The sequence below is a fragment of the Mercenaria mercenaria genome, chromosome 9 (assembly GCF_021730395.1).
Source record: "Mercenaria mercenaria strain notata chromosome 9, MADL_Memer_1, whole genome shotgun sequence".
Lineage (NCBI taxonomy): Eukaryota > Metazoa > Mollusca > Bivalvia > Venerida > Veneridae > Mercenaria > Mercenaria mercenaria.
This window is the reverse complement of record NC_069369.1, coordinates 49,222,222-49,294,310: the sequence shown is the minus strand read 5'-3', so window position 1 is coordinate 49,294,310 and position 72,089 is coordinate 49,222,222. Positions and strand designations below refer to the sequence as shown.

General features: G+C 35.1%; 4 protein-coding genes across 4 annotated transcripts; 3 read left to right on the top strand and 1 right to left on the bottom strand.

The window, feature by feature from the left end:
- Positions 1-9,380: 9,380 nt before the first annotated feature.
- On the top strand, positions 9,381-14,463 carry LOC123547076 (uncharacterized). The gene is made up of 3 exons (XM_045333853.2): positions 9,381-9,559; positions 13,533-13,761; positions 14,207-14,463. The coding sequence occupies exons 1-3, from the start codon at positions 9,463-9,465 to the stop codon at positions 14,340-14,342; spliced, it is 462 nt and encodes a 153-aa protein (XP_045189788.2). The 5' UTR covers positions 9,381-9,462; the 3' UTR covers positions 14,343-14,463.
- A 9,289-nt stretch (positions 14,464-23,752) lies between these two features.
- On the top strand, positions 23,753-30,297 carry LOC123547951 (uncharacterized). The gene is made up of 5 exons (XM_045335196.2): positions 23,753-23,878; positions 24,337-24,504; positions 25,211-25,322; positions 28,832-28,999; positions 29,650-30,297. Exons 2-5 carry the CDS (start codon positions 24,394-24,396, stop codon positions 29,886-29,888), a joined length of 630 nt encoding a protein of 209 aa, XP_045191131.2. The 5' UTR covers positions 23,753-23,878; positions 24,337-24,393; the 3' UTR covers positions 29,889-30,297.
- Positions 30,298-35,308: 5,011 nt separating this feature from the next.
- Positions 35,309-49,451, bottom strand: LOC123547074 (uncharacterized). Its single transcript, XM_045333851.2, has 6 exons — positions 49,296-49,451; positions 43,789-44,353; positions 38,397-38,612; positions 38,125-38,219; positions 37,173-37,298; positions 35,309-36,605 (listed from the first exon to the last, which is right to left on the bottom strand). Exons 1-6 carry the CDS (start codon positions 49,302-49,304, stop codon positions 36,540-36,542), a joined length of 1,077 nt encoding a protein of 358 aa, XP_045189786.2. The 5' UTR covers positions 49,305-49,451; the 3' UTR covers positions 35,309-36,539.
- Positions 49,452-50,490: 1,039 nt separating this feature from the next.
- LOC123547072 (uncharacterized) lies at positions 50,491-67,473 on the top strand. The gene is made up of 9 exons (XM_045333850.2): positions 50,491-50,628; positions 55,355-55,495; positions 57,440-57,571; positions 58,216-58,301; positions 58,809-59,035; positions 59,899-60,044; positions 62,962-63,112; positions 63,973-64,187; positions 66,050-67,473. Exons 1-9 carry the CDS (start codon positions 50,608-50,610, stop codon positions 66,236-66,238), a joined length of 1,308 nt encoding a protein of 435 aa, XP_045189785.2. The 5' UTR covers positions 50,491-50,607; the 3' UTR covers positions 66,239-67,473.
- Positions 67,474-72,089: the final 4,616 nt, after the last annotated feature.

The window sequence follows — 72,089 nt, the reverse complement described above, 5'->3', positions numbered from 1 at the left end:
ACATAGTGGGTTTGCGACCAGCATGGATCCAGACCAGCCTGCGCATCTGCGCAGTCTGGTCAGGCTCCATGCTGTTCGCTAACAGTTTCTCTAATTCCAATAGGCTTTGAAAGCGAACAGCATGGATCCTGACCAGACTGCGCGGATGCGCAGGCTGGTCTGGATCCATGCTGGTCGCAAAGCCACTATGTTGGTTTTCCCATGGCACGGCTCAATATTATTATTGTAACCAACAGTGCAAAAGTAAACATACCTCAAATAGTTCGTACGGACATAATTAACACATGTGTATATTGGGCATCCCTCGGTTAAAGTTTTCTACAGAAGAAATTTTGCATAAATATGTCTCACAAGAACCAAAATGCCCAAGAGGCAAACTTAAGTAGAAACATTCGAAAAGATGTAAGTGACGCAAGTGTATTAATGCCATGGGAAAGATGGAGGTAAACCCTGAAACGTTTAGAAAGTTTAGTATAAGATAACCAATTAAGGTAAACTTGCAATATTTTACAAGTTCTTTCTTATAACCAAAAATAACTATCCAGCTTTTAACAGTGTTTAATGTTGGGAGGACGACCCCGGATAAACTGGTACCTGGATAAACCATGTATTGTTCACAAATGCAGCTTGATGGCTTACTCTTCTTAAAAATAGACATACAAAAATACGGATACAAGCTACAAACCATATGATACGAATTTTATATTTGAAAATATAAGCAATTACTACATACAGTTTATATAATTTAAAATATACAATTAGCAGTTTAGAATAAGACAAATGCATGTATAGCTAAAAACAGTATAAATATTTGGTACTAGTACAAGAAGTCTAGCCAATGATTTACATTTAATATACATTTATACCTACTGGATGTTTTAGATTTAGAGCACCACTTCAGAGGAATCGTTTTGCAACAAACTCCAAGCTGCGATACTCTGTCTAAAAAGAGATACTATTGTGCATATATTGTGCATGAGGAAGCCATCCAGCTGGCTTACGGAAGGTCGGTGGTTCTACCTAGGTGACCGCCCGTGATGAAATAACGGAGGGGCACCTGGAATCTTCCACCACAATCAAAGCTAGAAAGTTCCCATATTAACTAAATTTGTATCGGTGCGCAGTTATACCCAAAAAATCTATTGTGAATTACGTGTTCAAACATTTCGTCTTATGAATATAATAAAGAACTAAGAGAAACAAACTCAAATCAAATTAATTATAATTTAATTAGGATTAATTAGATCACGTCCATATATATCAATATGATATTATTTATAATATTATCAATATATAATCAAAAGAGTTTTAAGACATACTGTTATACAATTCAAACAGCATAATCATTTTCAATATTCAAGAAAAACGCCAACCTACCGGACAAGCAACTTCATGAATTTACAAAATTCATGAAAACTAAAACACAAAACTAGTACAAATAATAAATGATAATAATAACAAATCTACAAAGGCATGAGTGCAAGCTGAAATTTTTTTAAAATCCTGAACTCTTTAAACTGCCGAAACTATAGTGATGGGCATTTCTGAACTAAGAAATTTTCTAAAGTTCAAAATCAAATCTGAAAACTGTCATCCTTATAAATAATTTCAATATATTATACAAATAATAGACACAAATTATAATATTGAAAGACCATCAAATTCTAACGTTCATTAATTGTTACAAGGATTTCATACAAAGAAAAACATATATACTCTGAAGAAACAAAAGTTTCTTAGAAATTTAACTGACACTAAATATAAATGTTCAGTCATTGTCTCTCAGAAATTAATCTGTCACTTTTTATTCACACTTCATCACTGTCTCTTTCTAAGAAAACGTTAAATACCATTGTCTTTAGAAACTTATCTCCAAAGTATTACATACTACCTTGTAGTGAACCGACTTCCTCTGATAAATTATCAAGAGTGAAGTTTTCTAGATCCGTATTAATCTGACAATATATTACATATTGAAACATTGTGTATCTAGGAAAACGTCACATACTATTTTCTCTAGAAATAACATCTCCAAAGTATTACATACTACCTTGTAGAGAACATAACTTCCTTTGATAAATTATCGAAAGTGAAGTATCCACTTAGAACTACACACAGAATTACACTACATGTTTATAAACTTAAGTCAGTGAAAATTGTTAACCCAGAAATTATTACAAACTAATTTATCAGGAAAAATAATTTCTTATTGTTAGATACTAATCTGCAATTGCTATAACTTCTTCAGAGGATCATGTGCCCTGAATGAAGTACTAATCCATTTTAATTGAACCAGTAATTTATAATATCTTAACTTCTTGTACTTGAACAAATATTTGTACACACTACAATTTTCTAAAAGAAAAATATACCCTGTTGATGTGTTAACTATATTTTGTAAATTATAAAAAGACTATGAAATTTCAATTAAAGAACCTTTCTCAAGACCTAACACTGATTTCTAAGAAAATTACATATGTGCTACTGTATTTATGAAGAATTGTCTAAGTCTCCTTGTGCCCTCTAAGTTGAGGTGTAAACCCCCATCTTTAACAGCAAAAAGTTCTCTACGAGGAGAATTGGCCTTAAGAAAAGGGCGAAAAGTTGTTAAAAAACTGACCCTTCTATCCTTACACATTGCCTCTAAAGACAAATTTATTTCTTTGACTTTAGAACCAGTACCTGAAAAATCAACTGGTCTTGGTAAAATAGATGAAAAATATAACACTACAGAACTTTCTGCATATGTTTTAGCACATGTGATTAAACTGGAATACAGGGAAGATATTTCACCAACTGAATAGCTGTTAACATCATTTGTGCCCACAGGAAAAATAATGTTATCATAATTGAGATTAATTGATCCTTTTACTATTTTGGAAGTCAAATATGAAATGGTGGCTCCTGGGAAAGAACGAATATCTGTGTCCCAAATATCTTTAACGTGTTTGGCCATGGAATCCGAAATGATGAGGCACTTGTTGATAGCTGGATTTCTAAGTTGATTTATTCTAGAAACTGAAGAGAAAAAGGGGATTTTTTTTTTTTATTTTCTGTCTGATCATATACTAAGAGAGCACAAGTATGATCATTAAAATTGCAACTTATCACTTAACGAAAGTAAAATATTGAGTTTGTCTTCTACTGAAAGTGAAATATATTTTTTATATACATCTGACTGCCAATCGCCTAAAATTTGAATTTCATCTGCAGCAACATTAGCTCTAAAGGCAAAGGTTGCAAAACCTCTACGAAAAGAATGTGAAGAAAATCTTGATGAGTCATAACCTAATTCTGACAAAGGACACCGAAATCTATTTTGGAACTTATGATATGTGACCGGTTTGCCATTTTTCAAGGAAAATAACGGCTGATTATCTTGAGTGGTAGGAATAAATTTTAACATATTGTAGTATGCCGCCACAGGACATAATACTGAAGATTGTAACTTAAGAAGAGGTGTTTTAATGTACGCTGTCCGAACTGAATAGTTTTTGACCACCTCATTGTCACACATAAATTATCCCCTATAGGAGAAATATCACTTCTCAACAAACAACGATGTGATTCAATATCAGATTTAGATGAGGGAACTAGATTTGACTTTCTGGCTACCAAGAAAAAGGCAAATAAAAGCAAACACCAAATAACAGAATCATCTGCTTCTGTGCAATCAAGAATGTCATGTCATTTACTCAGAATCAAAGGTGTTATAGGCTCTGCTTGTTTAATACAATGTTGTTTTAATCTAGTCAATCCATTTAAGGATAAGTTAATAAGAAACTGATTAGCATGATCTAGAGAGTAACTCAACATTAAATGCATGGTCCTAACTCCACTTAAATAATTCCTAATGCTATCAACTGATTTGAACGATCTACTCAAAAATTGAGCATACAACTGTAACGTGTATGTTTCAGCAGGTAAATACTGTAACTGAAAATATAAACAGAATAAAATGAAAGATTCCCATTGAATCTTTAAATTCTTCCTCGAACTTGCTGCATAAGCTGACAAAGATACTTTGAGATCTTGTTTAAGATCTTTAAACTGTTGTTCTGAAATAGAATTATAACTGTTCTACCAGAGATTTACAAACTGAAATAATTCATCTGATACAAAACATTCATAAGTTTCTAAATGACTGGTTAAGAACTTGAAATCTTCTTGATACTTTGTACTTAAATGCCATCTTGAAAGAGAATCTGCTAATCTATTTTCTCCAGTTGTTAAATGTTTAGTTCTAATTTCACATTCGTGAAGAGCTGACAAGTAACAAACTTCTCTTAAAGCTTCCTGAAATTTTTCTGACCTTGACCTTCCGGTGTTTAAAACCTGACACACTGACTGATTAATCGCAATACACAATAATACGCTTGCTTCTAAATTCCTGGCCCCATAATTTTAAGGCAATGACAATAGCTATCAATTCTAACATATCAATATCTAATTTTTTTTGCTTAATATTTTTTAGGGAACTCTTGAGTGAAAGAACGAGCCATTAAAGTAACCTCCACAACCTGTTTAACAACTGTCAGTGGAAAAAATTGCATCTGGATTCGACCAGTCATCGTATAACATAATGGAAATACCATTATAATGTAACAGAAATCTGTCCCACCAAAATAAGTCCTTTTTAACCATATAAGGAATACTGGTCTGAATATTTGGGTGTAAACCATGTATGGACCGTAACCAATTCAACATTCTATTTATGAAAATACGCCCTGGCCTAACGCAAGCTGCAACAAAATTTAACTTTCCAATCAGAGATTGTAACTCCCTGAGAGAAGCAGTTGACTTGTTTAACCAAAGACTGATTAACTTCTTAATTTCATTTAGTCTATCAGTTGTAACCTCCTTTGTCATGGAGTTGGAGTTGAACAAAACTCCTAAGAAAATCATAATTTCTGATGGAATATAAGCTTTTTCTTTTGATTCTTCCAAGCCTGCTTTCTCTAATACTTCTCTTAGACAATAAAATGCAAACCAAGCCTTTTCTCTACTTTCCACACCTGCTAATTCATCCAAATAGTTCAAAATAGCTCACCAATTTGGAACATCATGAATGAAATTGCATTTGTAACTCTTTGACAGATAGCCGCAGCGTTTCTTAGACCCATAGATAAAACTGTATCACAGAAAATGTGCTTTTTCCAACGAAACGAAACTAAATTGTAGTCGCCTGGACAAATATTAATTTGTCTGTAGGCTTTTCGTAAATCCAACTTGAACATTAAACAATGCCTACCTTTTGCTTTTATTAATTGAATAAAATCATCAATCTTTGGGAAGATTAATTCTATTTATTCACCTAAATATCTATCTTTACAAATAAAATCATTGACAGCATTACCCTTTGGAAAACTGAGATCTAAAATAATTCTTCTCTCTTCTGATTCCTTTTTTGGTACTGAATTCAGGGGAGAAATTTTTATGTTATCTGTAAAAGGATTGCTCTTAAAAGGCCCAATAATAGAATTACTTGCCTTTTCTTTTTCTAAATATTTTGTAATTCTGCTGGATAATTCTCAGCCCCTTTATGATTTTGTGTTTCCATAATTCTAATTGTTTAAAAGAATTTACATCACCATGGAAATCTAAAGGGAAACCGTATTTTAATAGATCCATAACCAGAGTATCCTTATAACCTATTAACATTCTGTTTCAAAATTCATCATTTATTTGTTATTAATAACAATGCGACAACCTTGAAAATTATGTTTACCTGACTTTTTGACTTTTGTGTGTAAATGAACCATATCTATGGATACATTATCAACTTTGGGTTTTGTTACTTTACAAATCTGACATTTTTTTGGAGTGATAACAAAGTGAATTTTTATTATTACTTGTTTCCTTTTGTTCAATAGTTTTATCAATTTCCACTAAACAAAATTTTGGAAGAAATGTATTAACCAAATGTTCATTCGTCGTACTCGCTTCGAAAGTTGCGCAAAACCTGTTCTAAGTCACTTTTGTGTGTGTGGGCAAGCACTTGAACATTCGGGAGGCTCTAATTTTTTATTATCCTTTAGTCAGCAAGAAGCACAAATATGTTGTGCCCACCTTTGTTTTCCCTCAAGGACCATCAAGTGGGACATGGATTTATGCTGACATTTGTTTTTCTGGTAAAGAGGGCAGAACCATGTCTTATCATCTGATTGTTTCTCTTCCTTACTTTTAAAATCTTTTTGTTGTAGGGAGTTGAAGATTTCTTTACCGAAGCTCTTGACAAAATATTGGTTTCCACATAATGAAAGTCATCTCCCCAACATTTGTGACCTAATTCTATTTCTCTTAGAATTGCTGCATACAAAGATTTAATGGTTTGAAAATCGTATGAACTACTTAAATACATTAAACGTTTCAAAAGTTCTAATCTTGCTTCTTTTTCCTTTTTGGTTGTAGACTGAGAAATGATTTCCAATTCCCCAGCCACAAATGAATTGAATTCTAGAGAATCGAAACTGACTTTGGCAGAGACATGCTCATAACGTAAGTATGCCTGTGGGTATTTTTGTCTGAATTTTACATGGTCAGAAGATTTTGCAGAAATTCCAGATTTTTTCTTATATTTTCTACTTTTCTTTTTATGAGAAACTGAACTGTCTGAATCTGAACTACTTTCTGAATCTGATCCACTATCCGTATCAGCTGTTTTTGAATTTTTCTTTTTACTGTTTTCGTCCTCTTTACTATCAGCTGACTTAGATGTTTTTAAATTATTTCCAGACTCGGTAGAATCAGAACTGGACTCTAAATCGGAATCTGTTTCCGATTCTGAAGCCAGCCCACAGGATTTTAATTCTTTTTGTGCTTTAGCGCGTAGCTTCTTTTTCTTCCTTAAATTTTGCAGTGTTATTTTACTGTCATTAACATTTTTAACAGGCTCACATCGTAATTCTGCTACAGACTTTTGTTTCCGAGCAATCTTTTTCTTCAGTTTACTTATCTGTGCTTCCCTTTGAAGCTCCTCCTCTTCTTTCACCAGTGATTTGTACTCACTTTCTAGCGAAGCTAGCGTTTCCTCACTTGCTCTGGACGCTGAAATGTGAGAAACCATCTCGGAAACATCTTCTCCACCCGTTTCGTGCGAAGCTTGGTACTCGGCAGGATCATCCAGTTCCCCGATTCCGACGAATCCTTCTGAAGCTGACCTTATTGTAGTCGTGCCTAACTACCGACCTACCCGACGTCTTGCTTTCTTTTCCAGACATTTTTCTAATTTACAGTCAAATTTTTTAACAAAGTTTTACTTTACAAAGAATTTTAATGTTCTACGTCAAAATTACTTTTCGAAACTCCTTATGGTTTTCCTACATTTTTAAAGTTACGTAAATTATTCTAATCCAAATTTAAACGAAATAATGTTCTGTTTTGAAAACCAGAGAAAAACTAATTTCGACGTGACCAGACTAATAGAAAAAAACAGAATGAAGCGCCAATTCAAAAATACCTATATATTTACTTATCTCTAACCTATCAAGCAAAGAAAACAAAATTCAAAATGACCAGTCAATTCAAGAATAAAAGAATCCGTTGACCAACCGAAATTATTGACACAACAAAAGGACTGCTTGATTTTGACTGAAGAAAAATTTAGATGTTCCACATAATTAACCAATTTTAATGTAAACAATAAAATACGCTACATGCAAGATTCTACAGTAACGACCGAGTGCTCGTTTTTTACAAATAAACCAACGTAACACTATGTATGTCCATTGAACCTCGATGTACTTAATTTGGGCATGTCGGAAAATTTTGTTTGCACAAAAACAGGACACCTGTCTCACTCTGCTGTTCAAGTTTCAAATCACATCTGGTTTGTTGGTAGATCAAGAGAACAAAAATGATCAGCCGGTGCCTCGGGTAAGAATAAAAGCTACGCTAAATACAATACTCTTGGAGTGATAATAAAGATTTTTTAATGGTTGCAATTAAATTTATTAATCTATATCCAAATCTGGATACCGAAATACCATTTAGCAAATTATGCAGTTTGAATTTGCGTTTGCCAGTGTTAGATGTTGTTTACGTTTACTGCAAAGTCTCGTTTCGCGTGAGAAAACTTGAAATATTTGCTATTTGTGAGTAGATACATTTACCAAAAACCTGTCAAAATGCGGATGCAGAATTCATGCGTTAAATTAAACATTGAAGAAGATTTCAAAAACGGTAACAACAAAAAATGGTTGCACACGGTTCGAATGCGATTTGTTCATATGTGTAGCAGTTGGGATCAGGTAAGAGTTTAGATGCAGTTACCCTAACAGACACAATGTTAGGTCCCTTTGGTGGATACATAATATGCCTGCGCGGGTCTTGGCAGTTGCACAACAGAATATATCATAGTATGACATGACTGTAAAGTGATTCGTGCCAGAGTGATCGAGCTACTGAAGCACACACTTTCCAGGGTTAAGTTACATAGGACTCTACACGAAAAATGGTTATATTCCTCAAAATATCCGGGGCTACTCCAGTTGCAATTTTAGACACTGCCACGATCACTGCCAGTAATCATGAGCGGTGTGATAAACTATGAATTTAAATGATTATCTTTATATTATGTAGTACAAATGTGACAAACAAAATATATTAAGTCTGGAACATAGCATCTCTTGCTGAAAAATATTCAACATTTTCAAGGGGAGGCCCTACAAACCCATTCCACCAGGAGATGGAGACCCTCCTCCGTCACCTACCCAACTCTCGCAGCATCTCTGCTTGGTTCGTAGCTATGCTGCTCATATCTGGCGTACAGTTCAAAATCATCCAGGTACGCCCCTGGTATGGATGGAGGGACTTGCACGAGTGATTGAGGTGATAATATATGACACGGCTCAGAACAAAGCTTAAATCGTTGTTTCTTGCTCATAGATCACCCATCTAGTTATGCAATGGTCCCTAGTTGGTTTCGATGTGAAAGGGAAATGCATAAAATACAGTTTCTGTCATCATCAAATAACAATAACAATGATTATTAGGCTTGTTTACACTGTGAATGAGATGTTGTAACATAATGTAAACTTTTGTTGTGAGGTTTTATCATTGTACTTTTACTTAAATAAAATATTAGACATTTTGTGCTCTGAACTGACAATTTTTGCCGCATAAACATCTATATACGTCTGTTGAATGACGCATTTTCAGTTTAAAAGCCAAGTGTTCATTATTGGCCATGAATTAATCATTTATACAAATTGATAATATTCTACTTTCACTTTCAACCATTAAAAGATTTTGTAAGATAAATAGCTCATAGATCTTCCGTAGCTAGGTTTCTCTCTTTTTGAATTGATAGTGTAATAGCTATCTCAACAATAGAACATATACATTCATTACACATATTATTGAATCGATGATACAGGTTTCAACTGCGGGAATTTAAAGTTGCACGATTTTCACGAAAGTCATGCTATACACAGAACACATAGATTTATCTAGCTAAACGTAATGTCTATACTGAGGAAAACGAAGATGTCTTCAAATACAGCAATTTATTTGATCGTGTGTCTCGTCGTTTCGCTGTTGATAAGTGCAGACGGAAAAAGTAAGTACAGTTTTTTGTATTTACAATGATAGAAGTTAAGACTCAAAGCGGTGCCACTGCCACTGCCACTTCATTAGGTATTTCAATGACCTTGACCCCAATTGTCAACAAAGCTTTTTAAAGTGGAAAGTGCCTTTAGCTTAGTCAGGAATCAATAAATTCATCCAAAACACTTTGCTTATTAATCTTAATAATATTCTGAATTGGGTGATACAACTTTGCAGAAATTCTTTTTATCCATAATAAGTTAAAAATTTGAAAAATGTGGCCACTTCCAATTCCTTAATCAGTGTTCATCTATATGAAAATTTCTGAGAAACTGCTAATTCTTGGAATGATAAACCGTATCATGTTCAGTACATAAACACATAATTAGAGGAAAAATACAAGAATTATAATATTTGTCGCTGAAATTAATTAGTTACACCATTTTTTATGAAAGTAGTGACCTACAAAATATGGGAGGCGAGAGTTGAAAGTGCTGTAGTTTTTTTTTTGTAAAACACTATATATGGTAAAATACTGCATTATTATGAAAGATATAATGTTAATGAACACATCTACATCATTTTGAAACGAAAAGTCTTTATCTTAAAAAGTCACTGAAATGCCTAACTTCATTTTTTTGGTCAGCGTTTCCTTATACATCGTGTATCAGTGTCTATGTATTTTTTGTGAACTGACAATCGATGCCCTCTTGCTTTTGAACGTATTTGTTCCAAAGTGTCCGAAGTGTACTGGGAATGCTCAACGCTGCTCATATTAGAATTTTTGTCGGTTTTCATATCTGATCACTCCACTCGCTTCGCTTGCCGATATGGGTTCGAGTCTCGCTTGTGGCGTTGAAGTTTTCATGTGAAGAAGCCACTATGATTTGAATCTACGGCAACGTGCATGGAAGTCGAAGAGCTTACCATTGCGCCTTTGTGTCATAATTATTGACGAAGATAAATGAGTGCTAGGTCAATACCTACGGACCGGGACAGTACCATTCCTATGATACCGACAACTAAATGACTTCGGTAACATAAGGACCGAGACAGTACCATTCCTATGATAACGACATCTAAATGACTTTGGTTGCATAACTTTTTTTTTCATTTTTAGCTCGACTATTTGAAGAATAGTCTAGCTATTCTACTCACCCTGGCGTCGGCGTCGGCGTCGGCGTCGGCGTCACACTTTGGTTAAGTTTTTGCATGCAAGTACATACAGCCATCAATTAAAGGCATATAGCTTTGAAACTTATTTTTTCTTTTTCTAGGTCAATTACCAACCTCTTTGGGTCAAGTCCCATAACTCTGACATGTATTTTGAGCAAATTATGCCCCCTTTTGGACTTAGAAAATTTTGGTTAAAGTTTAACATGCAAGTTACTATCTCCAAAACTAATGCAGATATTGATTTGAAACTTCACACGTGTCTTTGGGATTATAAAACTAGTTGATAGCAGCAAGTCCCATAACTCTGACTTTCATTTTGGCCAAATTATGCCCCCTTTTGGACTTAGCAAATTCTGGTTAAAGTTTTGCGTGCAAGTACATACAGCTATTACTAAAAGGCATATAGATTTGAAACTTATTTTTTCTTTTTCTAGATCAATTACTAACCTCACTGGATCAAGTCCCATAACTCTGGCATGTAATTTGGGCAAATTATGCCCCCTTTTGGACTTTGAAAATTCTGGTTAAAGTTTTACATGCGAGTATCTATCTCCAAAACGAATGCAGATATTAAATTGAAATTTCACATGTGCCTTCGGGGTTATAAAACTAGTTGATAGCAGCAAGTCCCATAACTGATATGCATTTTGGTCAAATTATTCCACCTTTTGAACTTAAAACTCTTTTCATATTTAACCTTTTTGGGTAATATATTCCTGCTTCTTGGACAATATTTCGAATAGTCGAGTTTGGCTGTCTTACGGACAGCTCTTGTTATGAAATGATGCCCCATTTAATAGTATGCCATTTTTAACAAAGTTCTTTTCGCGATTAGTATTTCAATACACATCGCAACTGAATGTAACCACACACATTTCTTTGCTATGATAATACAAACGGTGTGGCATATGTTCCGTAATTTGATGGAATTATGGCCCATTTTATACTTAGCAATTTATTTCAACAAATTTTCAACACTTATTTTGTTTGCGATTGCCAGCAAGTTAGTGTCTCAGAAACTACACATTAATCTGTGAATGAATCTTCACACACTTCTTTGCACTGACACTACCAATTAATTGACATACATAACGGCGTTCCATAAATTTTGCTGTCACGTGCCCCTACCGCTGCTTATCCCAAACAATACCATAGCCTTTTCTGCAGATAATATGTATAGTTTCACTGGAATCCACCTCATACTCGAAGCAGGATGTGGGGTATGAGTGCCACATTCCATTCGTACATCCCAAACAAAATATCTCGCGTACATCCTCACTTCATGGAGGTCGTGTGTGCGAAGTTTCCTTGGAACAAATTGATAACTTTGGAAGTAGCACTAGTAAGCGCAATAAACTTTAGAGGGGAAAAGGCATGGGTATCCCCCATTTTTGTTCATCTCAGAAAAAAATGGCCACTCTTATTAACGATGATTATATTTATGAATATAATTGGAATCATTGTAAAATTATGCTAGTGGTTCGCACCACAACTGTGGAAGGATGGGTAGGTGTATAGGTGCCCTTATCTTCGTCTATCTCGGAAAAAATGTCTCGCTCACCTACACTTCATGGTACCCGTATGCATAGAGTTTCTTTGCAATCATGATCATAAAAGTGTGAACTAGTTTTCTTTACAAACTTGGGGATAGGGGAGGAGGCCGGGGTATGTATGCAGGCATATTCCTTAAAAATGCATGTCATAAACAATTACACTTTAATGAAATCTCTTTAAGGTTCATGTAAAGTGTTTTGAAACTGCCCCTCGGGTGAATTTTCATTACTTTCATGTTTTAGGCCGTTTTTCATAAAATGTATACCAAAGTGTTCAGAATAAGCAGAATTGCCTTTCTATAGAGGATGTTCTGTTCGATATAATTAATTTTCTCTTCTATATTTGCTTGCTCACATTCTGTTTCGTAGAAAATACCAAACTTTTTTCTTTTTTTTCAAATTTTCAAAAATATTTTGACATTATGTATCTACTTTTTGTGTGCCTAACATATTTCTCCAGGTACTCCCAGTGTTGAAACTATTACAAACTATGTACATTTCAAAACGTTGCAAAAATTGCAAAATGAAAGTGAAAGTAGAGCTGTCAAAATGATACAATACACCTATGTTTGAGAAATACATTTAAGTTAACCATATTTCATTACTGGGAGTACATAGATGACCATGTTAAACACAAAACCTTAATAAAGTTAAAAGAAAAATACTTTTGAAAAAGGACTTTGATATTGTCTACAAAATAAAACATTGACAGTCGAAGTAAATGTTATATTAGACCACTGGCACCAGAACAGAAAGAAAATGCAACCGTACATGTTATACCCTACCCCTAGGTATACTATAAGAGCAATGGTCATCACTAGCCCATTTCAATCGTACATTTCTCACATAAATCGCGCAGTTCGGTATCATCAGTTCGGTGATTGGGTACCAAGCATATTGAACAAGCGGTAACTTTTATCTTCCATCATGCACAATCACATTATCTCAATATTTCATATTGCAGAGATACTCCACATATTTTATGCTTTCGTCAACGTTACAGAAAAAACTTGAGTGAACTTCCCTAATGAACATTCGGTGCTCTGAGTATCACATAACAAAACGTACATAATTTCTACAGTTAGTTAATTTGTGCAGGTAGTATATAAAAAAATGTCTCTTAATTTTCATTTTAGGCAAGTTGTTTAAATTTTAAAAGAAGTAGTATTGTTTTAAAGTGTATGGAACAGGGAATCGTTTGCTCAGTTTATTGATAGCTTGTGTGTATTACATTTGTATGTCATTTTTTCTTGGTAGATATATGGGCACGACCCTCGTACGCCCAGCGAGATGGAACTCTCAACAAGCCCACGGATAGCTCTGCTTCCATATTTAATCTACAGCCAGATACCAAGAGGATGGAAAAACTGAGGACATCCAAATACCAGCCAAACACCAGTATCGGCAGACAAGCATTGAGAAAAAATGACCACGTTGATTTTAAGAATATGCATAGACTTCCTAATATTTTGCAGCTTGATACAAGGTTTGTCACTTTCGTAAGATTTTCTATACATTTGCCAAAGAGGTCACCGGATTAGGCAACCTTCGTAACGTTAGACCTTGATCTAGTTCTTAAGGGCCGTGGAGTGCAGTCAATTTATCATTGAAGAGGTGTTTTATTACTATATATATACCTTTTATGAACAGACTCCATCGTAATTATCGCACGTAATTTTTTGTTTGGTTACGTTCTATGTCTCAAAAAGATCTTAAGGTTACTGACCTCTAGATTTTGGTCTTTCTTTAGAAGTCTGTACCGATTATAAACATTAGTATATTAGGTTTTGTTTCAAGATTATCTTAAAAATGTCAGATGAAAAAAAAGCCCAAGTCGGGAATTGAACCAACATTATTGCAGTTTTGAAAACAAACGCTTGTATGCTTATCTTGAATAAATTACTTGAATACATTTTGTATTTAATTTGTAGAATAAGACCGGTTGAAAGAGACACGTCGATGACAAAGAAGAGATTTTCATGGTTTAACCAAGACGCCGGCGCTCGGCTAATACTTCTTCCAAAATACAACAACAGAACAACTGGAGGAACCGTATTGTACCTGTGATACATGACATTTACACTACATGAGAGGGTTGTTGATTGGATAAACGTAATGTTGTAACGTTTATGTTATTATTTATGAACTACAAAGTCGGCTGTTAATGAATAAAGTTGTGTGAATATCATTTTTGGCTTAAATTTATATTTTTAAAGGGGAAATCACAGTGTCATTGAACAAACCAAACCCAGCTTTTTCAATGTCTTTTATAGTTATTCCAGTTTTCCGTCTGTGCACCAGTAAATTAATTAAGTTAGTTTTTAGCTTGACTGGTCAGAGCTATTCTACTCGCCATGGCGTCGGCGTCAGCGTCAGCGTCACGCCTTGGTTAAAGTCCTAAGACTCTGACATTTATTTTGACTAAATTATTCCCCCCTTTGGACTTACATGTAGAATCTCCTGGTTAAAGCCCTGCTCCGCGGCTATTCAAATTCTGTTGTGTGTATGCAATCCATGATTATAATAAGTAACAGTTAACGACCACGTGCCACACTATAGCACGCAAAACCGCAGGTATTTTATATAGAATTAAAAAGAAATAGATTCTTTTTGACAGGCGTCACTGTTCATAGCCAGGATTTTCATGCTTTTTCAGTGATAATTAAAGGATGAAAGGTAGGACTGGAGCAGGTCTTTAAGTTTTGCATGCAGGTTACTATCTCTAAAACTAATGCAGATAATGGACTGAAACTTCACATGTGCCTTCGGGGTTATAAAAAAGGTGAACGCATTAAGTCCCATAATTCTGGCATGCATTTTGGCCAAAGTATGCTCCCCTTTTGGACTTAGAAAATCCTGGTTAACGTTTTGTATGCAAGTTACTATCTCAAAACTAATGCAAATATTGAATTGAAACCACGTTTCTTTGGGTAAATAAAAATAGGTCCTGACATGTATTTTGCATAATTATGTTTCCTTTTGAACTTAGAAATTTCTGGGTAAGGTAGTTACTATCTCTGAAACTAATGCAGAAACTGGACTAAAACTTCAAGGTTAATATTCCTGCTTCTGGGATAACAATTCAAATAGTAGAGCATTGACGGCTGTTGTTGTATACATGTGCGATCTGTCTCGATTGGCACAGACGCAAAGCCGTTTTGAAACGGCGAAAGGATATTCCTCCAATTTTTTGTAATGAAACAAAAACATTTTAGAGGACTCCCTATAATTCCTCCGTGTTTTACCCTCATCAAAACTATTCAACTTTTCAGTCCATGTAAAACTTAGTTCAATTCCTTCTATTCATTTTTGAGCAAGTGAGTGATTCGTGAAAGACAAGCAGGTCTCGCAGCAGTTGCAGGATAAAAAGCGTTTAAAACCAACCACACGTCTATGGCATCATGGAATGATTCATAGGGCATGTTTCTGAATTATATTTTGTACATTGTATAAGAATTTGCATACATTTCTCAGGAATTAATGAAGCGAATACTTTGCCCCGTGTGGTTCTGGGACGATCTATGTATGAAAAGAATTGGAACCACTGCCTTACCCTTGCATGATCGTAAGAGGCGACTAATAGGGTCTTAACACTTGGTTTTGCTGTAACTCTGTGATTCCAGCAGGTATGCAAATTTTGATTCCATACCTCATGTTTTTATTTCGATGTAAATGAGATATGAAACCAAAATTTGTAGTCCTGTTTGGCGCCATATAACTATACTGTGTTGGTGCGCCGTAAAACCCAAATAAATAAATAAATAAATAGAAGCGAATACTTTAAAAGTACTCGTCATCATGCAATGACCGTTCTGATCTAGGCTTTATAATAATATCACATTACAATAACATTCCGGCCCATCTGGAGCTTCGGTATTAGGATAGGATTTTGTTTGAAAACAACGAAATAGCCCGAAGATTCCGAGTACAATGGAGGCTTCATTTTACCTTACTTTCTTTGTAATTATTAAATAAGCAACTTGTATGCAGCGACGCAATAAGCCCCGTAGTGTATACTGTGTTGGACATGGTTTGCAGTTACAAGTTACTGAATAAAATCTGTAAAAAGATCCTTTGAAAGCAAAGAATGCAACCAAGAAGAATAATAGCAGACTCGGTTTGATTGAGTCTGTTCGTTAGAGGTAATGGAACTGAGTAACACCTCTTTAAATTTATATGTAAATCCGACCAGATCTGTGCAAAAATACAGGAACGACACCCGCAGAAGAAAACATTCTGAATCAAAACCAAGATTCCTGTCACAAATGGCTATACGTTCTATTGGTGTAAGGAATGTTTTAACTTCACACCTGCCTGTATGTGCCATTTTTTTTTGGTCTGTGCAAAATTGTCATAGCCTCAGAACAATAGCATAATAAACTGGTCGCTGGCTAGCTTTAGCAAAAAGGTAACCTTGTATATCTTTTTTATGACAGGCGAAAAATTTCGGGAGTTGTGGAGGGATTATCTGTTGGTTCGCCCCGAAGTACTCGTCTGTTAAACTCCTACATTTTAAAGGCATTTTGTTGACACGTGCAGAATGAACTTGCACATGCTGCCGACATATGCCAGTACCATGACCGGATAACGAATGGGTTTTGGCTCGGCTATTAGAATAATTACGAGAGATATTCTACTCACCATGGCGTCGGCGTCGGCGTGCACCCTGATTAAAGTCTTATCTCAGTGAAAGGCTTTCAAGTCATCAAACCTTCAGGAGTAACCAAGTTAGATAACGTTTGGTTGATTTTATTGCAGATTATGGCTGTGGCAACGTTAAATGTCGCAACGCCGCTAAATGTCGCAACCACCGCTAAATGTCGCAAAATCGTCTGCCGCTAAATGTCGCACCTTTAACGTTAAATGTCGCAAAAATTTGCCCACCGTTATATGTCGCAACACCAACGCTAAATGTCGCACTTCCTATTTGACACTATGACTATCATTTCCTTGTGTATATTTACTTTTTTGAGGGAAGAAAAATTAACAGGTTTATGTAACACAAATAATTATCTTAATGATAAGTGCTGTTACGTGTAGCAACAAGAGGGCCTTGTTGCCCAAGATCGCTCACCTGAGTTCCACACCTTGCTTGAACAGTCACGCAAGAAAAATATATGTGAAATTATTTTGTAATAGGGCCAGTGTTTTAGGGCAGAAATATTCTGATGTTTCTTCTAACTAAATACGATTTGGTAATAGTGTTGTATGTTTCTGGAGGTTGGGTATGGGTGGGGAACGGGGTGAATAACGACACAGAAATTTAAGACACAAACACACAGCACCAAGACAATTAATAGAAAATATAAATACTTACATTTCTGAAGGGGGGGGGGGGGGGGGGGGGGGGGAAAGGGGGGCGGGTTATGTGTGGGTAGGCGGAAAAGTAGGATAATAAGGGGAATGAAACTAAACCAAACAATTTTAAGAGACTTAAAGTAAAATAATATCAAAATTCCCGCTTTACCTGAAAGAATGTACAGAGGACCACATAGGTTCTTTCTCCGCCATTGAAGCTTGATAGTTACCTTATGACTTTAAATGTAAACCTCCAAACAAAGAAATAGAACCCATGGCTGATTAATAGAAAATCTTCGTTTTCTACAGCTGGTACAAGACACAGTCTTCGTGTTCATAGTTCATAGTTGAACATCCTGTTGTGTAACAGGCCTGGGTTGTTGCCAGAGCCGATTCCCCCCACCCCAAACCCCACCCTTGTTTGCTTACTAGTGACTTATACTCATCAAAGTTGCACCCAACTATTTTGGAAATAATATTTTCTCAAAATGTAGACCCAAAACGCCCCAGAGGCGAACATTTTATACTTATATTTCAAAATTCCCAAGGGGGAAGAACCGTTGACGCCTTAAAATGGGGGGAGTACCTTCCAGTAACTTAAAATTAAGAAAAAAAAATGCACCAGAGGCAACGATTTTATACCTGTTTTTCAAACTTTCCTGGGGAGAGACCATGAACCCTCGAAAATGACAGGGATAACCCCTCCCATACACCAAAATTTTGAACAAAAAATGCAATAAAAGTCCAGCATTCCATACTTGTATTTCAAAATTGTCAATGGGAAAAGACCCTAACCACCTAAAATAAGGGGACTGCCCCACTAGTGCGTACCTAAAAAATAGACAAAAATGCACCACAGGCAAACATTTCATACCTGTATATAAAATTTTTTTTCCCACAAATACGGACACAGGAACCCCGTACCTACCGCACGTCGCCGGTGACGCTTTTGTTTTAAACTGGTAACCCCCCCCCCCCCCACCCCCGCACTCCCCACTCCCATCCTCTGTCAACGATTTCTGGCCCCGGCCTGTTGTGCAACGAAATTCAGGTCGACTAAAGACATGCGATACAACGCGCGACAATACGGAGCGCGAGCTTAATGTCTCATGAGCTAAACAGGACTCTATAGAATTACATAGTTCAGACCTGAAATAAATCTAGTACTGTGGCGGGTTCCACGTAAGTGCTCAAACCTTTAGATATGAAATATATAACGTATGTATGGTGCGGAACCACTGAAAAGCAAACGTGCAGATTAGAGTGAAAGGTCAATTCAGCCCTTCCCAAATCAAATACAAATACATGGCATTTATATAGCGCAAAAATTATAAAATATTCTATTGCGCTTTACAATTACATAACACACATTTAACATATATACATACAAAATATGAACAGGATTCTAGAACTTAGATTTAAAGATTTGGACATGTATAAATACTATTTTACACCACTTCTGATATTTTGTATTTTAACAAGACTACACTCATTGTTCATGAAACTGCCTAAATAAATGTGTTTTCAGTTTTGATCAAGCATGCATTACCCAGTCTTATCTTTAAGTTGTGAAGACTGTTTAACTTACCTTATTTTGCTGTGCGACATTTAGCGTTGGTGTTGCGACATATAACGGTGGGCAAATTTTTGCGACATTTAACGTTAAAGTTGCGACATTTAGCGGCAGACGATTTTGCGACATTTAGCGGTGGTTGCGACATTTAACGTCAACCTTGCGACATTTAACGGTGGTTGCGACATTTAGCGGCGTTGCGACATTTAACGTTGCCACAATGGCCAATTGAAATAAGTTAAATTTTTGCATGCAGTAACAGTTCAAGCTGTATCACGGTAACAAAGATATTTCTGATTTTGAACTCGAATTGTTCATCTTTAGTACTCTGGAACAAGACTTGACTTTAAAGCATGTATTTCTAAGGTTTTAATTTCGGGGATTTACAGGCCTGGGGACCCCTTTAAATAAGTTCATAACTTCCATCCTAAGTTTCCTTCTAAGTATGAACTTAGATTACATTTATTTCAGAGGATATAACTTGTATCTCATTAAATATGTGTCGTTAATTTAATTTTAGCACAAATCTATCTTATTCTTGTTTTGCTCATATTCTAAGAATAAGCATATAGATTAAACGAGCCGTGCCATGAGAAAACCAACATAGTGCATTTGCGACCAACATGGACCCAGACCAGCCTGCGCTACCGCGCAGTCTGGTCAGGATCCATACTGTTCGCTAACGGTTTCTCTAACTGCAGTAGGGGTTGAAAGCGAACAGCATGGATCCTGAACAGACTGGTCTGGAACCATGCTGGTCGCAAATGCACTATGTTGGTTGGTTTTCTCATGGTGTGGCTCAATTATCTTAAAATAATGTTCGTGAAACAACTTACTTCTAAGTTTAAATCTTGTCCTAAGTATGCTTCGTGAAACGGGCCCCTGATTATACATACCTTTGGTGAGAACCTCATTCTGTTATTAGGCTGGCCATTTTAACTTTTGGGGTTGAACTTATTACAGCAAGAACTTTTTGGTGTGGAATAAGTAGTATGTAAGGAAATCAAACACAGAAAAAAATTCCTAAAAAATATCATGAATGGCAATTTTTTGAGATATTGCATCTGGAATTCTGACGTAACGTCTCATACGTATTGTGACCATATGCTGTATTGTTCTACTACTGGTATTCTATAGCATGAATGTTTGCTCTGAATATCAGAAAAAAAAGATCTTTATGATTTCTAGCAAGTAATGATAGGCTATGTATCTTTGTCAAAATTCAGAACATAGGTGTCACAATTCCGAACAGAATATAAGAATCTCTCACTGGTTGCGGGTAAAGATGGTTCGCCTAAACAGTTACCCGAGTGCCGGATATTTCCACCTTTACCCGCTGCCAGTGATTGATTCTCTTTCTTGCATGCCTTATTCTTCAATTTGTAGAAGTTATAAAGAAAAACGAAGGTTTTTCTTTAAGGCGCTATTTTGTTATAGTAGCGTATGAAGTTACGCATTCATTCATGAATTATAGCACGTGAGTCATCTTACACCCAGGGGTGAGTTTTTTGAGCACCGGAAAAGCACGGGAAATCCTATCCGGCATGCAAGTACTTATAATTTCTAATACATATTTCTAAACCAAACTCGTCAGGGGTTGAACACCAAACGTGTGTAACAGGAAAAACATGTATACAGAGCGTTACTGCAGAATGGTAGGGTACTTGATAAACATCAATGTCTGCTCGAAAGTAAAGGCAGTTCGAAAACAAAGAAAGGATTTTTTGGATGCTGTATTTCTTAAAAATGCCTTGAAACTTAATTACTGACAGACTATATGTTACGGAAACACATGAGAATTAATTTTTTTTACTAAAGATAAATTGGTTCGATTATAAATATCTATATTCAACACACAATGAACACTAAATCATCTTTAGCGGTATTGGTATCGACAGCTGAAAACCTCTAGTGCCACGGCGGTCCGGGTTCGATTCCCGACGCAGTCTTGATTTGGCATTTTTAAAATAGTTTAGAAACAAAAATTCATATTTTTTTTTTTTTTTTTTTTTGAGGCCCCTTGTGGGTAACCCCGTTTATTATCTCCGTAACCGGTATAATAGGGGTCGGAGAACCATCCGCCTATTAACCTTACAATATCCAATACATTCAAATATTTAGATATATAATAAAAGTTACTACATACATACACAGTACCATACATAATACCATATTTACAAACAGTTGATGTTATTCACTAATTTTTCTGGCACATAAAAACAATTTTGTGATGAATGTATGATGCTTTTGTGTAAAAAAGGAAATAAATTATAAAAACAGTTGATGATATTTCTAATTAAGATAATAAACGGACCTCATGAATGACAATGGAAGAAAAAAAAACTAACAGAAATACAAGCGAAAAAAAACAAAAAACTGGAAAAAAAAAAACTGAAAAAAAGTGCTGCCCTTTTCCTACTATCACTGGATTTTAAATCTAACTTTTTGTCATTAATGGATATTATAATTTCTTTCTCTTAATCAGGGTAATAGTAATCATATATCAAGTTTTTGTAACAAAATTGACCAGTTTTCCTCAAAGTTATGAAGATCGTTGTTTATCTTGGCGATATACTTCATTGTTATGAATTTTTGTTTTAAGTATAAAACAAACGATGGAGTATTTAGAAGATGTATACAATTTTCTTTAAATTTTGATTTAAAGATGTAATACTTAAGCAATAAAGAAATAAAGTTTCCTTTAGAGTTATCGTTGACAAATGAGAAAAGAAATTGTTTTTCTTGTATATTCAGATCTATTTCACACTCACTTCTCATCCACTGTTTGATGCTTACTATAAAATTATAAATAACTGGACATGAAAAAAAGATATGTTCTATTGTTTCCCGCTCGTTTTTGCAGTAAGAGCATAAATTATCTATTTTATGTATGAGATGTAAAAATGAGTTTGTAGTAAGAATATGATGATTTATCTTAAATTGAAAATCTTTTAACTTTATTTCTTTGATTGTCTTTAAGTTTTTGCAATAATCTTTAAATTCGTCATCGGAAATCCCCATTATTTGTACCCATTTGTTTGGTACCACGACACTCTTTGTATTTGTAATTGTGTCGTAAAAAATACTACTACCTTTTTTATCTTTTATTACATTTTTTTAAATACGGATTCAAAAACATGTTTGTCTTATATTTAATAACCTCATTTGCGTTTTGTCTTATTATATTTTTCCATTCAATTGGTATGTTTGAAAGAACACGGTGCAAATCTATAAAAGTTCCTCTTACCGAATAAATGGTTTTAAGGTCTTCTAAGCTATAAAAATTCCCATTATTGTCGAGTAAATCTATAATATATATGATGTTTCTCCGGTACCAGTTTTCTGAATATTCTGTTTTTATTCTGAAACGGTGGTTATACCATAAAGGCGAGTATAAAATATCTTCTAAATCATTGATTTCGCAACATTCAACAAATCTATACCAACTACTGAGCACATCCCTCCAAAATGGATTATGTACTTCTCTTACTAGTACTTTTACATATTGCGAGCCAAAAGAGATAATTTTATCAAATGAAAACGTTAACAGAGATTTCCAAGTATCACAGTTAAAAATAGCTAATCTCCTAATCCAACTAATTTTCAAACTTTGAATAAAAGATTTAATATTAATCATGTTCAGTCCTCCGAATTCTATATTCTTTGTGACAATTACTCTTTTTATTCTGTCAGGTCCGTTGTTCCATAAAAATAGTTTCTAATTCCTTAATAAAATAATCAGATGGGTCAGGTAGTGCAATAAATATATAGACAAACTTTGACAAAACAATAGATTTTAACACAGTTACTTTCCCAAAAAGGGTGAGCTTTCTTTTTGCCCAAATATCTAATATATTCCTGCATTTTTGTAATATTTCAAGAGCATTTAGATTCCAGATATCATATATATTGGCAGAAAACCGAACACCCAGTATCTTAATTGGTTCTTCATATTCTAATGTTCATAATATGACCAAACATGAATTTGAAAGAAAGATCATTTTTAGTCAAAATCTGGAGGTCAATGCCTTTAACAGTTACAGTAATTCTTATAAAATGCTTCTTGGACTGCTTGTATTATGTAATACATGCATGCGAATATGAAATAATACTAATATTTTGTTTAATTGATTTTATTTTACATAAAATTGCAATACTTTGTTTAATTAAAGTGTAAAGGAAGCTGTCCTTAAATATCACCTTATTTTCAGAGCTGGCTTGGATTTCTTTGAGGACTTTTTCCTGTGTTGCATAAGGAATAAAAAATTACAAATCATTAATAGAACTTTATTCGGGAATTAGTGGAAGGTTCTGACATTATTTATTGTAATATAACCGGCCTATATGTAATTATGCGTTAAGCCATTAAGCCTGGATGGGATACTAAAAAAATGTTCGTCCTAATTTTGTGTGTTTGTGTGTTTGTGTGTAGAAGAAAAAATAAACATCAATGCCTTGCCACGTATTTTCATGTGGAAAGTATTTTGTATCTTCGCATTATATGTCTCACGACGATAAAAAATCTTCAAAAATATCTAAAAACTGTTTAAATGATGAAGTAGTTGTTTTCTTTTGACCTCGATTCAGTCAAAAGTTTCAAAACCTGTCATTAATCACGTAGTCACGTAAGCGTGGTAAACGTTTGCATGTCGTACGTTGCACTTTTTAACGCTAAATTTTATATAAACACACGAGTAAACATTAGAAATTTGGGAATATAGACTACAAATAGGTAAGAGCTATGAATCTTTGTCATATACGAAAAAATGAGTTAATTATAATAAAATTCATTTTTAAGAACTTTTTTTATAGTTCGCCTTGGCAAAAAAAAAAAAAAAATGGCGTAAGTAACAATCATGATGAAGATACATAATGTATTCAGGTTATAAAACAACAACAAAGTAGAAGTACAAACCATTGGGTCAACAAAATAAAAACCATAATATTGTACGTTATAGTTGTAGAACATTATAACTGTAATGACATTTACTTTTCCAAGCCCCTGCATTTTTATATCTGTTCTGTTTATATTTTTTATTTCCTAACACACGTAAATAGAAAAAACACAATTTGGAAAACTTCGGTTTCTGATTACGTCCAAGTTTTTTTAAACACTTCTAATAGAACTTTTTACCAGTGTTTCTGTTTCCTTAAATGATGCTTCCTACACTGACATTACGTTGTTTCCAGATCAACATCGGTACGAATCTGTACTTGAAATTTACAGTAACGGATCGAAACAGAAAAATGAAGGGAGCGGCACAAATTATGTTTACACGGAAAGTGATGGCGATGTTACTGTTGTCTACGCTTTTACACTTGATTGGTTTTGTATCGCCAGGATGGTTCTTCATGACGGTATACGTAATTTCTTACACCAGTCTGTAATAAAATATTTTAATGATTCGAAAATACAATAAAAAGATTCCATGACAGTTTAAAATGCATTTTTCTAATCATAATACTAGTATTTAAGGTAGTCGGTTTGCACGTTTAGGTGAAAATTCTACATCGTTGAATTTGACCAAGCCCTGATTTAATTTACTTAGAAAATCCAGCAAATAAAAAAGATATGTTCGTGTCACTAATTCTTTGCTACAAGGATTTGATAATTTCGGACTACACGCCAATTTTCATATTGGGAATCTATTGAAAAATCACAATTTAGATGACATTTTTGGCAAATATTTTTTTTCCTAGATTTTAATGTCATTTTTCACAGTTGTAAATCAACTTATTGTCTATTATATGGTCAATAAATTGGTTCTTTTGCTTATTTTTATTTAGATATTTGCCCATGATTAAAGAGATAAGCAGGATGATACAACGGGACCAGATTTTTTTCTATGCTACCCGGATGAATAACGTTACGCAATGATTTCATTAAACGTGCATAACGACCTTAATTCAAAAGAAACCTGTAGCCAGACCTTGTGATAACACTCGTGCATTTGATTACCCCACAACTCTACCATTTTCTTGCTCTCTCAGGATAGCAGATAAGAATAGGCCAAGAGTTCACAGTCTCATTACATGAGAACAACGTGCAAATTTTTCGTTGCAGGTAAAGCATGTCAAGCTACACGTAGGCATTTGGTACGGTGTGATTTGTGACGCAAATGCTTGTTCATCTGATACCATCGGAAATTTAAACCAGACATATTTCAAGTTTAAAGGTGTGTATCAGTTCGAAAATACAAGTCCTTTAAAGAAGTGTCTCCTCGCCATTAAAAATGAAAAGTAATAAAAGAATTTCAGAGAAGACTGGTAGCCAATCTAGCGTCACTATCTCGACCTGGGTAATATCTAGGTAGTGCAGATAATTTTTAAAGGTATATTAGATTGAAATTTCATATTTAAAAACATGAACAATTACTTCATATAGTGTGTGAAAAATGTAACGTTATTATTTCAAAATAGCAAAACCACACTTTGATTTTTAACTTCACGTTATTTTCCACAACGAAGTGTGTGTTTGCTTTAAACTGTGGCGAACAATCTAATAAAAACCCCATAATTTATAAAATACCCTTTCTCTTATATCAAGTTAAAATGTTTTACGTTCAAAGTATATGTACTTACCGTAACGTCTTGTTGACGTGACGTCGACCTACTTTCTCGCGTCAAGAAAAGGTGCGTCCCTGTTACATCCAGTTTTTTTTTTACATCAAATACAATTATAATCGAAAAATATATAAATAGAAGAACCATGTTAATACACATGTATACACGACGAAGATGTTACAGGTCGCATAGAGTAATCCTCTACGTCTTGTTTAGATACACTGACGAGGAAAAGAAACGCCTCATTCAAACTCATTATACAATATTTTGATGAACTTTAATCAAAATCAGAAAAGAACAATTCCATTCGCAAAGAAAAAAAAAACAAAAAAACAATTGCATTCGCCACCTCTACTGGAAACCACAACAGCAAGACGTCGCCCCACGGTTCGGCACCAGTTACGTAACAGAAACCGTTGGATTCTTGCCCACTCCTGGTGGAGCGTTGCTATTAGTTCCTGGACGTTGGCAGGCTGCGGTTGACGTAGACGTCCAAGGTAATTGCAGGCGTGTTCAATCTGATTGCAGTCCAATAAGCACGCTGGCCAAGGCAAAACGTCAGTGTTGCTCGTCTGTAAAAATATCCTGTTGACACGTGCAACGTGAGGTCGCGCGTTGTCATGATGAAGGACCAAGCCTTGACGTTGACGGAATATAGGGACAACCACAGGACGTAATATCTGGTCGATGTAATGCCCAGCTGTGAGATTACATTGGTACAAGACCAGTTGGGACTTAATCGTATGGTTGATGGCTGCCTAGACCATAACTCCGCCACAACCGTAAAGATTGTGCTGTAGAACGCATTTGTTACATAGCGTTTACGACGTCGTCAGTGGACACGAATACGTCTAGTCGGCGTACCACAATTTGAAACGTGACTCATCACTGAACACTACGTTCTGCCAACCCTGACCGCGATCAATGCGGGCCCAATTTAGACGCTGGTGACGGTGATGTAGCATAAGAACTAGACCGCGGTAGGGTCTGCAGCAGATAATTTCCCGTTCTCTAAGCCGGTTTCTCACTGTATGTCGACTTATTTCCGTCTACGTTAAAACCTCTAGCGACTTGTTCTTGCGTTCGCCCACATTCGAGCATGGCCAAAACCTGGGCCCTGTCTTCGAAATGTAGCCGCGGTATTATAAAAAACTGAAAATCTTTAAAAATATGGTCGTATGTCGACTAACGCATACGCCTGTGTACATTTCGCTCAATATAATCACATGTCTGACACACACGGGCTGCCCCAGGTACATCAATTATGTCTCCCCCTCTGCTGGGGAGACATATTGTATTGCCCTGTCCGTCCGTCCGTACGTCACACTTCATTTCGATCAATAACTGGAGAACCATTAGACCTAGAACCTTCAAACTTCGTAAGGTAGTAGGGCTGCTGGAGTAGACGACCCTTGTTGTTTTTGGGGCCACTCCATCAAAGGTCAATGTCACAGGGGCCTGAACATTGAAAACCATTTCCGATCAATAACTTGAGAACCACTTGACCCAGAATGTTGAAACTTCATAGAATGATTGGTCATGCAAGGTAGATGGTCTCTATTGATTTTGGGATCACTCTATTAAAGGTCAAGGTCACAGGGCCTGAACATGGAAAACCGTTTCCGGTCAGTAACTTGAGAACCACTTGACCCAGAATGTTGAAATTTCAGAGGATAATTGGTCATGCAGAGTAGATGATCCCTATCAATTTTGTGGTCACTCTGTTAAAGGTCAAGGTCACAGGGGCCTGAACATGGAAAACAGTTTCCGATCAATAACTTGAGAACCACTTGACCCAGAATATTAAAACTTCATAGGATGATTGGACATGCAGAGTAAATGAACCCAATTGATTTTGGGGCCACTCTATTAAAGGTCAAGGTCACAGGGGCCTGAACGTTGAAAACCGTTTCCAGTCAGTAATTTGAGAACCACTTGACCCGGAATGTTGAAACTTCATAGGATGATTGGTCATGCAGAGTAGATGACCCCTATCGATTTTTGGGTCACTCTGTTAAAGGTCAAGGTCACAGGGGCCGGAACGTTGAAAACCATTTCCGATCAATAACTTGAGAACCACTTGATACAGAATGTCAAAACCTTATAGGATGATTGTACACACAGAGTAGATGACTTCTATTGATTTTGAGGTCAGTCTATTAAAGGTCAAGGTTACAGCGGACAGAAAACGGAAATCCATTTCTGGTTAATAACTTGAGAACCACTGGACCTAGAACCTTCTAAACTTCATAGGGTGATAGGACTTACAGAGTAGATGCATGACCCCTATTGTTTTTGGGGTCACTCCATCAAAGGTCAGTGTCACAGGGGGATAAACATAGGAAACTTTTTCCAATGAATAACTTGAGAACCACTTGACCCAGAATGTTGAAACTTCATAGGATGATTGGACATGCAGAGTAGATGACCCCTATTGGTTTTGGGGTCACTTGATCAAAGGACAAGGTCACAGGAGCCTGAACAATAACTTGAGAACCACTAGGCTCAGAATGTTGAAACCTCGTGGGATGTCTGGACATGCCAAGTAGATGATCCCTATTGCAGCCAGCCATCAGTGTCTCTTTGACTTTCGCTCCTGTCCCCTATTGAATTCTTGCTTATACGACTATGCATTGGGGGAGACATGCGCTTTTTACAAAATCATCTTCTAGTTTAACAATGAGCTGAATAAAATCGTACGAGTTTTGAATGGCTGTGGTTGTCGGTTAGGGTACATGTACATTTCTGACATTGCCCAACAAATTTAAACTATGTAAACTATGTAACGAAAATAACTTCAACTTTCGATGAGGAAAATAAAGCCAACTTTCGATGAGGCGTTTCTTTATCTCGTCAGTGTGTATTAAAAGACGGTTCTGCTTTACATTATTTTTTAAATATAAATAATTTTCCACAACACAGTTTGTTGCTTTAAAATGTGGTGAACAGTCAAAGAAAACTCCCATCATATACCTCTGTTTCTTATATTTAAATCAAAATATGATAATTTTTATATGTATTTAACGTTATCGAAAAACGAAAGTTTTTTAGGTCGAGCACGACTAAATCTTTATTTCAGATAGAATGCACTTATTTCATAACATTATATCGACATTTTCAGATTTAGAACCTTTGTCCAGCGTTTTGAGCAAATACCAGGTTCTGGCGGCGATTGCGCTGGCGGCAAGTCTGATCTCAATACTGGCGAATATAGTGCACAGAAGAACAAATAAAAAGTTGAGATCAATGTGGGCTGTCGGTATATGTATCATATGCATCTTTCTCTCAGGTAAATAAATGGATATATGAAATATGACGCGTTGAGATACAAATAGGTCAGAGGGGTCTCCATGGACGAGTGGTTATGGTCGCTGATTTAAAATCACTGACCCCTCGCTGATGTGGGTTAGAGCCTATCTCGGGGCGTTGAATTCTTCATATGAGGAAGCCATCCAGCTGGCTTACGGAAGGTCGGTGGTTCTACACAGGTGCCTGCCCGTGATGAAAAAAATCAAAGCTGGGAAGTCGCCATATGACCTATAATTGTGTCAGTACGACGTTAAACAGAATAACTGGAACAAACAAACAAATGACCGGTATTTCTTTTTACGACATGATTATTTTACTTTAAGTAAAAGAACAAGAGCAACAAAACAGCTTTGAAACAAAATAAATTTAATGTCATCGTCTTTTCTATAAGTAATTCAGGAAACAATTCTAAAGGTAATTTGTCATCTTGCGCAATGTACTTTTCCGAAAATCATTGTTATTATTAAAATAATCTGTTCCATCATCGTTCAAAATAATCTGTTCCTTCATCGTTCAAAATAATCTATTCCAGAATTCAATCAATTTAAAGTCATCTGATATTGTCAAATGATTTTTGTTTTTGGTATTATTTTTTTTTTAAGAAATGTGTAAAAATGTTTGTAATTTCAGGCATACTCGGTATAGTCACTTCTGCCCATTTTGCAAACAGACTTCGATATGCCACAAACTATCTTGCCACGCTTGGTGAAGAGAACCCATATAGCGTTCCATATTCGATCGTTTTCACGGGACTTGGTGGGCTTGTTGCATTGATAGCGTATTCAATTGTTGCTTACAACGTTGCCATGGACAGGGACAGGAAAGAAATTACCAACGTAAATGAAGTATACAGTTTACGCCAGATATGACTTTTAAGGGCATTGAAAGTTTCAAGTCTTAAGGATGAAGGATACCTTGTACCCTTGGAAAATTTATTGAACAGTAGCAATTCAAAATACTTCCTGTAATTAAATGTTTTATCACTGCAACAATCTCACTTTTGTTTGTCCATGTTCCTTCAAGTAAAATATTTATATAGGTTTGAAGTACATGACTCTCTAAACGTTATTCGTATCAAAAGAAGAAGGAAATTATAAATATTTAACAATTTTCTTCTTATTTCTGTTTGAGTCTTGTCTATAGAAGACTGCGTTGCATTAGCTTTCTAATATAAGCTTAAAATGTATATGTCACGCGACTCGTGTTTCCATGGTAATGCATTTTCTCTCATTTCTTAGCAACTACAAATGATAACGGGGTTTACGACAGCTTCAGTGCCATTTTCTTTATGACCTTATTGATAGATAATGGTTAACATATGAGCCGTGCCATGGGAAAACCAACATAGTGGGTATGCGACCAGCATGGATCCAGACCAGCCTGCGCATCCGCGCAGTCTGGTCAGGCTCCATGCTGTTCGCTAACAGTTTCTCCAATTCCAATAGGTTTTAAAAGCGAACAGCATGGAGCCTGACCAGACTGCGCGGATGCGCAGGCTGGTCTGGATCCATGCTGGTCGCATACCCACTATGTTGGTTTTCTCATGGCACGGCTCATATACATTTAACATTGCATCCTATCGTATCTTAAAGTTAAATGTAACCACAGCAACCCGATAGAGGTTTGAAATATGTTATACGTTTCTTTATTCTTAATTCCGTTAAAAGAATAGATTTATCGTTCCCATTTCATGTAGCTTCAAACGTTTTATTTTTAAAACAAATAATACATTCGTTTTATTTTCATTTATTTAAACAAATATCAAAACTTAAAATGTTTACTGTAACAGCATTTGTCTGACCTTTTTTTGTGGAAAAATTGTGTGCGCTTGACTCACATACTCTTTTGAAATACAGTTAAAACCCTGAAACTGTGTCCTTAAATAGCTAATGCCAGTGCAAAAGTGTTTTAAGCTAATAGTTATATGCATAGTTATTAGTAAGTATATATCAAGATATCAATGAAAACGGGGAAAAACAGGTATTACAAATAAATTTGAAAATGACCGTGATTATTAACTTTGTATCGCCTATTTTCCCAATAAAAATAGTCATGAACGTTTTAATTCAATTGCAGAAAGGTTTAAAATATACAAAACAACATTGCATAGATAGAGCTACTTAAAATTAGTAGATGATGGCGATATATCGAAAATATGCAGACTGGTTATTCCAATCGCCTCCAGGGCTTTTCTGATATGCAGGAGCTATGCTAAGTTTGTGCAATTGGATAGCTTGTCTCAAACCATATTTACGAAACTAAGATGATGAACGTCGAACTCACGATGGTGAAAGTCGAAACTACAAATGTGAAAGTCGAAAGAACGATGATGGAAGTCGAAAACCGAAAGCAGGTCGGTGAAAGTCGAAAGCACGATGGTTAAAGTCGAAACTACGATGTTGAAAGTCGAAGCCACAATGACGAAAGTCGAAAGCACGATGATAAAAACACGAAACCACGATGTTGAAAACGCGAAATGATATCGCGTTTTCATCATCGTGGTTTCGTGATTTTGACTTCTCCCCATCGTAGTATCGAGTTTTCACCATCTCGATTTCGGCTTTCACCATTGTGTTTTGGACCTGAATCATCGTAGTTTTGTGATTATGGGGTCCGGAAATAAAATATCGATGGTCCAAACGGAACACCGTATTTTTCGCGTCCTTCAAAAGTAAATATTTGTTATTTCTTACATATGAAGGCAGTTTATTTCAAAGACTCCATTCTATAAATGAAAATGATTTAATTCCAAACCCTTTCACTTTGTGATAAATACATGATCGTTTCGTACTTGTGAAGAGAGTCATAGGTTACAAAGTTCTGATCAACAATAATCAGGAGCCAAACCATCTTAAAGTATAGTCTGTTCCACTCTTTTACAAACCAGTAACGAGTTGAGAGCTGTTCCACGCTTTTACAAACAGGTATCCATTTCAGAGATTGAAAGTGCAGTCTGTTCCACTCTTTTACAAACAGATAACCAATTAGTGATTTAAAGTATAGTCTGTTCCAATATTTTACAAATAGGTAACAAATTCAGAGTTGTTCTACTCTTGTACAAACAGGTAACAAGTTCAGAGACTTATAGTGTAATCTGTTCCACACTTTTACGAACACGTAACCATATTAGAGTTTTATAGTGTAATTTGTTCAACTATTTTACAAACAGGTGACCAGTTCAGAGTTGTTCCAATCTTTTACAAACAGGTAACCAGTGCAGAGTTGTTGCACTTTTTTACAAGCTGGTAACCAGTTCAGACATTTAAAGTGTTCGTAACTAACATGATATAGAGACCGTACCATAGCTCTTCGCATACTTTGATTTTTCAAACTAAAGTGATTTTTACAAGTGCACCGGTTACGATAAAAATGTAAACAAAAGACTCTGTCTATGAAACTTTGAAATGAATGAATGACAGACGATCTTAGTCATAATACTGATTGACAGTGAATGCTAATGACTCCATGTGTTGCAGAAAGGTATTTAGTTTGTAACTGTAATTTCCCATTAATTGAAAGTCTCTCAAAACTGGTAAAATAATTACTTATATTTGGACAAATCTTATCGTCTTTGCCGTTCGGCAGCTGCAAAAAGGGCAAATATAAAATATTCAGTGAAGGTAATATTTCACTGGTACTGCCAGTTAGTAAGTTCATACTCTGAACAACACGTCAGAGAAATTTGGGCAGATTTGACCAATTATGACGTTGGCAGCATTAGATTATATTTTTTCTTTACACAAAAAATGCCGTTAGGTAACAAAGCGAATACGCCGATAATCCGGAGTTCACCGATTATTGTTCCAGTTCACGCAATGTAATCCAGCAATTAAACTGCATAGCTATTAGCTACTGCTGTTATAGGAAGTGTAGAGTGTCTGCCTTAGGTGTGAGAGGTCCTGGGTTCGAGTCCCAGTTAGAGCTTAACTATTTAGATTCTGCTAAAGCATAGTTTTTCTGTTAATAGACTGTTCCAGATGTTCTAAATTTTTAGCACACAGTATCATGGATCAGTATTTAGCAATCCAGATCAAAGTTGAATGTTAAATCAAATGCACCCAATTAGAAAATATTGACTATATTATGTCCCTTTGATGTTTATGCTCTCCATGTTCAAGAAGAGTTACATGTCCTTGATCACAGAATTTTCGTTATCATGAAAATATTAAATGCTCATAACTCCGCACTTCTGGTTAAAATATTGTCTATATTTCTGTTTTTGAGAAATATATGGACATTTGTCTTCATTTCAAAGCTTTTTAACTTCAAACCTATGATTTGAAAAACTTAGGTACTATCTCTACATGATACCAATACAATCCACAATTTATTACGATACAAAAAAATAGCATGCTGGAAATAACACTGGATAAGGACAGAAACGAGATATTCTTAGTGTTCTCTGGATGAAAATTACACTTTCAGGAACAGAAATGTTAAAAATAATAGGGGTCCTAAGATATGATGAGATGTAATGTTACAAAGTGATAAATAGATACGTGAGACATTGTTGTCTACATGATAAGTAGTACCTAACCGAAGTTCTTCAAGTAGGATATGATTCTATTCTAGCACTTTGAGGAGGATTGTGAATGATCCACGGTATTAAACACATTAAGTTTCAAACTAAATATAATTTGAAAGATGTTTAAAGGCTCATAGTGCCTTTGTTTAAAAATTTCCATTATGAGCATAAAATACATTTAATTTAATTTCTTGTTTAATCTTATTTCCTATAATTTCTTTCTTAACATTTGTCAAAGGTTTGAATATTGCCGAATATACTAGAATGTTTTACTGAATCTATTGTTTTTTATTACCTCCCTTTATTGGACTAACTGCAACAGTACATGTGCAATATTAAAAGTAGTGCTTTTCTAACCATGTAAGTATGCATAACATCTATTAGAAAAGATGTTTAACATGAGCCACGCCATGAGAAAACCAGCATAATGCATTTGCGACCAGCATGAATCCAGACCAGCCTGCGATCCATGATGGTCGCTAACGGTTTCTCTAATTGCAATAGGCCTTGAAAGCGAACAGCATGGATCCGCGCAGTCTGGTCTAGATCCATGCTGGTCGCAAACGCACTACGTTGGTTTTCTCATGGCGCGGCTCAATTATACTTTTAAGATAATTCTTTTAAGCATTGTGGACCTTTAAGACAAACATCGGTAGTAAAACCCTTGTGAAACATGACTGAAACTTGTACACTACATATGGAGGACTTAGTTTGATTGCAAAATGGAAACAAGATACATATTTTCATCCGCAATAGTTTATTGTTATTGAATGGAATGAATAATTCGTGATCGGAAAAAATAAAAATTATTTTTAGGTCAGATGATGCTATTGTAACTGAGGTCTCAAAATGTCTGACATATGTGTAAGGAAACCCGTATTATTCAATGATGCATCGGCTAATTGGTTAAAAATCAAGGAAATACCCTTAAAATCTTAAAATATTATGTCTCCTGTGCAAAATGTAATGTTTTGTTGCTGCCTGACCATAAGTTTGATTCTGAATTGTGCAACTGATAGTGGGAATTTCACAACTCACAGTCGAAGGTAACAACAAAAATGGATTTGCTAAATTCTGTGTCTGGAAGGATATTTCGTAGAAAAAAATAACATCTTTTTTTTAAGGATCGCGCAGGGTCTTATGTACATTACGCAGTAGTTCATTTTTGATTATGAATATGAAATTGCCCCAAATAGCTAAATGTGTAGGTGGGGGAATATACAAGCTGAAAACCCATTATTGCACTAGATAAAAGTTCAGATTAAAGAATGCTTAATGTAATTGTGCAAATAATTTAACGTTTAGTTTCCATTCTGTGAAAATACACCCACTTTGGTAAATGACCGTTCTACTGTTTACACAAATAATTTTAAGCATTCTCTTAACTTGTTTAGATATCTAAGGGGGCCTCCGTGGCCGAGTGGTTGAGGTCGCTGACTTCAAATCAATTGTCCTTCGAGCCTTACTCGGGGCGTTGAATTCTTTATGTGAGGAAGCCATCCAGCTGGCTTACGGAACGTCGGTGGTTCTACCCAGGTGCCCGCTCGTGATGAAATAATACACGGAAGGGCACCTGTGGTCTTCCTTCACTATCAAAGCTAGAAAGTCGCCATATATGACCTAAAGGCTATCACCGGAATGTTTTGGAGATGTCATTAGTTAACTACGAAAAACTAAATATAGCACCAATTTATTCGCATTATTTGTTTTAAATATAGAAAAGACTACATAATAGACATTAAGTAAGTTAAGTAAGTAAGTAAGTAAGAAAGTAAATTCTTTATTTATAAAGGGTAACCGATTTAGCTATGCTAAACTTCCACGGGACCCTTTTAGACTATCTACAATGAACATAATGATGCATAAGACAAAAAATATGAAATGCATTTAGTATTAAAAATCCATTCATCCATCGATCCATTTCATACAATTAGATTTGAAATGAAGATGGGGATTTGATTTCTATTGGCAAACAATTCCATAGGCCTACAATTGGCCCTGAATATAAAATACTACCTTTAAATGTTTGACAGTTTGTATTTGGTATATACAAAATTAAGTTTGTGTTAGAACACAATGTTAAGGATGTGTTTAAATGGAAGTTTTATATTATTTCAAAACTTCGCTGATTTGTAAAATAAAGGATATTACACGAGTGGTTTTTTCATACTGAATTTATTAAACGAGTTGAATAAAATAATAAAATGCTAGGTTCTTTTATCAATTGTTTATTCAACGAGTTTATTACATTCAATGGGGAAAGTCACAGATGTAATATTCTTTTTATCACATTTTAGTTTTTCCTGCCGAAACGTAAAGAATTCTGCTTTCTTTAACAATTATAAGCGAGCCATTTGACAAACGTCTCCTATACTTTAAACGACGTAAGCGTCAGCATCAAAGCTTTATTAGACTAAGTTTATTAGCAATTTTATGCAATGACTTTATTTCACACCCGCGACGTCAAACACGTGATAAAGTGAAAATTTTAATAAAACTAGACAAACATTGAAATTTTTTATTACTGTTTCTTATTTATTAGTTTTTAAGTAGAATTCAAGAATAGCAGAAATATTCAAAGATAAACATCACCGCACAAATAAATATAATGTTGATTAAAAGATACACGCAGCTATTGTTTTGCCTATATACTTATGACTTACACTTACTTTAATGTTGTATCATACTGTAATGGAAAGAAGTAGCGAAACTGAATCGAAACATAAGGAGGATTTTTTAAACATAAAAGTACATTTCTTTCTGTAACTAGTATTGATATCGACATAGTATTCAATGATTTACTGCATAACATGGCCGTTTTTGTGGACTGAGAAATCAGTTGATTTGCACTGTACAATAATGTAAAACACATTCAAGTCGAGTTCTGACTAGCTGACATATTATCCACCGTGGATATATAAATCTCGCCGATCCAAATATGGATATATAAAGCTAGCCGAACCAATTTCTTCTCGGGCCTAAGATATTCCTTGTTTCAAAACGCGATACCTCGATGATCGCTGTTCGACAAAAATAGTTGTTCCAGTTGCGTCCATTTTACCTAAAATTCAAGAAAAAATGTATTTAGTGTTTGTTAAGTTAAATCTGTGTGATAACTTTGAAATACGTACAATCTATTTCACTGGCAATTTTGCGGTTGCATAAAAGTTTGTATTCACATAGACTGCATATAGTTATATTTTCTAATCAGAGCATTTGTAGGTATTTTCATATATATGTACATTAAAAAGAAACAATACCATGCGAGCAAGCTATTTCATTCTAGTCAAGAAATTATTGATTGGTTGAATTCTAGGATTAGATCGCCAACAATCAATGGAGTATATCAATAGGGTTAGATCGCCAACAATGAATGGAGTTTATCAATAGGGCTAGATAGCCAATCATCAATGAAGTTTTTCAATAGTGCTAGATCGCCACTTCATCAACGGAGTTTAGACATAGTTGTTATGGTCAAAATGTTTAACAATAAGCATATTCAATTTCCATGTTAATTGCCCTAAGAAAGTAACATCTGATTGTTGTTGCTGCTTATGATTATACTAGAATAGCTAGAGCAGTACAAGATAAGCAAAGAATACAGATCAATACAGATTTGTTTAATCACCTTCAGGTCGTACAATCCTTCGTGTGCTTCGTCATGGAATTCTTCTGGACATTCCATAAAGACTTCCTTCAAGAGCACAAATGCATCGCCCTGTAACACTGTCAAATGGATTGCATTCTGGAAATCCTGTAGAACATAAACATAATTGAGCCGCACCATGAGAAAACCAACATAGTGCATTTGCGACCAGCATGGATCCAGACCAGCCTGCGCATCCGCGTAGTCTGGTCAGGATCCATGCTGTTCGCTTTCAAAGCCTATTGCAATTAGAGAAATCATTAGCGAACAGCATGGTTCCTGACAAGACTACGCGGATGCGCAGGCTGGTCTGGATCCATGCTGGTCACAAATGCACTACGTTGGCTTTCTCATGATGCGGCTCATATCATCTTAATGAGAGTGTGCTTACATAATACACGCTTTACGTGTATAAATATTTCACTCTTGTCTTCTCTTATTTTTTCTAAAAGAGGATTTGGAGCACGGAGAAAGAACTAGAGATTGCTTTAGGTAAGACCGCATTATTTAAATGGAAGGGTAAATATATATGATACACAATATCCGTAGTACAAAGATGTGTTAGACGGATAGCAAACTAAAATGTTAAGAACTACAATGTTTGTGATATAAATTGATTTTTTTCGTTGAATTAAATAGAATGATAAATCGTTACTCCAGAAATACAATTAAAATCTACAATAGTATGAAAAACTATTATTGGTCCTGAACATTTGAACAAAGTTTTGACGAAATACAAACTGCAGTTTCAGAGGATTAGTTCGGACAAAGTTTACTTATTCTGTATGTCAAACGCCTGTGATTCCGCACAAAATGATTCAGCCAGAAAACCTACAGCATATGCATTTGTAGTTCTTATACTTTTTGTGCAATTTCATTTAAATTCTGTCATAAATACAGGAAAAGTAGTTATTAAAGGCTAAATCTGAATTACCTGCACAATATAAATTGCACGTTCAAATCCAGACACTGAGGCCTGAAGATGCCTTTGAAGTTCGATAAGTCCGTCGCATGTCCTTGAAAGATTTTCTGAAGAAAAACATTCAACAATCTATTGCATTTGTAATAATGACATAATGAGAGATAGAAATGAAGCGAATTTGATCAGATAATGTTGGCTTACACTTCCAAAATTATACAAAAAGAAAAAGTACAGATCACTTTAACATACAATGTTCAGATACACTGAAATAAAAAATGCCTTACCAACCATCTCTTTACGACTTTTCAGTTCGTTGGTCTTAGCAATCTTCTTCGATTCAAATTCTTGCTTCATCTCTCTCTGTCTCCGTGCTTTAGCTTTTTTATCCTCTGCACTGACTCGCAATTTCGCTGCAGTACGGTCGCAATCATTGGCGTTATCAAGATTAACTGCCACGCCTATTCCAGCCGAAGCCAGTGCAGGTACTAAAGATGCCCCTCCTATAATTGATATTCAAATGTTAAAGAGCTGAATGATAAAATGATTAAAACATTAATTCAAGTGCTGACGGAGGATAGCAACGCTCGGCCTTTTAACAGGCTTGCCATCGCAATGAATATCAAAGTTGAAAAAGTGGCATGGCATAGATCTGTAAGAATGCAAAGTAGATTTATGGAACCCGTATAGTGCCAGTCAGCTCAAAGTTTCAATAAAAAAAAAAAAAAAAAAAAAAAAAAAAAAGCAGAATTATTTAATCTCTGCGATGCAACTCGGTTCCATTTCAGTCGTGGGTAAAAGATTTCATAAAAAATCTGAAAAATGCTTAGTCAGAAAGGGGCATGATTTTCTAAAAAAAAGCAAAATACAGTTGTAAGGTAAATCATTAAACCGTAGTGAATAAGTGAGTAAAAGTTTCAATTCACTCCCCTAATTTGTTATTTAGACATTACCTCATCAATATAAAAAACTAAATTGCCGCCGACACCGACGCCGATGAATGGGCGTGTCCATTATTTCTGTCTATCTATTCGAATTTATATATCTAGATTTTGAAACGACACTTTAACAAGTTCTGAATCCTTTGCATCTTCAATGACAAACTAGCCAGAAGAATTATTGTATTACTATACCAGATTTATATAGCTCTAGCACCCTTTTATGATAAATACGTTTAAAGATGCTTTACATATGGCAAACGCAGCCACACAGGGCGCGATATTCATCCTATACAAGTACAGACAAAGAGCGATCTGACCAGAGGGACAGAGTGAGATAAAGTCCCCAGAACCGATAGAGAGAAATCCTTTTTAGATACAGACTTGTCCGGCTAACTTAGCCTAGCTCTTTGCGAATAGACTGTCTGGTTCTTTAACTCTCCCGGTGTATTACACCGATACACGCGTAGCCGTCTTTCCTGGGAAGAACCAGTACAGGCCTCTAAGTTAGGCATGAGACACTCTAGAGCATCTCGGAAACTTCCAGTGCCTGGACCGGGATTTGAACCCCGGACCTCTGTATTGACAGTTAAGCGTGCTACCGCTAGTGTTTTAGCTAAATTAGAAAGTATAACAAAGTCCACGGGGCCAGAAGGTCCATCTATTGCAACTTTAAAGTGGTCGCCGTGAAATATCTATATGTGAGAGGCCTTCATATTGGCAGTGTAAATGTCACATTATTTTTTTTAAAATTGTACACCAAGTTCACTTTTACATCTGTTTATATATTGACTTTTTTTATAAACTGATGCTATTAATATATTTTCAAGATGACCACAAACACAAGATATACATATAACAAATTAAGAACAAATGTGTTGATATAATTCAAATGAAATATATTAGAGTATATCGTTTATAAACCTTTTTGTTGACCCACAACCTAACTAGTAAACTTTGTCTGGATGAAATCCAGATCCGTTTCGAAAATGGGTCATCTGGGGTCAAAAACTATGTCACATGGTCAAATCAAAGAAAAACCTTGTGTATGCGATAGTGCCTACATTTTACAATGAATATTCATGATATTTGATCAGAATGTTGTCTTGATAAAATCTAGGTCGAGTTCAAATATAGGTCATCTGGGAACACCCAATAAATTCAAAGAAAAACATTGTGAATGCAACAGGTACATTTTTCGCAGGATGTTCATGAAATTGATCAAGATGTCTGCTTTCAGGAAATCTATGTCAATTTCAAATATGAGTCATGTTGGGCCAAAAACTTAGTCACCTGGTCAAATGAAAGAATAACCTTGTGTATGCAATAGGGGCTGCATTTTCACTGGATATTCATGCAATTTCAAGAACTAGGTCACCCGGTAAAAACAATCAAGAACTAGGTCACCCGGTAAAAACAATGAAACACGGTTGTATATGAAATTTGATGAAAATTAGGTAAAGTCCAAACATGGGTCATGCCAAGTCAAAACATAAGTCACCTGATCAAAAGAAGTATCCAATAGGGGTTGCATTTTTGAGTGGATCTTATTTCATGAAATTTGATAAGAAAGTCTTGATGAATGCTAGGTCGAATTCAAAAATGGGTTATTTTGGGACAAAATTATGTCACATGGTCAAAGAAATACCTTGCGCAAAAGGGGTCGAAGTATATGCTGGATATTCATTAAATTTGATCAAAATATTTCTTTTGATGCAATCTAGAGCAGGTTCAAATATGGGTCACCTTGGATAAAAAACTAGGCCACCCGATTAAATTAAAGAAATACCTTGTGTATGCATTAGGGTTTGCATTTTAGATTGGATATTCGTTAAATTTTATCAGGCTGTTTGCCTGGGCAAAATCTATAACAGGTTCAAATATGGGTCATCTTGGGTCAAAAACTAGGTCATCTGATAAAATTAAGAATATACATTTGAAATGGATTAGTGCAATTTCCCGTTCATGACCATGGTTCTTTTTCGTTATTCTGATTTTAATGATTCTTTAGCGCGATACGTTACGACAGCTCTTCTTCCGCTTTTCAATTGACTTTGACGTCGGTTTTGTAAATGAGACAGACGTCCGAAAAGAGCGCCAGTGATTGGACTGGGTCAATTATGAACACTAAAATGTTGGCCCATAACTGCAAATCTCGGGACCACTGAGGTGACATCAGTCTCAGTTTACGTGGAACTCTTCATCGGGTACAGACCAAAAAGTCTGGAATCAGGACAGAAACATGTATCTATTCATTTCATTCTAACTGCCGAGAATAGCAGCATGTATGATTATATATATTCCGAGACTTCAAATCTTTCGAGTCAAACTCAATTAGTTTTCCTCTCCTGTAGCCTTAAATAGTTTTTGTATAAGAATGTGGCGACGAATAACAAATAACAAAATTATGGACTTGACCAAGGTGACATTCACCGATACCGATAAATAACATACATATAAAACATTATAAAAGAAACGTACCAGAAAAGTGTCCCGGGACTGCAATAACCTAACCAGCAAAAGATGCGAGGATTATACTAAACTAGCCGGTAAAAGATGTGACGGTTACAACAAACTAACCAGATTAGGATGCAAGGGATACAATAGACTAACCATTAAAAGGTGCGAGAATTACTATAAACTAACCAGTAAAAGATGTGATGATTACAGCTAACCAGTTAAGGATGCGAGGGTTACAATAAACGACCCAGTTAAAGAAGAAAGGATTACAATAAACTAACCAGCGAAGAATGCAGCGATTACAATAAACAAAACAGTTCTAGATGTGTGGATTACAATAAACTGACCAATTAATGATGGATGATTACAATAAATTAACCAGTTAAAGATGCGAAGGGTAAAATAAACTCACCAGTTAAAGATGCCAAGATTACACTTAAATTACTATAAACTAACAAGCGAAGGATGCAACGATTACGATAGACTGACCAGTTAAAGACGCGAGGATAACAATAAACTAACCAATTAGATATGCGAGGATTACAATAAACTAACCAGTTAAAGATGCTAGGATTACAATAAACTAACCTGTTAACAAAGCGTTGGTTACAATAAACTAACCAGTAAAAGATGCGACGTTAACGATAAACTAACCAGTTTAAGGTGTGAGGGTTACAATAAACTAACCAGTAAAAGATGCGACGGTTACAATAAACTAACCACATAAAGAGGCGAGGATTGCAATAGACTTACAAGTTAGGGATGTCGCAGGTTACAAAACACTGGCCAGTGAAAGATGCGAGGGTTACAATAACTAACCAGTTTAAGATTCGAGGATTACAAGAAACTAACCAGTGATGGATGCGAGGATTAAAATAAACTAATTAGTAAAGAAGGCAAAAATTGCAATAAACTTACAAGCTAAGGACGCGAGGGTTACAATAAACCAACCAGTAAACGATGCAGGACTTGCAAATAACGCGCAGGTGAAGTGTATAAGGATTACTATAAACTTAAGAAATAATAAATCCGTTCCCATAGTTTATCAGTTTATGTTTTTGGATGTGTTTACCGTAAATTTGGCCCTGGAATAATTTATTGATAATGGAACAGAAGTATGTTACAATTGTCGGGGGGTACAATGTATCAGCCAATCATTTGTTTTTGTCGAAGATTCATATATAGGCTGTTTGCTATATCTTTATATAGTAATAAATTTGAGTCGTGCTAGAATTACCAGTAATGGATATGGAAATTTCAGTAAACTTAAGGTACTGGACCCCTAATAGCAGTGTTTAAAAAGGCATTTGCTTGGTATATTCTTAAAGTTTATCATGTTTCTCACTGTGTTGCTAATTTTAAACAACTTCTAACGTGCCGTTTTTTAGGTGTAAATTTTGTATAATTTATGAAATTTCCTCTAGCTCAAGTAGAGACAAATTTCAATGTGATGGCCTTCAGAGAATTCATTACAGCATTAATTTTGATAAAAGAAACACCAAACTATTGTTAAACAATTGCAAAATACAAAATAAAACTGTAAATATCATTTTTCTAGGGGGCCTCAAGTAAATAGATTTAATGAGACAGAATTCTAACTCCCAACATTGAAAAATTAAGGTCGAATCCTGTTTGTCTGTTTTGAATTTTGCTCACTTCATTCAAAAATAACCTTGGGGCAGAAGTAAAACCTACCTGCATTTCTTTCACAATATGTAATCTAAAGAATGGAGGCAAATTAGAGAACTTTTACCGCATGTAACTCAGTATTTTTTAAAGATGTCTAACTCTACCCCTCCTGATTCAGAGGTTAATTCACTTTGAACAGCAAGAAATCGCTTATAAAATGAAAATTTTCCACTTTTGTACAATGCATCCATAATAAGTCTTGAAAGAAGTAAAAACTTACACATGTATTACAAAAAAGGAAAATATGGAAAAAAATTGGTCCCAGTGGGGATTGAACCTATCCCCCCCCATGAAAACTGCAGTCAAAATAGGTTTATGATAGGAATTGAATACTCTTCAAAAAGGAGGTATTCTGTTACGGGTCCAATAACAAAAAGTGCAAAGATTACAATTAACTGACCACTTAAAGATGCGAAGACGAAAGTAAACTTGCCAGTAAAATGTATATTATAATAAACCAGTAATGTGTGCGAATATTAAAATAAACTTACCAAGAAAGGGTACCCGTGTATTACACATATGGCTTACGTTCAGGATTAATGTGACGCTTTTAGAGATCTTGAAATAAGAAATAAAGCAACATAAAACATACCAGTAAAGGGAGCGAATACAAGCCCGACATCAATCGAAATAAAACCCCATATTGCCCCCTTTTCCCGATGTCGCTCAGATTCACGGCGAAGGTCTCTTGAACGGTTTTCTAGTTCTTCAGCTCCACGTTCTTCATTCCGTGCATCATCTTCATACTTTCTGATGTCTTGTTCTGCAAGTCGGATTTGTCTGTCTAATCCTGATATTTCAATTTTAGCTTCTTCTATTTCTCTGTTTTTCAATTTATTTTTTCCTCTACATATTTCAATAAAATCGTTTATACTAGTTTTCATAGCTAAAGCTTTTCCAAAGCAGTTGTTAACATCACCTTTGAATGCAATTAAAGTTTGGGATAGAATTTCAATTTCCACTTTACTTGGACAACGTACTTTAGAAAGTTTTTTCTTCTGTTGTAAAACATCGTTTCCACTGACTGAAAATGCGTGTGTTACACAGTGAGCGACTTCGTTTGCTTGTTGCACAAGCTTATCAATTTTATGGGTAACCGAGTAATCTTGAATATTTCTTGAGAGCTCCTGTAGCTTCCCTGGCAAATGCCTAATTACCTGCAGCATAGAAAACAAAAGACTTTAAGACAGCTCTTTTTACAAAACGTGCTACACTAGGTACAAGTGAAAACATCATTACTATGCGTGACAAGAGAATAAGGATAGTTTATGTTTTTGAACATAAATTCAATCCAAAGATTTATTTTTCAAAAGTAAGTTTATATAATACGGTGACATACGCGAATACATGTAGATCAAACTGTAATTGTGTATAAAGGAAAGCTTTGCCACTTTTGTACTGAAATACTACTCTTTTGTGTACAGTACCTTGCGTTTTTTTAAAATATTTTTTATCACGTTTTAAACTAAATATTTAGTTTAAAATCAATGAATAATAAATCGATGTTCTCGGCGGGAAATTAAGTACACAACAGATATTTGTTTAGTCGAAATTAATATTTTCCAACAGTTAGTCAATGAATTTAAATAATTAAAACATTATACATTATACCAGCATAAATCTATGTCTTAAGAAACAAGAGTGTCATGATGACCGCGGATCGCTCACCTGAGTAATATGTAGCTCATGTTTCAAATGTCAAACTGATGATAAAGTATTAACAAAGTCAGTAGGTCACATTCACGGTCAATGAAATTCGGTTTTACGATATGTGTGCAAAACTGTATGTCATCAATATTTCAAGGCTGTATCTTAAAAAACAAGAAAGGAGGTCAGTATGTCAAGGTCACAGTCAAATGATTTTTTAAGTATTTTTCCTAAATAACTCACATAATAACGAAGTGACCCCAGGGCGGGGGTCTCTTTTAACCCTAGGGGTAAAATTTGAATAATTTTGGTAGAGGACAATTAGACAATGCATCATACCAAATATCAAAAGCCTAGGTCGTATGGTTTCAGAAAAGAATATTTTTAAAACCTTTACCTGTAAAGTCTATATAAAACTTGGGACCCCAGGGCAGGGCCTCTTTTCACCCAAGGGATACAATTTGAACAATTTTGGTTGCGGATCATAAGACAATGCTACAAACCAAATATCAAAGGTCTAAGTGTTGTGGTTTCAGACAAGAAGATTTTTAAACTTTTTTTCCTATATAAATCTATGTAAAAACTTGCAACCCCCGGGGCGGGGCCATATTAGAATCTAGGGGGATAATTTGGACAATCTTGGAAGAGGACCACTAGATGATGCTACATACCAGATATCAAAGCCCTAGGCCCTGTGGTTTTGGACAAGAAGGTTTTTAAAGTTTTTACTTTCAGTTGGCATGGCAACCAGAGTTCTGCATAGAATTTAATTCTTTGAACTATTTTGAAAGGGGACCACCCTAGGATCATTCCTGCGAAGTTTGGTGTAATTCTGCCCAGTGGTTTCAAGAAGAAGATTTTTTTAGAAATTGTTGACGGACAACGGACGACGGACGACGGACTACGCACGACGGACGACGGACATCAAGCGGTCACAATAGCTCACCTTGTCATATTACATTATACTAAATATTACATTATACTAAAACACGAGTTTTTATAAGGTGAAAATTGAAAAATAAGTCTTTAAACAAGGCATATGCAGCTGTTATGTAGCAACACCGTAGATATAGAAGACGAATATCATAACAATTTAATACTGCTATGTCATGTAGGTTTAAGAAAGAAATATCTCAAGAAACACTTTTGTAATAGACAATAGAGGTAAAATTGGTTTGGTTTTGTTTTTATTGGGTTTAAAATCGCACCGGCACAAATATAGGTCATGTTTTGATGGTTGAGGAACGTTAAAGAATCCATTATACCAAATACTTCTTAGGCATTCTTTTCAGATAGCTTTTCGGTCAATAATAAGTCATGTACTTTAAGAATATATTTCGCATTCCTTTTCATACTTAGCTTTACGGTCTGGAAATTAGTCATGTGCATTACATGACAGGTTACATTATATCGCCAAGTTAATGCATGTTTCAAAACTACTAATTGTTTTGACAACTGACTAACTGGATAAATGACAGGGTAATTATAAACACCCGGTCTTTTGATCACGCCGCATGACTCAAGTTTCATAAGCAGAAACTTCAGTATCATTCTAATACTCAGTTAGGCTAGATATGTAAGTCCGATACACACAAAACGAATAAGTTAGGTTAGGACCGAGGCAATTAACGATGAAGTATTAATGTTAAAGTTTAGAGATTATTTGAAATAACAGAGAATGTGTCAGCGAATTATGTTAGTGAATTATGAAGAAAGACATTCATGTATATACATGTATTATCTTAGAACTTAGTAGAATATTAAATAGTAGTCCGATACACACAAAACGAATAAGTTAGGTTAGGACCGAGGCAATTAACGATTAAGTATTAATGTTAAAGTTTAGAGATTATTAGGAAATAACAGAGAATGTGTCAGCGAATTATGTTAGTGAATTATGAAGAAAGACATTCATGTATATACATGTGTTATCTTAGAACTTAGTAGAATATTAAATAGTAGTTACTATAGAGAACAGTTGTTGTTATTGTTGCTGATATTTAGTAGATTGAACTTTAGAACCTGTTACACCACACAATGTTGACTTGTTAAATGATTACCTAAGGTGACATTATAAAAATATGCTTTTACGTATGGCGATGTACCATGTACACGTTTGTAATAAATTTTTGTTCTGATCCGTTCTGCAAATTAGATATAAGAAATCATGTTTTATTTACTGAACTTCACAGCTTATTGTAACTCAGATGCAATGATAGGAATATCAGTGTCTTAGTGGCTAAGGTAGCTAAATTCGAACCATTTGCCTGTCATGGCTTTTGGTTCAAAACATCGCAAGCATGCACATTTTTTTTTCCATGTGATAACGCCATTCAACTGAATTCAAGGTCAACGGTTCAAGCAGGTGCCCGCCAATGCTAGATATAACGCCCGTTGGAGCAAATGGTGACTTCCTCAGTCATCAACTAGAAAGTCATCATTAGCCTTACAATTTTATCAGTAAGCGTTTCAATTCAAAAAGAACAAAATCAAATGCAAATGTATTAGCGTATGTAATTTTTAAGTCTGTTTTCTTACATGAAAATTATCATTTCACTGTCGACATAATGACAGTTTGATTTGTTCTACTTTCTCTACGAAAATCGTCAAATCATTTAATGATTGAGAAATATTCTTGGTATACCGGCATAAATATAAACATAATTTAACATTTTTTCTGTGTATTGAATGCCACTTGTTACCATGAAATGGGCAAATTATAAGAAGTTTTGCTTTGTACATACATTGTATATTATGTAACGTAAATGGTAATTGAAAACCAAATTCTTACCTTAGGAGGACAAATGGGCTAACGGGCTTTCCCGTTGAACACACCACGTCCACTTAATAACTTTAATTTTAATTGAAATATTTGTATAAAACTAAACATACACATAGCTTACAATTTGCATTTGGGATCCCTAGTGTTAAGAGCAAGCTATTTTTCCGCTATATAACTTACGTTACGACTATTGGGCTATATTCGCTGTAATTATTCAGATTTACACGCGAACAAGTATATCTTAAGATGTGCGATTGAATAGCAAACATCAGGCTGCAAGGATGTGCAGGCTGATCATGGTCTACACTGGTTGCAAATGCATAATCAACCGTGTCCTGCATTATAAATGGAAAATGCCATATAGAATATAAAGTCTAAAAATTATTAGAATAATTTTACCGCTTTAAATATACTTGAATTAGATTCTGATAAACCGGTATTTTCTACTATATTTTAAAAAAATACAGACAGTTATTTAGGTAGACACGGGAGACCATTTTATACCACTTTTTGTTTAGTTTTCTCCGTATGTTTAAATATTAGAATATCATATTGCAAGTTACAGCAGTTTTATAATGTACACAGTTTTATAAAGAAACATTATTTCAGTTAAAAGTTTCAAGATCTGTTATATTTTAAGTCATTGTAATCATTTGTTAGATTTGTCTGCCGAATAGGGAAAACTCAGCATGAATTGCTTTGCCTTAATTGGATTAGAATTATTAGTTTTATAACTACCTAGGATGGTGCTAGACTGCTCTAGTCGACTGGGGTTTACTACTCCGGCAAATCATGTTTATTCAGTGAAAAGTTTTGAGGTATAATTTATATTCATTTAATTCTTTTAATGTTTTCTTTCGTAATGCACATTAATTATGTATTCTATAAAATAGTTTATACTTATCTTAAGAAAATATAGATTCACATAACGCTATGTTAAAGATGAAAATTTAAGAATAAAATAGTTATCATGACAAAAAGAAATTGCGACTCTGACTGACACCGAACATATGCACAAAATGCAAACACCGCAATTCTTAAACTTAACTGTACCACCGCTACATTTTTGTGCAGCTAAAATTAACATTCATTTCATGATTATCTCAATGAATCATACAGATTGGTAAACATTTACCCAAATAACGGACAGTTTGAAGTACAAAATCTTCGCTGACCTCAAAACTACTTATCTGTTACACATGAATAACGTATACATCTTAATGTTTAACAAAAAATGTTAGTTCATATCGAGGTTAGCTCACGATAATACTGCGGTAAACGCTGATGATAGCAGATATATTGTTGAAGTATAGTGGTTTTGTGTTAGCTGTGAACTCGACACGAACCTTGTCTATCTTTTACCTTGTACCACTGCCAAGAAGTTTCTTTTTCTTATAAGACTAAAATTAAAGTATTCGTTTTTAAAAATCCTGATATATTGTGATATTCGATGAAATCTGCCACTGTGTGTAATGTTTCCTTTTCGTTGCAAAACATGTTGTTTTTTTCTCAGTTGTAAATATATTGAATATAACTCGCAGTTAAATACTTTCAATCTGTATAAGTAGCAGGTGTGGTACATACAATCTTTATAATAAAATTAGGCGCCAATGTATTTCCTTACTATATACGATTTATTTCTAAATAATTGGTAAATACAATGTTCATACCAGTGCCATGTTAGTCCATTTTTATTTTCTTACAACACCAGATAATAATAAGGTTTCACATTAAACGAAAATGAAAACAGAATGTTTGATTTTTCGGTTATTTCCCGTAATAAATGCATGGGAAAACACCCATTCTCGATATAACAGTATCAATTCATAATAAAGGTCAGACACTACTATTACTCCCGTAATAAATGCATGGGAAAACACCCATTCTCGATATAACAGTATCAATTCATAATAAAGGTCAGACACTCCTATTTCTTTTTCCATAGACTTCCATTATAAGAAATGACCCTGTCACATGCCCCAAAATTGAAAAAATGACCATTAAAATATGATTCTTTCAGTAAAACAGCATTTCAGACACATTAACATAGCAATTTTATAGGGTCAGATCAAAATATATCCTCTTAACATTTCTATACATGTCAAATTCAAAGTTTTGATTATCAGCACTGATTTTAAATGTGCAATATATTTAACGCAGTTTAAAATCATAATCAATACTTCAAGGTACTGTATGTCTTCATCTAATGACATATTGAAACTAGAATACGTTACACAACCGCCTCGGTAGCCTGGTGGTAGAGCGTCTGCTTCTAGTGCGGGAGGTCGCGGGTTCGACCCCCAGCCGCGTCATACCAAAGACGTGTAGCTCTCTTGGCGCTCAGCATTATAAGAGAAACTGGCGTCTCATACCCTTGTGGCGATGGATTCCATCAGGGATGAGATGTCGAGAGTGATTAATATAAGTTGTAGAACTTCCTTCACGATCGACCTAAAATAAATTATGTATAACCTAATCTAGAATACGTTTCATTGTTATCAGGAACCATTTTTACATGTGCACGGGTATAATTTTAGTTACAAAGGCCTGTAATATTGTAACATGGTGGGGAATAAGAGTGAGGTTTGCTGTACTAATATACGGTTAAGCTTATATCGTATCCGTCTTATTTTCTGTGACGATTGTCATAAAGTAGTAGAAAGATGTAGATGTAGGTATATTCATGCATGCACACAATTAAGGACCGTTTTGAACTTAATATTTTTTACGCAACGTTTCATAGAAAACTGTGTTCTAAAATGTTTTGTACTTTGTTAGAAAAGAAATTTTGTGAAGTGTATACAATAGCGTATTATTTAACTACGATATTGCTCTGCATGTCAATAACACATTTTTACGTTTAACGCAACTTCAAAATATCAAACGAACCTGTTTATGGAGAATGACTGAAGTATCGAAACCAAAAGTTACATTACGCGTACAGAGTATAAACTTATAACAAAGTAGTTTTGAAAAAGCAAAATGTCGGAAGTACAAACCCAGGTAAAATCTTAAAAGTTTGTCTATTAAGTACTAATTAACCATTAACTGTGTCTTTAAAAGAAAATAATAGTATTATTTTTAGGACAAATAAATGATTTACATTTTTTTCTATCTGATTTATTGAACGGATGATCTATTTTTTTTAACTTTTCCACTGAATCCTCAAGGGTGTGTACATCACGAAAGTCTACAAATAAATACGCAGACTAAATTCAAGTTAAAGACAACGAAGACAAAAACGCATATGGGCACCCCTTTAATCGGCCAAAAGCAAAAGCAAATTTAGTTATTTTTGCTCGTTATGATCGTATTATTTTTTCTACACTGCAGAATTTGATTAAATCCTGATTTTTTCAAAACTTCGGAATATACTAAGAAAATTCAGCAAATAAAAAAGATAGGGTCTTGTGTGATTTTTTTGCTAGACTGATTAAAAAAAGTACGACCTTACGCAATGTTTCACAATGGTAGTTTATGGGAAACTACTTTCATAACACTTTCTCTTAATGAAGCTTCTCACAGTCGTTAATAAAGGTATGGCCTATAATATGCTGAAATAAAACGTATAGGTCCGTCTGCTTTTTTTTGTGATATTTGACCTTGATTAAAGTGAACAACTTATTTCTAGCTAATTTTAAGGCATTATTTTGAATTATTTTAAGTGTTAGATATCAATTTTGTATTTGAACTTTAGAAAGATAGTAACAGTGCCAGTTGAATTTCTCACACACGTAAAATATAGTAGGAGACGGCATGAAAAATACTTGAGGCAAGCCTTACTAAACATATACGCAATTTTGAAGCTAAGGTAAAAGTCGCGTTGAATGAAAGCGAAGGTATGTAGTTCAAGTATAAACCTATGCAAATAACGTTTTTATGTGGGCGATGTAAACAGGTCACGTATAACTATTTATAGCCAACTATTTAAGCGAGGCGCGCGTATGTTTATACATTGTATATACGCAAATACTCATTATCTGTGAAGGAATATATATTGACCTAATGTTTAAGAACGCTTCTATAATAAAGCGTGCTACAAAAAAGTAGTTTGTTTCTATAATTTGGCAAAAGACGGTATGCAAAAGTAATCTGCCACTGGTTGTACAGTTGTAAGTGCATAGAAATAGTCGAGTTTCGGGTAACTGTTTTGCCGGTAACTCGACTGCACAGTATCGTGGCATGTATAATTGATGACAATCTGAAAGCAGGGACGTATCATGGGCGGGCGGCGTCCATAAACTTTGTCCGGAGCATTTCTTCTTCATGCATGGAGAGGTTTTAAGGTAACTTGGCACAAGTGTTCATCATCATGAGACAGAATGTCATGCGCAAGAACCTGGTCCTTTGGTTTAAAGTCAGGGTAACACTTAGAGGTCAAAGGCTAGATACAAGAATGACAACTTTGTCCGGAGCATTCTTCTTCATTCATGCAGGGATTTTGATGTAATTTGGCAAAAATGTTCACCATTACATGCGCAAGAACTAGGTCCCTAGGTCTTAGGTCAAAGTCATACTTAGAAGCCAAAGGTAAGATACAAGAACGACTTTGTCCAGAGCATTTCTTCTTTATGCATGGAGGGATTTGGATTTAACTGGGCACAACTGTTTACCACCATGAGATGGAGTTTCATGCACAAGAACCAGAAAAGAATGACAACTTTGTCCAGAGGTTTTCTTCTTCATGCTCGGAGAGATAACAAAAAATGATATTTCAACTTTACCTCAAAACCCGACGATACTTTGACCTTCGATCTCAAGACTTGTTGGATTGGTACCTGGACTGGAGACGTTCTAAGACTTAAATTCTTAGCTATACATCCACTGACATATATGAAGTTCGGGCAGCAGGCATCGTTTTTAACGATAGCCCTTATTTTCGTATTTTTGAAGCCACTGTCACGATATTTGAATCATATGTGCAGTTCTGTAACAGAAACGTTTCCTCTTACAAGCTATTTTATGACTATGACACCCTTAGTATCAAATTTGTTTTATCACCCATGAATCATTGTACTCTTTTGAACTTAGTATCATGTATGTTTATAATTTCTATTTTTAATTCTTTTATTAGCACTATATATATATATATATATATATATATATATATATAATGATTGGTTAAAAGAACTTCTTGCAAAACACTCCATACGCCCGGGAAAAGAAAAAAGTACATGAACATATCACTTGCCAATATCTTACCACCATAACATTGTTATATCGTATAGATGATGTCAATGACATATGACCGATATTGGACCCCTGTTGTTTTTTAATTTCTTAAATAAATTAAAGAATGTTCCATTCTACATTAACTTGTGTTGAGTGAAGGAAACCATATTTATAAACACAATGATATCACTGAAGTGAATTGATGTAACACACTACACATGAAAACACGCGCGTACGTTTACGTTTAGATAATAGAGAGTTTGAGTCTCTCATATATAGTTTGGGTAAAACGTCACCGATATGCGTGTATTTTATTTAAATCACACGTTGCTACTAAAGTTTTTCATGTAATATCACGTAAGCCTAAGACTTCGCTTTATTACTATGCGAAATAAAAAGCTTAGTTTCAGGATTTCTGCTTATTAAGTTATTTGATTATCCATATTTATGATTAGACTAAATTTGATGCGAAACACTATCAATAGGTATAAGAATAATGAAGTTTTGTATGGCTAATGATTTTAACTAAACACATTGAATTGAACCTGGAAGTATAAAGTTATCAACTGATTTTGAGAAACTTTGAGATTTTGTTCAAACTTTAACTTCTACGGCATATTTGTGTCCCCATGCAGTATCGATTATACCAGATGGGCCTTTTTGTCGTGTGAAGTGAAGTTTTGAACGTCCGAAGATGTGATATCACGAAAGTCGAAACTTCATTCTTTTTACATCTACTCTATCCACATACTCGGCATCAAAGACTGAAATCTGGATGGAGGCACATGGCATGACAGTCATTTTACTTGAAAAAATAAATAATTACGCGCGATTATCATTTGGTGGAACATTTTATTTTCACATCCAAATAAAATCAATCCGTTTCTGTCGGACACTTAATACGACAATTGCGTTTTAATTATAAACATAAAATGGTACTAGTAAGACGGAAAATTCTTTTGAAGTATCAGACAATTTCAGATTTATGATATCATGATGAGAGACTTTTCCTGTTAGCCGTATGGGATAACTCCATTTTTTAAATGCATGGAACCAGAGCCTGGCAGAGAGACATTGTGGGTTAATTCCTCCTTTGGTTCTTGCATTTTACAAAGAACGTCAGTCTTGAAACTCGGTGTGACCCTACCCTACCCCTACCCTATCAGAGTGTAAAAGTAAACAAAATGTTGCATAAATTACAAATTAAACAAATACACAATAGCAACAAAAATCTAAAGAAACGAGATTCGCAATGGACGGACCGTCAGGGGAGGTAACTAGAGTCACGGATTGGGACTATATGAAAGCGTTCAACGTCATGATATGGAAAAATATTGCACGATCGCGGTCCATTGAAACCCAATGGAAAATAAATTTTAGGTATGTAATAATCATTTTTATTTCCTCTCGTGTATGATTTACAATCGTGCATTGTATACTGACTATACTGACATAATTTTATATAAAACCTAAATGTTTGGAGCAACACTAACGAGTTTTTACATTGTTCACATTGTTTTATCGTGTTTTTTTTTTTTTGTTGTTGTTGTTTTTGTTTTTTGTTTTTTTTTAGGTAATCGCTCTAATATCCATGCGATGATTATATTAATTGAAATGTTTGTTTTTTTTTTCATTTAATTTTCATTCTTTTCATTTTTAAAACCTCTTGTAAAATTCCTGCCCTTTCGGACAATTAGTATCAAAATGCACGAAAAAAACGATCATAATTACGGATAAATTGAATGGGCGGATTAAAAGAAGTAAGGTTCATTCTAATGTTTGAAATCTCAAGGAATTTTAATCGAACTTCAACTTCATACGTTAACTTCGCAAGAGACGTTGAAGGGGAAGGCGAAGGTTGAAATCTCAAACTCTCTTGACGGAAGTTAAACGCTTGCTTAATATCTATCTATAATTTTTAATATCGGGAATATACTGCGCCCTTGTTGGGACCTGTCTTTCGGTATGCCGACCATTTACAATCGACTTGCTTTCTTGGAAACTATGTTTAACCCTTGCAGACGAATAATAACTGGTCATTAGCTTTGCCGAGGGCACGAGTTGTGCAGCGGAAATAATGCTTGACTTTATGAACGCATTATCATTCCGCTAAAGATCGAATGCATACTTCTCGTTTAAAATCTAATAGTCTTTTTATTTTATACGTATATTACTATTATATATTTGTTTAATGACATGAATAAAATTGACAATACTGAGGTAAATTAAAAATCACGCAAAGACACGCATTAAATGAGCCGTGCCATGAGAAAACCAACATAGTGGCTTTGCGACCACCAGCGCAGGCTGATCTGGATCCATGCTGGTCGCAAACACACTATGTTGATTTTCTCATGGTGCTGCTCAAATGATGATTCGCACCGATATGAAATTCCGGCATCAGTATGAAAAAAATATCGACGTTTCTGCTTCTTTTGTAATCTAACGGAGAATAAAATAGAGTAAGATAGGAAAGTTGAGTGAAAACAGCTGAAAGTGAAAATGAAATAAAATCCCAATTTTGTCTATATACAAGAACTTCATCCTTCAATTATAGGAGACAGGGAGTTTGGAGTCGACGGAAGAACTATTCGAGTCCAATCTTTTGTACGAGCTGCTACTTTCACAAAAGGAAGCTGCACGTTTTCTAGAGCTTGCTTACTTGGCACTTCGAGAAGATCCGGATATTGCAAGACAGGTAGAATACATAGTATATTTTAAATATTCATATCACTGCTGGATAGGTATTTTCGCAACGTAAGTCATATCTCATGGGTAACAAGTCAGACCTGTTCCAGTTCCGCTCCATGTGATCTCGTATATTAAATGATTATAGTCCATTTTAATCGACCTGGCGGGGTGTGGTTTCGCGACAGTCCACTGCATTATTGTGCAGGATATGTAGTATATTCGGCAACTTGATTTCTTATTCACTAGCCCTCTACCTAGACTTACAAGGTCTGTTGAGATCAAGAAATCTGTATTAAAGTTTATTCTTTCTTCATACTGACATCGAAATTTTCTCAGAAAACCATTTTATCTCTTGGCTCATCTCAACAACACGTTAGAGTTAGAGGAAAGAGATATTGATTCTTTTTGCAGAAAGTGGTATCAGAGAGGATTTATTCTATGGCCAAGTGCTTTACATTTAATGACTCTAACGACTGATGCCAGTCTAGCCCTCTACCTTACACTGCAACCATCGTAGCTCTACTTGTTTTTCTCGTTTTATTTTAGATTACAATTATTTGCTTTAGCCAGGTATTAACCCGCTAGGTCAAATAAAACGCACAAAATGTGTAATGAAATTTTGATTGTACATTTTATATCTAAAATGTTAATTTGGAATTAGATAGCTATTACTAGTACATCCTGGAAAATTGAACAAATTACGTACCATTGATTCAAAGCCTGTTTATAGTTGAATATTATTCATTTTAAGAACAATGAGGGATCCTTAAAAACAAGCAGGCAATGTCAGTTGTCTAATCATAATCATGAGCTAATGAACAGATTGATATGCTAATGTTTTCATCCGATAAATTTACAGGTATATCGTTCTAAATGCCTGAAATACTCTGCATGGATTGAGTACTACAGATAGTCTGTTACACTGATCTGTCTTAGCGAATAAAATATGTAAATGGGTCAACCGTGTTGTTGCACTTAAAAAATAGACTGGCCCAGTTTATAGATTGGTCAGGGCTACGGATATGTATTGTATTTTTCCATTGAAATACTTCAATAAAATGCTTCTTCTGAAATAGTATTATAAAATTTTTCTTCCCCTTCCTAACTTGCAATGTTTGGATCTACAGATAACATCGTTAATAGCTGTATTATAATCTTGCCAGAAAGGAAAAGAAACGAGTACGAAAATGACACCAGTAGATACCAGGAATCCAATTACACACAACAAGTTAGAGGCTTAAATGTTTTTACAACCTTCAACAGGGTATTGATCTAGGGGAGGAAACTCTAATAGATACTTTTGAGTGGAGTTGCAGAGTTGCATATCTTCTCTGTAGTAACTTTATCAACAAGTTATGTGCAAAAGTGAAAAATGTAGTTTAAAAAGTACAAGTTCGTCTCAATGCAGAAATGATCATACAGTTTACATCTGTCAAAAGCATTTTTCTATCTACTTAAGATTATACTGCTCCCGATTTTGTTTGATTGTTCAACGTTCAATTTGATTAAATGTAGATAACTTACTCCTTTTGTGGACAACTCAACAGTGGATACGTTATCTTTTGATTTGTACAATCATTCAATTTCGTTTTTCAGAACACGTATACAATTAAGTTTCGGCATGAAATACATGCGTGTGTTTAAAGTACTTTGAGGCCGATAGTATTAAACCGCGATTTATATATTATTTATCTGAAACAACAAAATCGTAAACGTGTGGCGGCGGTTGTATTGGCCAATTTTCCAACGTCACGTCAAAACGTACGGTTTCCATAGTTAACAGCACGAAAACACTTTTCACATATTTTGATCAAAACCCAACTAGCTTATTTTGCCATCTCAGAAGTGCTTTCAGACACCAGGCTCGTCGAATATGAGGGCGGAAGTTGCAAACATTTTGTTGCTGCTTCGCAATTTTTGACAAACTAGACTGAAAATATATCTATTTTAGGTACGGAATACCGCGAATGATGCTCAAAACCAACACTTAAGGACTCATGGCCTCGTCAGAGAATACCAGGGGACAGCTGTTCACGTTGTTAAAACAATGCTTCCTCTCATTGAGACGGGAATAAAAAAAAGGGTGAGTTTATTTTTAATTTCTCCTGAAAATTAGTTTGATAATAAAAGAAGATGCCAAACGTCGAATTACGCCGAACCAATTAACCATTGTGTCTACAAGTCATATTTTCACTCTGTACTTGGTCTATGTGTTGTTTGATGTTCTTGCTTTTTTATCATGGAGGCCATTTTTCTTTGACATTATTTCGCTTGAGCCGGCACTTGGGTGACGTGGGAGGTGTTGCATATTTCATTACCTTTCGATCAAACCGAAACTGCAATTGAGCCGCGCCATGAGAAAACCAACATAGTGCGTTTCCGACCAGCATGGATCCAGACCAGCCTGCGCATCCGCGCAGTCTGGTCAGGATCCATGCTGTTCGCTAACGGTTTCTCTAATTGCAAAAGGCTTTGAAAGCGAACAGCATGGATCCTGATCAGACTGCGCGGATGTGCAACTTGGTATGGATCCATGCTGATCGCAAATGCACTATGTTGGTTTTCTCATGGCGGGACTCAATTTCTTTGCTTGGTTTCTTTCTATGCTTTAAAGGGATCTTCTATTAGATTTATTATATATAGTAATAGAAGTTGCATGATTACTTCAAAATTAAGAACATTTGCCAGTTGTCAGTCATAATCAAGAATGAAGATTATTTTTAACAGAAGACTATCCTGGTACAAAAGGGCTTGGATAAAGTGTTGACATACGTGGATGACATGGTAAAGAAAACCAAGGAAACTGTAAATGAGTAAGTTCTTAATTTTCTGTTTTAATGACGATAGCCTACACGAATTGTAACAAAAATTGCTTCACTCGAAGTACCATTGACAAGTCTATTTTTATAACCAGTTTTTATCATGAGGTTTCTTCTTGCATTGAAACACTTAATGATGACATACATACATACATACATACATACATACATACATACAATTCAATTGCAATAAACCTACTTAGTACCATTTGAGCCGTACCATGAGAAAACCATCATAGTGCATTTGCAACCAGCATAGATTCAGACCAGCCTAAACATCCGTGCAGTTTGGTCAGGATTCATGCTGTTCGCTAACGGTTCTCTAATTGCAATAGGCTTTGAAAGCGAACAGCATGGATCCTGACCAGATGGCTGGATCCGTGCTGGTCGTAACTGCACAGTGTTGGTTTTCTCATGATGGTCTTAAAACGCATAACATGAGATAGATGATAAAATATGAATATACATCCTGCTTTCTAAAACATATGTCTTTTTCTGCAGATACTACAAGATCAAGACTGCAGTGAATGATGAAATATCAAATATTGACGAAAAGAATAGAAATATAAAATTGAGAGGGAGTGATATAAAAGCTGAAATGAAAGATAAAGCACTCAACTTGGAAAAAGGGAAAAGGGACTTGACGGATCTTCAGTCAAAGATGAAAAGCAAAGAAGAGGAAATCAAGAAGCTAAAAGTAAAACGGGAAGACTATATTGCAGATTCCGGTAAGTGAATATTTAATTTGAGTTCTGGTTAAGCCAATGAAAAGAACATGAGAGACGTGACACTTTTAATTACCTCTTAAGAACAGACTGAATCAAACTTAGCTTACTTTTATTCTTCATAGTTGCATTTTATGTTTCAGGAGAATCTTCTTATAAATACGTTCAGTATAAGTTGGAACTTGTTAGGTTCTATCTAAAATATGCGCGTTTTCTTTTGAGACGGGACTTGAACATTTCTTCGAGATAAGTGAGTTTGATCTGTACATGAGCCGCGCCATGAGAAAACCAACATTGTGGCATTGTGACCAGCATAGATCCAGACCAGCCTGCGCATCCGCGCAATCTGGTCAGGATCCATGCTGTTTACTTTCAAAGTCTATTGGAATTAGAGAAACTGTTAGCGAACAGCATGAATCCTGACCAGACTGCGCGGATGCGCAGGCTGGTCTGGATCCATGCTGGTCGCATAGCCACTATGTTGGTTTTCTCATAGTGCGGCTCATATGTCTATGTTTAAGTTGCCCAGGAAACATTAAATTACATAGTTCTGTTATTAGTTCAAGTACCAAATATGGAATTAACCTTTAGCCTGCTAGCGGCAAGTAATTTTGCTTTTGCGACCAGACTGATCGTGGTCTGCACTGTCCGCTGTTCATTCTGTAAACTTTCAGTGAAAAACCCTTCAAATAATAATTGGAAATGTCAAAAATTGACAAATAGATCAGTCGTCTTAAAAAGATATAGCAGGATAAAGGTTAATTTTCTTGCTAAGGTATTATGCTTCAAAATAATCTATTTACAGATTTATGTTTGTTTTCTTTCTACTGCACACATAACAGTAAAATCTATTGTTCTATAATTAGTTCAAAAGTATGGAATAGGAGATTCGTTTAAAGAATTATTTACGACGGGAATGGCTACCCTTGGATCATGGTTAGGTGGCGCTCAAGCTAGTAAAGAGATATATGAAGGTGCCAGAGCGGCAACAACTGCAAGAAAAGAGCAGGCGGTAAAGAAAATTAGTTGTTTTCTGTCTTTCAAAACGCAGGGATAAGTATGTCAATCTCTCCATGTAATGATACTGATAGTGTGGTCATCTGGCCATAACAGCTCAGTTATTATACAGTTCAGATGTTGAAAATGCCATTAGCCAATATGACATTGCATGCACTAAACAAAATTTCTAATTGGTCACTTAGGGTTTTTCGGTATTCTTCGAAAACTGATAAAGCTACAGTATAATCATTTATGAGAATTTATAAATAATTTTATTGTTATTGTTTTCTGAAAAATCTTAACAATGTAACAAAGAGAACACATGTACACAACTTATCAAATACAGTCACTCTCAAGTCTATAAGTCGCACACTTGAGGTTACCGTCAACTGGTACTGCAAACGTATTTTCCGGCGCCAGGGGAACACATCAACCTAAAATATGTGTTAGAGGCCGAAACATACGACGGAATGGCTGGTATCTCAAAACACACGAAAACACCTGCAGTTCATGTTGGCGGTGACAACACAGCCAGACAATATTAGAATCAATTATCACCCTTGTTCTTTTGCCGCATATAAGAGGTAATTGTGATATGTCGCTAGCACAGGACAGTGGCCAGAAAAAAATTCAAGAAATGCCGCAGTGCACTCCGGTTAGAGTTATTCCATGTCCAGCAAACGGTGATGACCTGAAATATACAAGGCTCGTGTTGGACCTCCTCAAACGTCACCTAGATGCTTTGCCTCATTCGTGCATTGGGTAGAGCTGTCCAACAAATAAATATAGTTACAGCTATACATTACACCATTGGGAGTTTATTGTCAAGGTTTGATTGATGCTGATGGACGTCAAATCAAATTTTAACAATTTGCGACTGGAGGGTGACTGAATTTAATTGGTTGTCATGTGTGGTGTTCCGTTTGTTTCAATGTAATTTTTTCACCCAGAAAACAGTAACAACAAAATGATTTATACATTAACACAAATAGATATACTATAGCTTGATCTGTTTCCGAAAACGCGGAAAAAACCTTAGTGACCAATTGGAAATTTTGTTCAGTGTATACACTAATGAGAAAGTTGGCTGCAGAGTTGATACTAAAAAGTGTCAAACACAAGTAAGTAAGAAACGCAGGTCAAATCGCTGCCCAATATGAATAAATTTTAGTCTATTTACGATAGATTAGTTTTCAGTTATGCAACATTACGAGTGCAATATCTCTATCTTGTTTTTTTGTTGGATTTAACGTCGCACCGATACATGATAGGTCATATGGCGACTTTCCAGCTTTAATGGTGGAGGAAGACCCTATGTGCCCCTCCGTACATTATTTCATCACGAGCGGGCACCTGGGTAGAACCACCGACCTTCCGTAAGCCAGCTGGATGGCTTTCTCACATGAAGAATTCAAAACCCCGAGTGAGGCTCGAACCCACATCGATGAGAGGCAAGTGATTTGAAGTCAGCGACCTTAACCACTCGGCCACGGAGGCCCCCATCTCTATCTTTACGGTCTTTAGTAATTATTTTGAATACGTGAACATCTTGTCCCTTGAGAACCAGAAGTACATTGTTAGCATATCGGAATAGTTTCATGTCAAAAAACGATAATCCTGTTGTAAGGGGACGCCCATTGGTGGGGACAGGAGATGCTGGCAGAAAAGGAAAAACAAAGTTTTCAGGCAAAAATGTTAAAGTTAATAAATATTCTGGTCTCTGTCCTGTATCTACCAAGCAAAGAGGTTCTAAACTCTTCATAACTGCTTGCAATATTTATTCTAGTATCATTTTATATCTTACAGTTTTTGTTGGTTATTTAAAGCATTTTTGATTAATACGTAGTAGGTCAAACTATGTTACAGGGCATTCTATACCATAATAAAACCATTAACAAAATGAGAATATTTTTCTATTGTTTCGCGTACCATGTTGTTTCACGTACACCTACATGACGAATTCTTTTTGCAGAAATGAGGTGATTGGAACGAGAACTATAGAAAATCATATACTTTATGTTACAGCAATTCCATCCTTGTAAGAAAAATCTTTGCACAAATTCAAAATAGATACATGTACTCAGATTCAAAGTAAAGAAATAAACTAGAAAGCCTTACTTTAAACTGGTAGCTTCTTTTCACTGATGTTCCAATATTAGTCTTCAGATGTTACACCTAAAACCATAAACGCAAAATATGCCAATTCAAAAGCATTAAGATTCCACGCCCAAATGTCCTTCGGCAACATGTCAGCCCGCTAACTGTCAAAAGGACTGGAAGCTGCACATGACACTCTGTGTCATTGAGGTAAACATTTATGCCAATGATAAATGATTGCAAATAGTTGAAATATAAGGTATATATAGTAAGAACAAAGGGAAGTAAATTTTTAAAATTTAAGTCCATACATAAATCTTTACCAGTAGAGATAGGTCAAAAACACCTAAAATTGGATGTAACATGCATGTTGTGCAACAGAAAAGTGGTCTTGTTTTTCCCTACGACCGGTAATAATACTGTTACAATATAAGCTATTTATTATAACAACAAAGGGAATTAGTTACAGTTCTTGCGCATGATACACCCTTTCATGATGGACAACAATTGTGCCAAGTTACATCAAAATCCCCCCATGCATGAAAAAGAAATGCTCTGGACAAAATCAATATTGTAACTGACCTTTGACCTCTAAGTGTGACCTTGACCTTCAATATAGGAAATGGGATTTGCGCACGACACCCCGTTTCATGTCAAAGTTATGGTTCGGACAAAGAATTCTGGACGGACGGACGCACGCACGCACGTACGCACATACATCGACCAGCCATTTGAACAGCTATGTGTTCGCTTATGTAAGCGGGCTCGACAAAAATTGATATCATCAAATGCCTGTTATTGCTATAGATAATTACGTTAATTATTGATTTCAGAGTAAGCAAGCTCTAAATGCAAGTGAAAAAACAAAACAAGATATAGAAGAGGAACAAAAGAAAATTGAGGAAAATGAGAGAAGGATAGCAAAGATAAAAGAAGAGGCTGTAGAAAGCCTTGTTGTAATGGAAAAACTAGCACTTGAAAGCGGTATTCTATATTTTTTTTTAACATTTCCTTCTTAAAAAGCTGTTAGAAATATAAATTTTACTTTATAACCTTAATACAGACTTTAAACTATTCAAAGAAAAAAAATATTAACACCCGTGGAAGCTACATCATTTTCTGCTTGATTATCATAGGTCTTTGTCTGAATTTTTGTCTCTATGTAATATTTGCCATGTTCAAAAGTGGGGTATGTGAGATGAAAAGCTAGAACACAGATTAAATCGTAGAAAAATCTTTTTTTAACTTTCTAGAGGCCATATGTTTTACTTTATCTTCTTAAAACTTAGTCAGAATGTTTGCCTCTATAAAATCTATATCGTGTTTAAAACGAGGTAACCTGGGGTCTTGAACTAGTTTACAAGACACAATCATTTTCGGAATGTCTGTGTCTATTGTACATTGTACTTCGGCCATTTTTAAAAATGGTCACATGGGTTAAAACACGGTGACTATGTTAAATCATCTTCTTGTTTATTCTTAAGAGACAACAATTTCTCCTTGATCTTCATAGAACGTTGTCTATAAAATATCTATGTAAAGTTTGTACTGGAAAATCTAGGTTAAAAATCGTCAACTGGATTTCTTAAGTTTTTACAAAGGCTAGTTTTCACCATATGACTAGTTCTATTTTGCAATAATTTCACTTATATGTTCCTTCGGTGACCCTCTACAAAGTCCTAACAAGTTATTATGATTTTTCTATCAAATTGACCGCCAGGGGTTGCCATGTTTTTCGATATAGCTATAATTATGACAAATAATAGAAAGTAAGATTTTTGCCTTTTTTATTTTCTCAAAACGATGTTAAATAATTCAGTAAAATATATATTTTGTCATTTTAGCGGATCAAATGAACGAAGAATGTCTTAAACTGGCTGGCAAAGAGCTCGGAAAAGTCGCATCACTGTTTGCAAAAATATTGCTTTTTTGGGAAGATTTTGCAGCAAAACTATCAGCATTATCAAAAAGCCATGATGGTGTGAAACTCTTCATTGAGTTTATTCACGATCCGGAACTAGCCGAAGATATCGACGAGTCCGTGACACATGTCAAAAAGGTAATATGTCTAAACACTACTAAATTATTTGTCAAAACCTTAATAGCAGTATTCAATGGCATATAATTATAACTAAATATATATATTTACAACTTAGAACATGATTCAAATAACATTCTGTGTGAGCATAGCGTTAGACAGGCTAAGTCACTGATTTAATTTTACGACAAAAATACATCATCAAAATTAAATATATAACTTCTGTCCAAAGTGTTAATGTCTATGTAAGATCAGCAAAGGAAATCTGACTTTCTTTCCTGGAAAGGTATTGTACCATTTATTCTGCGATTTCGATATTCCGCTAAGGGCTGACACTAAAATGAAAAAATGAAGCTAGGATAAGATGAACTTGAGCAGAAGGACAGAAAAAATCTGCAGATTGTACCACATTGACAGAAATTAAAAATAATAATAAAAAAGAATCATAATTCAGCATTATCTAGTCAAAGAAAGAAAAGAAAAAAATGAGCATAGTCATAAAAGGTAAGCCAATTTAAAAGCTCCTGGTAAACACTTTCTGCTACTACTGTGAAAATCTTCAAATACTCATAGTCTAATGTAGAAAGTTCTTCGAGCCCCTTATACTCATAGTCTAATGTAGAAAGTATTTCGAGCCCCTTAACCACCCCCACACACCGCAAAAAAAGACAAAAAAGACAGAAAAGCCAGAATGTAAAAACTATGAGCAAAAACTGTCAGTCATGTTCATAATAAACTCTGTAAAATATCCTTCGGAAGTCAAGCATGCAACCAAGAAGAATAATAGCAGACTCGGTTCGATTGAGTCTGTTTATGAGAGATAATGCAATTTGCAACATTTCTCATGCCCCCTAGCACCGGTTTAAACGGAACTCTACTACAATTATGTTGAAAAGACTCACTGATCCTAAAATGATCAGAAAATATAACAACACTGAATCCAAGTACGGGAACACTTTTTACAGCCGCCACACGGCACTTAAAAATTATTGTTGTGATAGTTAATGAAATCTGTAAAAAGATCGTTTGGAAGCCAAGAATACAACCAAGAAGAATAATAGCAGACTCGGCTTGATTGAGTCTGCTCATGAGAGGTAATGAAATGTGCAACACCTCTCACGCCCCTAGCACCGGCTTAAGCGGTACTCTATTACAAATATGCTGAATGGAGACAATGATCCCAAAGGACCAGGAAATATAACAACGCTGAAACCAAGTACGGGGAGACTTTTTACAGCCGACCCGCGGTTCATTCTAAGTTCATTTTATTCAAAAATGCCTTATCTCCCTTTTAAAATAATTTGACATTTGATGGATACAACTGCAAAAGTTTTTGATAGAATCATTAATTCGTATATTATATCAGTAAATGTTTTTTGAAACAAATGTTTTTTAAACTCAGATTTACCAAAAATGACATAAGAATGTAATTGAGTTACTAAAAGAAAATGTAATTAATATTCAGTAAATCGAGTTTTACGAATTTTTTCCATTATGGCTTAAGGCGTATAGAATCATATATCCGCCATGTAAACGTAATTTTCTAACTGTGTGTTACATTAATAAATGTAGAATGATTACTTGAAAATATTGGCCAGGCATACGCCGCGTTTAAAGATATGCGCAATGTATATTTGATATCAAAATGATAAAGTTTCAGTTCTTGTGGTGGAAATTTAAAGCAAACATAAAAACCAAATACGTCTTTTTCAATTTAGCTTTGCCTTTAGTTTGACGAGGTGGACTAGAAATACCGATTTGACAATACGGTAGCCGAGTTCAGACATTAATGCGGCAATGACACTACCTACCTACCTACTCTCGATGTCATATTCTTATTACATTTTAAGTAGTAATACAGCAAAATTTTAATTAACTTTCAGGTGTGGAACTCTTTTGGCTATATGTGTACATGCTACGTCGTTAAAAGTGAAAGTCAACTTCCAGAGCTATATGCCTTTATGTCAAATCCAGTTGACGAGATGGACTTTACCGAGTGTAACAGAAGAAAACAAGAAGTTCTGGCACACCACAGGGCTGATATAAAACAGCTGGAGGAAAAGGTCATGTGAAATTCAGAGACAAATTTGGTTGCAAAACTAATACAATTTACCTACAAAAAGGATTGATACTTTCCGGATACTTTTGGATTTTTTTGATAATTTGACGGCAAAAAGATTGTAGCAAAATATTATTACAGAGCATTATTTAAAGCCATAATTTTTACAATATAAAGACAGACGTAAAATACATTCGTATATTGGAAAAAAAGTATCTGCGTCTTTTTTCGATGTTTAGTTTAATCATATATACATATTAGACAGTATTTTCGTGTCATATATTAAAGGAACAGAAGACTTATGAAACTCTTGCTAGTTTATATTTTAGATGCTGGTAGAAACAAATTTATAACACTGGTATATTTGTAAGGTCTATGTTGCATTAATAACGCCGTACTTTTTGTTTCTGTATATTTTCCGTGTATCTATATGGCATAACATATACCATAGTTTGTAAAATTGTTTCAAGTGCACATTTTTGTAACATGTGTACGGGTAGTTATTTCTATCAGTGGAATTTCGTAATTACTCACATATATTATTTATTGTTCTCTTATCTTCCTTACCACTTTGTCTAGTTTAAATAATTTCATTCTCCATATATAATATACTGATCTCATAGTTTGATGCATATGTGTAACTCTTAGAAACTCTTAGAAGCAGAAAAAAATGATTTATTGCTTCTTTTTTAGAAAAATACAATAAGCTGCTTTGTTGTTTTGTACACTTAGCATTGTCTTTGTAATTACTGGTTCAATATGGGTATCATTTTATCATTTTTTAGTAGTATTCCTTACAATAATGGACACTACGAATCTGCGATTGTTGTTTATTATGAACAATCTGGAAACACTTATTCACGTACCTTTGCGTCGTTGTCCATAAGTAACTGAAATAAGGTTGTCCACGTGCTCCTAACGAATTCCAGAGGAACAATGCAGGCAACCTACCTCCTTGATTCCAACCAAATCGTTCAAGGTCAATGAACTGGAACAGCTTTTATTAAATGACACGATGCGAGATTTCATCTGATTGTCTAATAACAAATGCTTTCTACTTGTTGAAATGCGGACGATTCAAACGTAGACAAAACTCAATCACCTAAAATATACGGGTTGACTTGCAATATTGTTGAAAAATGTTGGAATTGCCGATGGAATGTCTTGTTTGTCCGCATTTTAGTAACAGTTGCATTTTACTTTAATGTGCAAAGAATTACCTGGTTTTGTAAACAATTATAGAAGTACTTCGGTTGTTTATTATTTATGTAACCTTACGTCACATTTATATCTGTTCCTTTAAGGGTGTAACTGTCTATTGTGACCACGGTATTGATCATTTAGATCCTGAAATCCGTTTTATTACATAGTTGAGGCATGTTTTACATATAGAAAGGTATAACTTTTTATTTGTTCTGACATGAATACTGTTAAAACTATTCTGTTATCCAACAGTGTGTATACAGGTCAATTACACAAGTCACATATCATGTTGTTTTTTTTGGGGAATAATTATTGGAAATAGTGAAATAGTTTTCAAGCGCATATATAGTCAAAATTGAAAACGTTATAAAATCAATTCTTGAGTAATAGCTTTGAAATGAAAAAAAGTGGGAACAGAAATAAAACTATATTCCATGAAATTCAATATTTATAAATAGATAGATATAACACTTAAATATTTTTATTCTTTTAACTGTTCTTTTTTTTCTTTGTTGAAAAACACTTTATCACTTTATTACATATATCATCTTACCATGACATTAATTTGAATAAATTATGTTATTTTGTTTCATTGCTAAAAAAGACTTGGTGCCAGAGTTCGATATATAAAGCGTTGAAAATTGAAGATAAATCATATTATGAAGCTTGTAACATGAATATTTGTTTCAAAATAGTTTTAGAAACTGCTAAATCAAAAAGAAAATGTTTTCCAAGTTTGGGTATGAACTAGGGGCCGCCGCAGTAGAATTTTCCTACCGTCTTGACCAAACGCTTTTCAATTTTGAATGGAAAAATCAGTAAATGTTTGATTCTCGTCTTATTTCAATAATATATAATTTACCAGTAACTAAGTTTCAAAGGCTTCTTAAAACAGTTTCAAAGGCTTCTTAAAACATAGGAATTATTTCCTGATAGATGTTGATAGATGTTACCTAAAACTTTCAAATTTTATTGTTAACTTTTTTTTCCCGCTGTGATATGTTAGCTTTGTACACCAATTTACTAAATATATATATTGCTTCCTCAACACGTTATAATAACAGGAATACTTGATGTATAAAAACGGACTATCTAAGTTTTAACGACCCTGGTGGGTGTTTAAGAATTACTTGTTTGTTAATTTGTGCTATACAATCGGTTCGTTTGACTGCAGATCTAACATTGAACTGAACATAACAAGAGGGTCATGATGACCCTGAATCGCTCACCTGAGTAAAATGAGCCACATGTTTCAAACGGAAAACTGACGCTAAAATATTAGAAAGTAGGTCACATTCATGGTCACTGAAAGACATTTTTAAGATTGTTGTGCAAAACTGTCCATGTCATTCAAAGTTCAAGGCTATATCTTTAAAATTATAATTAACAACTAGGAAATATGACCTGATAAATTTTGAAGTATTTTTTTCCTATATAACTCATAATCATAACAAGTGACCCCAGGGCGGGGCCCCTTTTCACCCAAGGGGCATAGTTTGAACAAACTTGTTAGAGATCCACAAGGCAATGTTATATACCTAATATCAAATGCCTAGGCCTTGAACTTTCAGACAAGAAGATCTTTGATTCTTTTCCTATATAAGTCTATGTTAAACTTGGTACCCCCAGGGCAGGGCCTCTTTTCACCCTAGGGACATAATTTGAATAATTTTGGTAGAGAAACACTAAAAAAGGCAACATACTTAATATCAAAAGCCCATGCCTAGCAGTTTCAGGCTAGAAGATTTTTAAAGTTTTTTTCCCCTATATAACTCAATGTAAAACATGAGACCCCAGGGGCAGGGCCTCTTTGCACCCCAGGGGCATAATTTGAACAATTTTGGTAGAGGACTACAAGGCAATGCTACATACAAAATATCAACTGCATAGGTCATGTGGTTTTAGACAAGAAGATTTTTAAAGTTTTTTACTATATAAGTCTATGTAAAACTTATGGTTTGCGGGCTGGGGTCTCTTTTCATCCCAGGGGCACAGTTTGAATAATCTGATAGAGGACCATAAGATAATGTCACAAGCCAAATATCAAGGCTCTACGCCTTGCGGTTTTGGACAAGAAGATTTTTAAAGCTTTTTCTTTCGGTTGCCATGGCAACTAGAGTTCTGCATGAAATTAAATTCTTTGAACAAGTTTGAAAGGAGACCACCCAAGGTTCATTCCTGTGAAGTTTGATGTATTTCTGCTCAGTGGTTTTCAAGAAAAAGATTTTTTAAGAAAATGTTGACGGACGCACGACTGACGACGGACGACGGACATTGAGCGGTCACAAAAACTCACCATGAGCCTTTGGCTCAGGTGAGCAAAAATAGATGCTAGATTTAGACACAGTATAGTTTTCCCAAAACTGCTGAAATTGAGAGGCCCTTGGCGGGTAAAACATTCATCTTGTACGTCAGATTCGTTTATAAACTCCATAAACTTAAGAGATGTTCAGCGTTTCAAATTATTCTTTGCATTTCTCATTTCAAACCAGAAAATTTGTGCTTGTCTGCGGTCAAACGAAATGCAAAAACTCACTTGTCCGCCGTGAAAAAGTACTGTGTTGGACAAGTCGGACATAGGAATTCCACACCCCTGCTTAGACTTCAAAAGGACTTAACTCTGACCATGTTTTATGTAAGTCAGGTGGATCATTCACCAAGATTTCTAATCACCTGACCAAGTGACCTTGTATTTTACCCAAGTAACCAAGTCACAAGTTTAAAACAGAAAAAAACATTCTGACCAAGTCTTATGAAGAGTAGGTAGAAAATGTGACTTCAAGAATGTTAATAAGGTCTTTCTATAATTGACCATGTGACCTTGTTTTTAAATTATATAATCCAGTTTCATACTTGACCTGAAGTCATAGAAAGAACAAGAGGACCATGATAGTCATGAATCGCTCACCTGTCCCCCACATGACCCAGTTTATTTTAACTAAGTATGAAGTCGTTCTTTTCTATTATTTGACATAGTGACCTAGTTTTTGAGCTCATGTGACCCAGTTTAAATTTGACCTAGATATCATAAATATAATTCCGACCAATTTTCATAAAGATCCATTGAAAAATATGGCCTCTAGAGAGGGCACAAGGTTTTTCTATTATTTGACCTAATGACATAGTTTTTAAAGGTATGTGACCCAGTTTTAAAGTTGACATAGATATCATCAAGGCAAACATTCTCAACAATTTTCTTGAAGATCTCATGAAAAATATGGCCTCTAGAGAGGTCACAAGGTTTATATTTTTAGACCTACTGACCTAGTTTTTGATGGCAGTTAACCCAGTTTCAAACTTGACCTAGATATTATTAAGACAAACATTCTGATCAATTTTCATGAAGATCCATTGAAAAATGTGGTCTTTGAACGTCAAAAGGTTTTTCTATTTTGAGACCTACTGACCTAGTTTTTGACCGCATTTGACCCGGTTTCGAACTTGAGCTAGATATCATCAAGATAAACATTCAGACCAACTTTCATACAGACATCATGAAAAATATGAACTCTAGAGAGGTCACAAGTTTTTTCTGTTATTTGACCTAATGACCTAGTTTTCGATGTCACGTAACTTAATTTCAAAGTTTAACTAGATATCATTAAGTTAAATATTCTGACCCATTTTCATGAAGGTCCATTAAAAAGTATGGCCTCTAGAGAGGTCACAAGGTTTTTCAATTTTTAGACCTACTGACCTAGTTTTTGACTGCAGTTAATCCGGTTTCAAATTTAATCTGGATACCATCAAGATGGACATTGAGACCAATTTTCATAAAGATCCATTGAAAAATATGGCCTCTAGAGAGGTCACAAGGTTTTTATATTTTTAGACCTACTGACCTAGTTTTGGATCGCACGTGACCCAGTTTCGAACTTGACCTAGATATCATCAAGATGAACATTCTGACCAATTTTCATAAAGATCCCATGAAACATGTGACCTCTAGAGTGGTCACAAGCAAAAGTTTACGGACGCACGGACGCACGGACGACCGACGCCGCGCGATCACAAAAGCTCACCTTGACACTCTGTGACAGGCGAGCTAAAATCACCATGAAGATATAATATATCTGGAAATAAAAGAGTTTTTAATAAAATATACATGTATGTGTATATATTTATTGCATGTATTGTTCGCTTACTAATATTTTGTTGATTTAACGAATGTGAGAAGTACGTAACTACAATGTCAGGCCAGTAGCCTCGATGAAACTTGTGGTTTGCCGCAGATTCTCAATGCCTCCATACAGTTTCTGTTGGATTGAGGTATCTATCGGCCAAGTCGCAACTCGCTCCTGGACATGCCTTTTACATCTCTGAAGTATATGCTCCGCAGTCTGATCTTCCTCGCCACATGGACAAGTTGGCGATGATGCCAGTCTGTATTTCTTGTACATGTGAGCATTGAGCTTGTTGTGCCCTGAGCGGAGCCTGACTATCATCACTTGTTCAGACCGGCCAAGGAGATGAAAAGTGTAACAGGACCGGTACAAACCTTTATCTTTTAGACTTCAACTGTGTAAATGACCTGCGCGGATGACATACATATTTTATATTACACCGGCTAATGATCTATTATTTGACTTCTAGTGAATGTCGTTTGCTGATACGATGCATTTGATTGGAACGCGCACCGCTAATAGCCAATCATTATCACG

Coding starts and splice junctions, on each gene's coding strand:
- LOC123547076 (XM_045333853.2), top strand. CDS start 9,463: ATGTCTATACTGAGGAAAACGAAGATGTCTTCAAATACAGCAATTTAT. Junction 9,560..13,532: donor GATAAGTGCAGACGGAAAAA/GTAAGTACAGTT, acceptor TTTTCTTGGTAG/ATATATGGGCACGACCCTCG. Junction 13,762..14,206: donor ATTTTGCAGCTTGATACAAG/GTTTGTCACTTT, acceptor TTTAATTTGTAG/AATAAGACCGGTTGAAAGAG.
- LOC123547072 (XM_045333850.2), top strand. CDS start 50,608: ATGTCGGAAGTACAAACCCAG. Junction 57,572..58,215: donor AGACGGGAATAAAAAAAAGG/GTGAGTTTATTT, acceptor TATTTTTAACAG/AAGACTATCCTGGTACAAAA. Junction 64,188..66,049: donor CCGTGACACATGTCAAAAAG/GTAATATGTCTA, acceptor ATTAACTTTCAG/GTGTGGAACTCTTTTGGCTA.
- LOC123547074 (XM_045333851.2), bottom strand. Junction 38,613..43,788: donor TGTATTCGCTCCCTTTACTG/GTATGTTTTATG, acceptor TATCAATTATAG/GAGGGGCATCTTTAGTACCT. Junction 38,220..38,396: donor AAGTCGTAAAGAGATGGTTG/GTAAGGCATTTT, acceptor GTTTTTCTTCAG/AAAATCTTTCAAGGACATGC.
- LOC123547951 (XM_045335196.2), top strand. CDS start 24,394: ATGAAGGGAGCGGCACAAATTATGTTTACACGGAAAGTGATGGCGATG. Junction 25,323..28,831: donor GACATATTTCAAGTTTAAAG/GTGTGTATCAGT, acceptor CGACATTTTCAG/ATTTAGAACCTTTGTCCAGC. Junction 29,000..29,649: donor CATATGCATCTTTCTCTCAG/GTAAATAAATGG, acceptor TTGTAATTTCAG/GCATACTCGGTATAGTCACT.